Below are 71,634 nucleotides of genomic sequence, written 5' to 3'. Positions count from 1 at the left end.
CCCGCTAGGTAACCTACAGAGTCTAAGTGCCCACTAGATTATCTATATAGTCCAAATGCCTGCTAGTTAACATACATAGTCCAAGTGCCCGCTTGGTAACATAGATAATCCAAGTGCCCGCTAGTTAACCTATATCGTCCAAGTGCCCGCTGGTTAACCTAGATAGTCCAAGTGCCTGCTAGTTAAGCTATATCGTCCAAGTGCCCGCTAGTTAACCTAGATAGTCCAAGTGCCCGCTAGTTAACCTAGATATTCCAAGTGCCCGCTAGTTAACCTACATAGTCAATGGGCCCGCTAGTTAACCTACATAGTGCAAGAGCCCGCTAGTTAACCTAGATCGTGCAAATGTCCGCTAGTTAACCTACATAGTACAAGTGCAAGTTAGCTAACCTAGATAGTCCAAGGGCCCGCTAGTTGACCTACATAGTCCAAGTGCCCGCTAGGTAACCTAGATAATCCAATTGCCCACTAGGGTACATTCATAGTCCAAGTGACAGCTAGATAACCTTGATTGTCCAAGTGCCCGCTAGGTAACCTAGAGTCCAAGTGCTCGCTAGTTAACATTGATCATCCAAGTGCCCGCTAGTTAACCTAGATAGGCAAAGTGCCCTCTAGGTAACCTAGATCGTCCAAGTGCCTGCTAGTTAACCTACATAGTCCAAGGGCCCGCTAGTTGACCTACGTAGTCCAAGGTCCCTTAGTTAACCTAGATAGTCCAAGTGCTCGCTAGTTAACCTACATAGTCCAAGTGCCCGCTAGTTAACCTAGATAATCCAAGTGCCCACTAGGTACCCTAGATAATCCAATTGCCCACTAGGTAACCTAAGTAGTACAAATGTCTGATAGGGATCCTATATAGTCAAAGTGCCCGTTACCTAACCTAGATAGTCCAAGTGCCCGGTAAGCAACCTACATAGTCCAAGTGCCCTTTTCGTTAACCCAGAAGTCAAGTGCCCTCTAGGTAACCTAGACAGTCTAAGTGCCCGCTAGGTTGACTGCATATTCCAAGTGCCCGTTCGTTAACATTGATAGTCCAAGTGCCCGCTAGGTAACCAGGACAGTCCAAGTGCCCGCTAGGTTACCTGCATATTCCAAGTGCCCGTTCGTTAACATTGATAGTCCAAGTGCCCACTAGGTAACCTACATAGTCCAAGTGCCCGCTAGGTAACCTATATTGTCCAAGTGCCCGCTAGGTAACCTAGATAGTCCAAGTGTCCTCTAGTTAACCTACATAGTCCAAGCGCCCGCCAGTTAACCTACATACCAAGTGCCCGATACGTAACCTAGATAGTCCAAGGGCACGCTAGTTAACCTTCATAGTCCAAGTGCCCGCTAAGGAACATACATAGTCCAAGTGCACGCTAGTTAACCTAGATAGTCCAAGTGCCCGCTACATAACTTAGATAGTCCAAGTGCCTGCTAGGTAACGTACATAGTCCAAGTGCCCGCTAGGTAACCTAGATAGTGCAAGTGACCGCTAGTTAACCTAGATATTTCAAGTACCCGCTAGGTAACCTAGATCGTCCAAGGGCCCCCTAGTTAGCCTACATAGTCCAAGTGCCCGCTAGGTAACTTAGATACTCTAAGTGCCCTTTAGGGAACCTAGATAGTCCAAGGGCCCGCTAGTAAACCTATATAGTCCTTGGGCCCACTAGTTAACCTACATAGTGGAAGTGTCCGCTAGTTAACCTACATATTCCAAGTGCCCGGTAGTTAAGCTACATAATCTAAGTGCCCGTTAGCTAACCTAGATAGTCCAGGGCCCGCTAGTTGACCTACATAGTCCAAGTGCCAGCTTGGTAACCTAGATAGTACAAGTGCCCGCTAGGGAACCTAGATATCCAAGTGCCTGTTAGCTAACATAGATAGTCCAAGTAGCGGCTAGGTAACCTATATAGTCCACGTGCCCTTTCGTTAACCTAGATAATCCAAATGCCTGCTAGGTAACCTAGACAGTCCAAGTGCCCGCTAGTGAACCTACATAGTCCAAGTGCCCGATAGGGAACCTACATAATCCAAGTGCCCTCTAGGGAACCTACATAGTCCAAGTGCCCGCTAGGCAACCTACACAATCCAAGTGCCCGTTAGTTAACCTAGATAGTCAAAGTGCCTGCTACGTAACCTAGATAGTCCAAGCGCTTGCTAGGTAACAAACATAGTCCAAGTGCCCTCTTGGTAACCTAAATAGTCCAAATGCCCGCTAGGGAAACTACATAATCCAAGTGCCCGCTAGTTAACCCAGATAGTCCTGGTGCCCGTTATTAACCTAGATCGTCCAACTGCCCATTAGGGGACGTACATAGTCCAAGTGCCTGCTAGGTAACCTAGATAGTCAAAGAGCCCGCTAGTTAACCTAAGTAGTACAAATGTCCGATAGGGATCCTACATAGTCCAAGTGCCCGCTAGGTAACCTACATAGTCCAAGTGCCCGTTCGTTAACTTAGATAGTCAAAGTGCCCGCTAGGTAACCTAGACAGTCCAAGTGCCCGCTAAGTTACCTACATAGTCCAAGTGCCCGTTCGTTAACCTAGATAGTCCAAGTGCCCGCTAGGTTACCTAGACAGTCCAAGTGCCCGCTAGTTAACCTACATAGTCCAAGTGCCCGATAGGGAATCTACATAATACAAGTGCCCGATAGGGAACCTACATAATCCAAGTGCCCGCTAGGGAACCTACATAGTCCAAGTGCCCGCTAGGCAACCTACATTGTCCAAGTGCCCGTTATTTATCCTAGATAGTCCAAGTGCCCGCTAGGTAACCTACATAGTCCAAGTTCCCGATGGTAACCTAAATAGTCCAAATGCCCGCTAGGGAAACTACATAGTCCAAGTGCCCGCTAGTTTACCTAGATAGTCCAAGTGCCTGCTAGTAAACCTACATAGTGCAAGGGCCCGCTAGTTAACCTAGATTGTGCAAGTGTCCGCTAGTTAACATACATAGCCCACGTGCCCGCTAGGTAACCTAGATATTCCAAGTGCCCGCTAGGGATCCTTCATAATCTAAGTGCCTGCTAGGTAACCTAGATAGTCCAAGTGCCCGCTAGTTAACCTAGATAGTCAAAGTGCCCGCTAGTTAACCTACATAGTCCAAGTGCCTGCTAGGTAAACTACATAGTCCAAGTGCCCACTAGGTAACCTAGACAGTCCAATTGCCCGCTAGTTAACCTAAACAGTCCAAGTACCCGATAGGGAACCTACATAGTCCAAGTGCCCGCTAGGGAACCTACATAGTCCAAGTGCTCGCTAGGTTACTTAGATAGTCCAATTGCCCGTAAGCTAACCTAGAGAGTCGATGTGTCCGCTAGTTAACCTACATAGTCCAAGTGCCCGTTCGTTAACCTAGATAGAACAAGTGCCCGCTAGGTAACCTAGACAGTCCAAGTGCCCGCTAGGTTACCTACATAGTCCACGTGCACGTTCGTTAACCTAGATTGTCCAAGTGCCCGCTGGTAACCTACATACCAAGGGCCCGCTAGGTAACCTTGATAGTCCAATGGCCCGCTCTAGAACCTATATAGTCCAAGTGCCCGATAGTTAACCTAGATAGTCCAAGTGCCCTTAGGTAACCTAGATAGTCCAACAGCCCGGTAGGCAACATACATACTCCAAGTACCCGCTAGGTAACGTAGATAGTTCAAGTGCCAGCTAGGTAACCTAGATAGTCCAAGTGCCCACTAGGTAACCTACAGAGTCTAACTGCCCGCTAGGTTATCTATATTGTCCTAATGCCCGCTAGGGAACCTACATAGTCGAAGTGCCTGTTCGTTAACCTACGTAGTCCAAGTGCCCGTTCGTTAACCTACATAGTCCAAGTGCCCGCTAGGTAACGTAGATAGCCCAAGTGCCCGCTAGGGAACGTACATACTCCAAGTGCCCACTAGGTAACCTAGACAGTCCAATTGCCCGCTAGTTAACCTAGACAGTCCAAGTACCCGATAGGGAACCTATATAGTCCATTTGACCGCTTGGGAACCTACATAGTCCAAGTGCTCGCTAGGCAACCTACATAGTCCAAGTACCCGTTAGTTAACATAGATAGTCAAAGTGCCTGCTAGTTAACCTAAATCGTCCAAGTGTCCGCTCGGTAACTTACATAGTCCATGTGACTGCTAGGTAACCTAGATAGTCCAAGTGCCTGATAGCTAACCTACATAGTCCAAGTGTCCGTTCGTTAACCTAGATAGTCCAAGTGCCCATTGGGTAAACTACATAGTCCAAGTGCCCGCTTGGTAACCTAGATAGTCCAAGTGCCCGCTAGTTAACCTACATAGTCCAAGTGCCTTCTAGGGAGCCTACATAGTCCACGTGACCACTAGGGAACCTACATAGTCCAAGTGCCCGCTAGGTAACCTACATAGTCCAAATGCCCGCAAGGAAAGCTACATAGTCTAAATGCCCGCTAGGCAACCTATATAATCCAAGTGCCCGCTCTGGAACATACATAGTCCAAGTGCCCGTTAGCTAACCTAGATAGTCCACGGGCCCGATAGTTGACCTACATAGTCCAAGTGCCAGCCAGGTAACCTAGATAGTACAAGTGCCCGCTAGGGAACGTACATACTCCAAGTGCCCACTAGGTACCTAGACAGTCCAATTGCCCGCTATTTAACCTAGACAGTCCAAGTACCCGATAGGGAACCTACATAGTCCAATTGCCCGCTAGGGAACCTACATAGTCCAAGTGCCCGCTAGGTAACCTAGATAGTCCAAGTGCCCTCTAGTTAACCTAGATCGTCCAATTGCCCGCTAGTTAACCTACAGAGTCCAAGGGCCCGTTAGTTAACCTACATAGTCCAAGGTCCGCTAGTTAACCTAGATAGTCCAAGTGCTCGCTAGTTATCCTACATAGTACAAGGGCCGGCTAGTTGACCTAGATAGTCTAAGTGCCCGCTAGGTAACCTAAGTAGTCCAAATGTCGGATAGGGTTCCTACACAGTCCAAGTGCCCGCTAGGTAACCTACATAGTCCAAGTGCCCGTTCGTTAACCTAGATAGTCCAAGTTCCCGCTAGGTAACCTAGACTGTACAAGTGCCCGCTAGGTTACCTACATAGTCCAAGTGCCCGTTCGTTAACCTACATAGTCCAAGTGCCCGCTAGGAAACCTACATAGTCCAAGGGCCCGCTAGGGAACGTACATAGTCCAAGTGCCCTTAGGTAACTTAGATAGTCCAAGTGCCCGCTAGTTAACCTACATAGTCCAAGTGCCTGCTAGGTAAACTACATAGTCCAAGTGCCCGTTCATTAACCTACATAGTCCAAGTGCCCGTTCGTTAACCTACATAGTCCAAGTGCCCGCTAGGGAACCTACGTAGTCCAAGTGCTCGCTAGGGAACCTACATAGTCCAAGTGCCCGCTAGGTAACCTAGATAGTCCAATTGCCCGTTAGCTAACCTAGATAGCCCAAGTGCCCGCTAGGGAACATACATAGTCCAAGTGCCCACTAGGTAACCTAGACAGTCCAATTTCCCGCTAGTTAACCTACACAGTCCAAGTACCCTATAGGCAACCTACATAGTCCAAGTGCCCACTAGGGAACCTATGTAGTCCAAGTGCTCGCTAGGGAACCTACATAGTCCAAGTGCCCGCTAGGTAATCTAGACAGTCCAAGTGCCCGCTAGGTTAACTACATAGTCCAAGTGCATGTTCGTTAACCTAGGTAGTCCAAGTGCCGGCTAGTTAACCTAAATCGTCCAAGTGTCCGCTCGGTAACTTACATAGTCCATGTGACTGCTAGGTAACCTAGATAGTCCAAGTGCCTGATAGCTAACCTACATAGTCCAAGTGTCAGTTCGTTAACCTAGATAGTCCAAGTGCCCATTGGGTAAACTACATAGTCCAAGTGCCCGCTTGGTAACCTAGATAGTCCAAGTGCCCGCTAGTTAACCTACATAGTCCAAGTGCCTTCTAGGGAGCCTACATAGTCCACGTGACAACTAGGGAACCTACATAGTGCAAGTGCCCGCTAGGTAACCTACATAGTCCAAATGCCCGCAAGGAAAGCTACATAGTGTAAATGCCCGCTAGGCAACCTACATAATCCAAGTGCCCGCTCTGGAACATACATAGTCCAAGTGCCCGTTAGCTAACCCAGATAGTCCAAGGGCCCGATAGTTGTCCTACATAGTCCAAGTGCCAGCTAGGTAACCTAGATAGTACAAGTGCCCGCTAGGGAACCTAGATAATCCAAGTGCCTGTTAGCTAACCTAGATAGTCCAAGTGGCGGCTAAGTAACCCACATAGTCCAAGTGCCCTTTAGGTAACCTAGATAATCCAAGTGCCCGCTAGGTAACCTAGATAGTCCAAGTGACCGCTAGGTAACCTACATTGTCCAAGTTCCTGCTAGGTAACCTAGAGAGTCCAAGTGCCCGTTACCTAACCTAGATAGTCCAAGTGCCCGCTAGGCAACATACATAGTCCAAGTGCCCGTTCGTCAACCTAGAAGTCCAAGTGCCCGCTATGTAACCTAGACAGTCCAAGTGCCCATTCGTTAACCTAGATAGTCCAAGTGCCCACTAGGGAACCTAGATAGTCCAAGTGCCCGCTAGGGAAACTACATAGTCCAATTGCCCGCTCTGGAACATACTTAGTCCAAGTGCCCGTTAGTTAACCTAGATAATCCAAGTGCCGCTAGTTAACCTAGATAGTCCAAGTGCCCGCTAGTAATCTACATAGTCCAAGTGCCCGCTAGGTAACCTATATAGTCCAAATGCCCGCTAGGGAACCTACGTAGTCCAAGCGCGCGCTTGTTAACCTAGATAGTCCAAGTGCCCGCTAGTTAACCAGGATCATCAAAGTGCCGTCTAGTTAACTTACATAGTCCAAAGGCCTGCTAGTTAACCTAGATAGTCCAAGTGCCCGCTAGTTAACCTACATAGTCCAAGTTCCCGCTAGGTAACCTAGACAGTCCAAGTGACCACTAGGTTACCTACATAGTCCAAGTGCCCGTTCGTTAACCTACATAGTCCAGGTGCCCGCTAGGAAACCTACATAGTCCAAGGGCCCGCTAGGGAACGTACATAGTCCAAGTGCCCGAAGGTAACCTAGATAGTTCAAGTGCCCGCTAGTTAACCTACATAGTCCAAGTACCTGCTAGGTAAACTACATAATCCAAGTGCCCGTTCGTTAACCTACATAGTCCAAGTGCCCGTTCGTTAACCTACATTGTCCAAGTGCCCGCTAGGTAACGTAGATAGCCCAAGTGCCCGCTAGGGAACGTACATACTCCAAGTGCCCACTAGGTAACCTAGACAGTCCAATTGCCCGCTAGTTAACCTAGACAGTCCAAGTACCCGATAGGGAACCTATATAGTCCATTTGACCGCTTGGGAACCTACATAGTCCAAGTGCTCGCTAGGCAACCTACATAGTCCAAGTACCCGTTAGTTAACATAGATAGTCAAAGTGCCTGCTAGGTAACCTAAATAGTCCAAGTGCCCGCTAGGGAACCTCCATAGTCCAAGTGCCCGCTAGGTAACCTTGATAGTCCAATTGCCCGTTATATAACCTAGATAGTCGAAGTGTCCGCTAGTTAACCTACATAGTCCAAGTGCCCGTTCGTTAACCTAGATAGTCCAAGTGCCCGCTAGGTTACATACAAAGTCCAAGTGCACGTTCGTTAACCTAGATAGTCCAAGTGCCCGCTGGTAACCTACATAGTCCAAGGGACTGCTAGGTAACATAGATAGTCCAAGTGGCCGCTAGGTAACCAAGAGTCCAAGTGCTCGCTAGTTAACCTACATTGTCCAAGTGCCCGTTCGGTAACCTAAATAATCCAAATGCCCGCTAAGGAAAATACATAGTCCAAGTGCCCGCTAGTTAACCTAGATAGTCCAAGGGCCCGCTAGTTAACCTAGGTAGTCCAAGTGCCCGCTAGTTAATCTAAATCGTCCAAGTGTCTGCTAGGTAACCTACATAGTCCAAGTGACTGCTAGGTAATCTAGATAGTCCAAGTGCCTGTTAGCTAACCTACATAGTCCAAGTGTCCTTTCGTTAACCTAGATAGTCCAAGTGCCCATTGGGTAAACTACATTGTCCAAGTGCCCGCTAGTTAACCTACATAGTCCAAGTGCCTTCTAGGGAGCCTACATAGTCCACGTGACCGCTAGGGAACCTACATAGTCCAAGTGCCCGTTAGGGAACCTACATAGTTCAAGTGCCCGCTAGGTAACCTACATAGTCCAAATGCCCGCAAGGAAACCTACATTGTCTAAATGCCCGCTAGGCAACCTACATAATCCAAGTGTCCGCTCTGGAACATAAATAGTCCAAGTGCCCTTTAGCTAACTTAGATAGTCCAAGGGCTCGCTAGTTGACCTACATATTCCAAGTGCCAGCTACGTAACCTAGATAGTACAAGTGCCAGCTAGGGAACCTAGATAGTCCAAGTGCCTTTTAGCTAAACTAGATAGTCTAAGTGGCGGCTAGGTAACCTACGTAGTCCAAGTGCCCGCTAGGTAACATAGATAGCCCAAGTGCCCGCTAGTTAACCTACATATTCCAAGTGCCCGCTAGGTAAAACTACATAATCTAAGTGACCGTTAGCTAACCTAGATAGTCCAAGGGCCCGCTAGTTGACCTACATAGTCCTAGTGCCAGCTAGGTAACCTAGATAGTCCAAGTGCCCGTTAGGTAACCTAGATAGTCCAAGTGCCTGCTAGGTAACCTACATTGTCCACGTTCCCGCTAGGTAACCTAGATAGTCCAAGTGCCGATTAACTAACCTAGATAGTCCAAGTGCCCGCTAGGCAACATACATAGTCCAAGTATCCGTTCGTCAACCTAGAAGTCCAAGTGCCCGCTATGTAACCTAGACAGTCCAAGTGCCCATTCGTTAACCTAGATAGTCCAAGTGCCCGCTAGGGAACCTATATACTCCAAGTGCTATCTAGGTAACCTACATAGTCCAAGGGCCCACTAGTTAACCTAGATCGTACACGTGTCCTCTAGTTAACCTTCATAGTCCAAGTGCCCTCTAGGTAACCTACATAGTGCAAGTGTCTGCTAGGTAACCTACATAGTCCAAGTGCCCGTTAGTTAACGTAGATAGTCCAAGTGCCCGCTAGGGAAGGTACATAGTCCAAGTGCCCCTTAGGTAACCTAGAGATTGCAAGTGCCCGCTAGTTAACCTACATAGTCGAAGTGCCCGCTAGGAAACCTAGATAGTCCAAGTGCCCGTTCGGTAACCTATATAGTCCAAGTGCCCGCTAGGGAACCTACATAGTCCAATTGCACGCTCTGGAACATACATAGTCCAAGTGCCCGTTAGTTAACCTAGATAATCCAAGTGCCCGCTAGTTAACCTAGATAGTCCAAGTGCCCGCTAGGTAACCTATATAGTCCAAGTGCCCGCTAGGTAACCTATATAGTCCAAATGCCCGCTAGGGAACCTACATAGTCCAAGCGCGCGCTAGTTATCCTAGATAGTCCAAGTGCCCGCTAGTTAACCAGGATCATCAAAGTGCCCTCTAGTTAACTTACATAGTCCAAAGGCCTGCTAGTTAACCTAGATAGTCCAAGTGCCCGCTAGTTAACCTACATAGTCCAAGTTCCCGCTAGGTAACCTAGACAGTCCAAGTGACCACTAGGTTACCTACATAGTCCAAGTGCCCGTTCGTTAACCTACATAGTCCAAGTGCCCGCTAGGTAACGTAGATAGTCCAAGTGCCCGCTAGTTAACCTACATAGTCCAAGTACCTGCTAGGTAAACTACATAATCCAAATGCCCGTTCGTTAACCTACATAGTCCAAGTGCCCGTTCGTTAACCTACATAGTCCAAGTGCCCGCTAGGTAACGTAGATAGCCCAAGTGCCCGCTAGGGAACGTACATTCTCCAAGTGCCCACTAGGTAACCTAGACAGTCAAATTGCCCGCTAGTTAACCTAGACAGTCCAAGTACCCGATAGGGAACCTATATAGTCCATTTACCCGCTTGGGAACCTACATAGTCCAAGTGCTCGCTAGGCAACCTACATAGTCCAAGTACCCGTTAGTTAACCTAGATAGTCAAAGTGCCTGCTAGGTAACCTAAATATTCCAAGTGCCCGCTAGGGAAACTCCATAGTCCAAGTGCCCGCTAGGTAACCTAGATAGTCCAATTGCCCGTTAGATAACCTAGATAGTCGAAGTGTCCGCTAGTTAACCTACATAGTCCAAGTGCCCGTTCGTTAACCTAGATAGTCCAAGTGCCCGCTAGGTAACCTAGACAGTCCAAGTGCCCGCTGGTAACCTACATATTCCAAGGTCCTGTTAGGTAACATACATAGTCCAAGTGCCCGCTAGGTAACCTAGAGTCCAAGTGCTCGCTAGTTAACCTAAATAGTCCAAGTGCCCGTTAGGTAACCTAGATAGTCAAAGTGCCTTCTAGTTAACCTACGTAGTCCAAGTGCCCGCTAGGTAACCTACATAGTCCAAGTGCCCACTAGGTAACCTAAATAATCCAAATGCCCGCTAGGGAAACTACAAAGTCCAAGTGCCCGCTAGTTAACTTAGATATTCCAAGGGCCCGCTAGTTAACCTAGATAGTCCAAGTGCCCGCTAGTTAATCTAAATCGTCCAAGTGTCCGCTAGGTAACCTACATAGTCCAAGTGACTGCTAGGTAATCTAGATAGTCCAAGTGCCTGATAGCTAACCTACATAGTCCAAGTGTCCGTTCGTTAACCTAGATTGTCCAAGTGCCCATTGGGTAACCTACATAGTCCAAATGCCCGCAAGGAAACCTACATAGTCTAAAAGCCCGCTAGGCAACCTACATAATACAAGTGTCCGCTCTGGAACATACATAGTCCAAGTGCCCGTTAGCTAACCTAGATAGTCCAAGGGCTCGCTAGTTGACCTACATATTCCAAGTGCCAGCTAGGTAACCTAGATAGTACAAGTGCCTTTTAGCTAACCTAGATAGTCTAAGTGGCTGCTAGGTAACCTACATAATCCAAGTGCCCTTTCGTTAACCTAGATAATCCAAGTGCCCGTTAGGTAACTAGACAGTCCAAGTGCCCGCTAGGTAACCTACATAGTCCAAGTGCCCGTTAAGTAACCTAGATAGTCCAAATGCCCGCTAGGGAACCCACATAGTTCAAGTGCCCGCTAGGGAACTTACATAGTCCAAGGGCCACTAGGGAACCTACATAGTCCAAGTGTCCGTTAGTTACCCTAGATAGTCCAAGTGCCCGCTAGGTAACCTAGATAGTTCAACAGCCCGGTAGGTAACCTACATAATCCAAGTACCCGCTAGGTTACGTAGATAGTTCAAGTGCCAGGGAGGTAACCTACAAAGTCTAAGTGCCCGCTAAGGAATCTATATAGTCCAAATGCCCGCTAGGGAGCCTACATAATCCAAATGCCCGCTAGGTAACCTAGATAGTCCAAGGGCCTGCTAGGTAACCTACATAGTCCTAGTGCCCCCTAGTTAACCTACATTTTCCAAGTGCCCCATAGGGAACCTACATAGTCCAAGTGCCCGCTAGGTAACCTACATAGTCCAAATGCCCTCTAGTTAACCCATATAGTCCAAGTGCCCGCTAGGGAACTTACATAGTCCAAGGGCCCGCTAGGGAACCTACATAGTCCAAGTGCCCGTTAGTTAACCTAGATAGTCCAAGTGCCCGCTAGGTAACCTAGATAGTCCAACAGCCCCCTAGGTAACCAACATACTCCAAGAACCCGATAGGCAATGTAGATAATTCAAATGCCAGCTTATTTACCTAGATAGTCCAAGTGCCCGCTAGGTAACCGACAAAGTCTAAGGGCCGCTAGGTTATCTATATAGTACAAATGCCCGCTAGGGAACCTACATAGTCCAAGTGCCCGCTAGGTAACCTAGATAGTCCAAGTGCCCTCTAGTTAACCTAGATAGTCCAAGTGCCCGCTAGGTAACCTAGATAGTCCAACAGCCCCCTAGGTAACCAACATACTCCAAGAACCTGATAGGCAATGTAGATAATTCAAATGCCAGCTTATTTACCTAGATAGTCCAAGTGCCCGCTAGGTAACCGACAAAGTCTAAGGGCCGCTAGGTTATCTATATAGTCCAAATGCCCGCTAGGGAACCTACATAGTCCAAGTGCCCGCTAGGTAACCTAGATAGTCCAAGTGCCCTCTAGTTAACCTAGATCGTCCAAGTGCCCGCTAGTTAACCTACAGAGTCCAAGGGCCTGTTAGTTAACCTACATAGTCCAAGGTCCGCTAGTTAACCTAGATAGTCCAAGTGCTCGCTAGTTAACCTACATAGTACAAGGGCCCACTAGTTGACCTAGATAGTCCAAGTGCCTGCTAGGTAACCTAAGTAGTCCAAATGTCGGATAGGGATCCTACATAGTCCAAGTGCCCGCTAGGTAACCTACATAGTCCAAGTGCCCGTTCGTTAACCTAGATAGTCCAAGTGCCCGCTAGGTAACCTAGACTGTACAAGTGCCCGCTAGGTTACCTACATAGTCCAAGTGCCCGTTCGTTAACCTAGATAGTCCAAGTGCCCGCTAGGAAACCTACATAGTCCAAGTGCCCGCTAGGTATCCTAGATAGTCCAAGTGCCCGCTAGGTAACCTAGAGTCCAAGTGCTCGCTAGTTAACATACATAGTCCAAGTGCCCGCTATGTAACCTAGATAGTCAAAGTGCCCGTTAGGTAACCTTGGTAGTCCAAGTGCCCGTTAGGCAACCTACATGGTCCAAGAGCCCATTCGTTGACCTAGAAGTCCAAGTGCCCGCTAGGTAACCTAGACAGTCCAAATGCCCGCTAGTTAACGTACATAGTCCAAGTGCCTGTTGGGTAACCTAGATAGTCCAAATGCCCGCTAGGGAACCCACATAGTCCAAGTGCCCGCTAGGGAATTTACATAGTCCAAGGGCCGCTAGGGAACCTACATAGTCCAAGTGCCCGTTAGTTAACCTAGATAGTCCAAGTGCCCGCTAGGGAACTTAAATAGTCCAAGGGCCCACTAGGTAACCTAGATAGTCCAAGTGCCCGCTAGGTAACCTAGAGTCCAAGTGCTCGCTAGTTAACCTACATAGTCCAAGTGCCCGCTATGTAACCTAGATAGTCAAAGTGCCCGTTAGGTAACCTAGATAGTCCAAGTGCCTGTTAGGCAACCTACATGGTCCAAGAGCCCGTTCGTTAACCTAGAAGTCCAAGTGCCCGCTCGGTAACCTAGACAGTCCAAGTGCCCGCTAGGTTACCTGCATATTCCAAGTGCCCGTTCGTTAAACTAGATAGTCCAAGTGCCCACTAGGTAACCTATATAGTCCAAGTGCCTGCTAGGTAACCTAGATAGTCCAAGAGCCCGCTAGTTAACCTACATAATCCATGGGCCCGCTAGTTAACCTACGTAGTACAAGGGCCCGCTAGTTAACCTAGATTGTGCAAGTGTCCGCTAGTTAACCTATATACCAAGTGCCCGCTACGTAACCTAGATAGTCCAAGGGCACGCTAGTTAACCTACATAGTACAAGTGCCCGCTAGGCATCCTAGAAAGTCCAAGTGCCCGCTAAGGAACCTACATAGTCCAAGTGCACGCTAGTTTACCTAGATAGTCCAAGTGTCCGCTTGTTAACCTAGATAGTCCAAGTGCCTGCTAGGTAACCTACATAGTGCAAGTGTCCTCTAGTTAACCTACATATTCCAAGTGCCCGATAGTTATCATAGATAGTCCAAGTGCCCGCTAGGGAACGTAGATAGTCCAAGTGCCCGCTAGGGAACGTACATAGTCCAAGTGCCCGCTAGGTAACTTAGATAGTGTCAGTACCCGCTAGTTAACCTAGATAGTCCAAGTGCCCCCTAGTAAACCTACATAATCCATGGGCCCGCTAGTTAACCTACATAGTGCAAGGGCCCGCTAGTTAACCTAGATCGTGCAAGTGTCCGCTAGTTAACCTACATAGTCCAAGTGCCAGCTAGGTAACCTAGATAGTCCAATTGCCCGCTAGGGACCCTTCATAATCCAAGTGCCTGCTAGGTAACCTAGATATCCAAGTGCCCGATAGGGAAGGTACATAGTCCAAGGGTCCGCTAGGTAACCTAGAGAGTGCAAGTGCCCGCTAGTTAACCTACATAGTCCAAGTGCCCGCTAGTTAACTTAGATAGTCCAAGTGCCCGCTAGTAAACCTAGATAGTCCAAGGGCCTGCTAGTTAACCTAGATAGTCCAAGTGCCCACTAGTTAACCTAAATCTTCCCAGTGTCCGCTAGGGAACCTACATAGTCCAAGTGCCCGCTAGGTAACCTAGATACTCCAAGTGCCCTCTAGTTAACCTAGATCGTCCAAGTGCCCGCTAGTTAACCTACAGAGTCCAAGGGCCTGTTAGTTAACCTACATAGTCAAAGGTCCGCTAGTTAACCTAGATAGTCCAAGTGCTCGCTAGTTAACCTACATAGTACAAGGGCCCGCTAGTTGACCTAGATAGTCCAAGTGCCTGCTAGGTAACCTAAGTAGTCCAAATGTCGGATAGGGATCCTACATAGTCCAAGTGCCCGTTCGTAACCTAGATAGTCCAAGTGCCCGCTAGGTAACCTAGACTGTACAAGTGCCCGCTAGGTTACCTACATAGTCCAAGTGCCCGTTCGTTAACCTAGATAGTCCAAGTGCCCGCTAGGAAACCTACATAGTCCAAGTGCCCGCTAGGTATCCTAGATAGTCCAAGTGCCCGCTAGGTAACCTAGAGTCCAAGTGCTCGCTAGTTAACCTACATAGTCCAAGTGCCCGCTATGTAACCTAGATAGTCAAAGTGCCCGTTAGGTAACCTTGGTAGTCCAAGTGCCCGTTAGGCAACCTACATGGTCCAAGAGCCCATTCGTTGACCTAGAAGTCCAAGTGCCCGCTAGGTAACCTAGACAGTCCAAATGCCCGCTAGTTAACGTACATAGTCCAAGTGCCCGTTAGGTAACCTAGATAGTACAAATGCCCGCTAGGGAACCCACATAGTCCAAGTACCCGCTAGGGAACTTACATAGTCCAAGGGCCGCTAGGGAACCTACATAGTCCAAGTGCCCGTTAGTTAACCTAGATAGTCCAAGTGCCCGCTAGGGAACTTAAATAGTCCAAGGGCCCACTAGGTAACCTAGATAGTCCAAGTGCCCGCTAGGTAACCTAGAGTCCAAGTGCTCGCTAGTTAACCTACATAGTCCAAGTGCCCGCTATGTAACCTAGATAGTCAAAGTGCCCGTTAGGTAACCTAGATAGTCCAAGTGCCTGTTAGGCAACCTACATGGTCCAAGAGCCCGTTCGTTAACCTAGAAGTCCAAGTGCCCGCTCGGTAACCTAGACAGTCCAAGTGCCCGCTAGGTTACCTGCATATTCCAAGTGCCCGTTCGTTAAACTAGATAGTCCAAGTGCCCACTAGGTAACCTATATAGTCCAAGTGCCTGCTAGGTAACCTAGATAGTCCAAGAGCCCGCTAGTTAACCTACATAATCCATGGGCCCGCTAGTTAACCTACGTAGTACAAGGGCCCACTAGTTAACCTACATTGTGCAAGTGTCCGCTAGTTAACCTATATACCAAGTGCCCGCTACGTAACCTAGATAGTCCAAGGGCACGCTAGTTAACCTACATAGTACAAGTGCCCGCTAGGCATCCTAGAAAGTCCAAGTACCCGCTAAGGAACCTACATAGTCCAAGTGCACGCTAGTTTACCTAGATAGTCCAAGTGTCCGCTTGTTAACCTAGATAGTCCAAGTGCCTGCTAGGTAACCTACATAGTGCAAGTGTCCTCTAGTTAACCTACATATTCCAAGTGCCCGATAGTTAACATAGATAGTCCAAGTGCCCGCTAGGGAACGTAGATAGTCCAAGTGCCCGCTAGGGAACGTACATAGTCCAAGTGCCCGCTAGGTAACTTAGATAGTGTCAGTACCCGCTAGTTAACCTAGATAGTCCAAGTGCCCCCTAGTAAACCTACATAATCCATGGGCCCGCTAGTTAACCTACATAGTGCAAGGGCCCGCTAGTTAACCTAGATCGTGCAAGTGTCCGCTAGTTAACCTACATAGTCCAAGTGCCAGCTAGGTAACCTAGATAGTCCAATTGCCCGCTAGGGACCCTTCATAATCCAAGTGCCTGCTAGGTAACCTAGATATCCAAGTGCCCGCTAGGGAAGGAACATAGTCCAAGGGTCCGCTAGGTAACCTAGAGAGTGCAAGTGCCCGCTAGTTAACCTACATAGTCCAAGTGCCCGCTAGTTAACCTAGATAGTCCAAGTGCCTGCTAGTTAACCTAGATAGTCCAAGTGCCCACTAGTTAACCTAAATCTTCCCAGTGTCCGCTAGGTAACCTACATAGTCCAAGTGCCTGCTAGGTAATCTAGATAGTCCAAGTGCCTGATAGCTAACCTACATAGTCCAAGTGTCCGTTCGTTAACCTAGATAGTCCAAGTGCCCATTGGGTAACCTACATAGTCCAAGTGCCCGCTTGGTAACCTGGATAGTCCATTTGCCGCTAGTTAACCTACATAGTTCAAGTGCCTTCTAGGGAAACATACATAGTCCACGTGACTCCTAGGGAACCTACATAGTCGAAATGCCCGTTAGGGAACCTACATAGTCCAAGTGCCCGCTAGGTAACCTACATAGTCCAAATGCCCACAAGGAAACCTACATAGTCTAAATGCCCGCTCGGCAACCTACATATTCCAAGTGCCCGCTCTGGAACATAAATAGTCCAAGTGCCCGTTAGCTAACTTAGATAGTCCAAGGGCCCGCTAGTTGACCTACATAGTCCAAGTGCCAGCTAGGTAACCTAGATCGTACAAGTCCCCGCTAGGGAACATAGATAGTCCAAGTGCCTGTTAGCTAACCTTGATTGTCCAAGTGGTGGCTAGGTAACCTACATAGTCCAAGTGCCTGTTCATTAACGTAGATAATCCAAGTGACCGCTAGGTAACCTAGACAGTCCAAGTGCCCGCTAGTTACCCTGCATTGTCCAAGTGCCCGTTAGTTAACCTAGATAGTCAAAGTGTCTGCTAGGTACCCTAGATAGTCCAAGTGCCCGCTGGATAACCTACATAGTCCAAGTGCCCGCTAGGTAACCTAAATAGTCCAAATGCCCGCTAGGGAAACTACATAGTCCAAGTGCCCGCTAGTTAACCTAGATAGTCCAAGTGCCCCCTAGTAAACCTACATAATCCAAGGGCCCGCTAGTTAACCTAGATCGTGCAAGTGTCCGCTAGTTAACCTACATAGTCCAGGTGCCAGCTAGGTAACCTAGATAGTCCAATTGCCCGCTAGGGATCCTTCATAATCCAAGTGCCTGCTAGGTAACCTAGATAGTCCAAGTGCCCGCTAGTTAACCTAGATTGTCCAAGTGCCCTTAGTTAACCTACATCGTCCAAGTGCCCGCTAGGTAACGTACATAGTCCAAGTGTCCGCTAGGTAACCTACATAGTCCAAGTGCCCGCTAGTTAACATAGATAGTCCAAGTGCCCGCAAGGGAAGGTACATAGTACAAGTGCCCGCTTGGTAACCTAGAGATTGCAAGTGCCCGCTAGTTAACCTACATAGTCCAAGTGCCTGCTAGGTAACCTAGATAGTCCAAGGGCCTGCTAGTTAACCTACATAGTCCAATTGCCCGCTAGGTAACCTACATAGTACAAGTGTATGCTAGTTAACCTACATAGTCCAAGTGCACGCTAGTTAACCTAGATAGTCCAAGTGCCTGCTAGGTAACCTACATAGTGGAAGTGTCCGCTAGTTAACATACGTAGTCCAAGGGACCCCTAGTTAACCTAGATAGTCCAAGTACCCGCTAGTTAACCTAGATAATCCAAGTGCCCGCTAGTTAACCTACATAGTCCAAGTGCCCGCTAGGTAACCTACATAGTCCAAGTGCCCGCTAGGTAACCTAGATAGTCCAACAGCCCGGTAGGTAACCTACATACTCCAAGTACCCGCTAGGTTACGTAGATAGTTCAAGTGCCAGGTAGGTAACCTACAAAGTATAAGTCCCCGCTAAGGAATCTATATAGTCCAAATGCCCGCTAGGGAGCCTACATAATCCAAATGCCCGCTAGGTAATCTAGATAGTCCAAGGGCCTGCTAGGTAACCTACATAGTCCTAGTGCCCCCTAGTTAACCTACATTCTCCAAGTGCCCCATAGGGAACCTACATAGTCCAAGTGCCCGCTAGGTAACCTACATAGTCCAAATGTCCTCTAGTTAACCCACATGGTTCAAGTGCCCGCTAGGGAACTTACATAGTCCAAGGGCCCGCTAGGGAACCTACATAGGCCAAGTGCCCGTTAGTTAACCTAGATAGTCCAAGTGCCCGCTAGGTAACCTAGATAGTCCAACAGACGCTAGGTAACCAACATAGTGCAAGAACCCGATAGGCAACGTAGATAATTCAAATGCCAGCTTATTAACCTAGATAGTCCAAATGCCCGTTAGGGAACCTACATAGTCCAAGTGCCCGCTAGGTAACCTAGATAGTCCAAGTGCCCTCTAGTTAACCTAGATCGTCCAAGTGCCCGCTAGTTAACCTACAGAGTCCAAGGGCCCATTAGTTAACCTACATAGTCCAAGGTCCGCTAGTTAACCTAGATAGTCCAAGTGCTCGCTAGTTATCCTACATAGTACAAGGGCCGGCTAGTTGACCTAGATAGTCTAAGTGCCCGCTAGGTAACCTAAGTAGTCCAAATGTCGGATAGGGTTCCTACACAGTCCAAGTGCCCGCTAGGTAACCTACATAGTCCAAGTGCCCGTTCGTTAACCTAGATAGTCCAAGTTCCCGCTAGGTAACCTAGACTGTACAAGTGCCCGCTAGGTTACCTACATAGTCCAAGTGCCCGTTCGTTAACCTAAATAGTCCAAGTGCCCGCTAGGAAACCTACATAGTCCAAATGCCCGCTAGGTATCCTAGATAGTCCAAGTGCCAGCTAGGTAACCTAGAGTCCAAGTGCTCGCTAGTTAACCTACATAGTCCAATTGCCCGCTATGTAACCTAGATAGTCAATGTGCCCGTTAGGTAACCTAGGTAGTCCAAATGCCCGTTAGGCAACCTACATGGTCCAAGAGCCCATTCGTTGACCTAGAAGTCCAAGTGCCCGCTAGGTAACCCAGACAGTCCAAATGCCCGCTAGTTAACGTACATAGTCCAAGTGCCCGTTAGGTAACCTAGATAGTCCAAATGCCCGCTAGGGAACCCACATAGTCCAAGTGCCCGCTAGGGAACTTACATAGTCCAAGGGCCGCTAGGGAACCTACATAGTCCAAGTGCCCGTTAGTTAACCTAGATAGTCCAAGTGCCCGCTAGGTAACCTAGATAGTCCAACAGCCCGGTAGGTAACCTACATACTCCAAGTACCTGCTAGGTAACCTAGATAGTCCAAGTGCCCGCTAGGTAACCTAGAGTCCAAGTGCTCGCTAGTTAAGCAACATAGTCCAAGTGCCCGCTATGTAACCTAGATAGTCAAAGTGCCCATTAGGTAACCTAGATAGTCCAAGTGCCTGTTAGGCAACCTACATGGTCCAAGAGCCCGTTCGTTAACCTAGATGTCCAAGTGCCCGCTAGGTAACCTAGACAGTCCAAGTGCCCGCTAGGTTGCCTGCATATTCCAAGTGCCCGTTCGTTAAACTAGATAGTCCAAGTGGCCACTAGGTAACCTATATAGTCCAAGTGCCTGCTATTTAACCTAGATAGTCCAAGAGCCCCCTAGTTAACCTACATAATCTATGGGCCCGCTAGTTAACCTACGTAGTACAAGGGCCCGCTAGTTAACCTAGATCGTGCAAGTGTCCGCTAGTTAACCTACATAGTCCAAGTGCCCGCTAGTTAACCTATATACCAAGTGCCCGCTACGTAACCTAGATAGTCCAAGGGCACGCTAGTTAACCTACATAGTACAAGTGCCCGCTAGGCATCCTAGAAAGTCCAAGTGCCCGCTAAGGAACCTACATAGTCCAAGTGCACGCTAGTTTACCTAGATAGTCCAAGTGTCCGCTTGTTAACCTAGATAGTCCAAGTGCCTGCTAGGTAACCTACATAGTGCAAGTGTCCGCTAGTTAACCTACATATTCCAAGTGCCCGATAGTTAACATAGATAGTCCAAGTGCCCGCTAGGGAACGTAGATAGTCCAAGTGCCCGCTAGGGAACGTACATAGTCCAAGTGCCCGCTAGGTAACTTAGATAGTGTCAGTACCCGCTAGTTAACCTAGATAGTCCAAGTGCCCCCTAGTAAACCTACATAATCCATGGGCCCGCTAGTTAACCTACATAGTGCAAGGGCCCGCTAGTTAACCTAGATCGTGCAAGTGTCCGCTAGTTAACCTACATAGTCCAAGTGCCAGCTAGGTAACCTAGATAGTCCAATTGCCCGCTAGGGATCCTTCATAATCCAAGTGCCTGCTAGGTAACCTAGATAGTCCAAGTGCCTGCTAGGGAAGGTACATAGTCCAAGGGTCCGCTAGGTAACCTAGAGAGTGCAAGTGCCCGCTAGTTAACCTACATAGTCCAAGTGCCCGCTAGTTAACCTAGATAGTCCAAGTGCCCGCTAGTAAACCTAGATAGTCCAAGGGCCTGCTAGTTAACCTAGATAGTCCAAGTGCCCACTAGTTAACCTAAATCTTCCCAGTGTCCGCTAGGTAACCTACATAGTCCAAGTACCTGCAAGGTAATCTAGATAGTCCAAGTGCCTGATAGCTAACCTATATAGTCCAAGTGTCCGTTCATTAACCTAGATAGTCCAAGTGCCCATTGGGTAACCTACATAGTCCAAGTGCCCGCTTGGTAACCTGGATAGTCCATTTGCCGCTAGTTAACCTACATAGTTCAAGTGCCTTCTAGGGAAACAAACATAGTCCACGTGACTCCTAGGGAACCTACATAATCGAAGTGCCCGTTAGGGAACCTACATAGTCCAAGTGCCCGCTAGGTAACCTACATAGTCCAAATGCCCGCAAGGAAACCTACATAGTCTAAATGCCCGCACGGCAACCTACATATTCCAAGTGCCCGCTCTGGAACATAAATAGTCCAAGTGCCCGTTAGCTAAGCTAGATAGTCCAAGGGCCCGCTAGTTGACCTACATAGTCCAAGTGCCAGCTAGGTAACCTAGACAGTCCAAGTGCCCTCTAGTTAACCTAGATCGTCCAAGTGCCCGCTAGTTAACATACAGAGTCCAAGGGCCCGTTAGTTAACCTACATAGTCCAAGGTCCGCTAGATAACCTAGATAGTCCAAGTGCTCGCTAGTTATCCTACATAGTACAAGGGCCCGCTAGTTGACCTAGATAGTCCAAGTGCCCGCTAGGTAACCTAAGTAGTCCAAATGTCGGATAGGGATCCTACATAGTCCAAGTGCCCGCTAGGTAACCTACATAGTCCAATTGCCCGTTCGTTAACCTAGATAGTCCATGTGCCCGCTAGGTAACCTAGACTGTACAAGTGCCCGCTAGGTTACCTACATAGTAAAAGTGCCCGTTCATTAACCTAGATAGTCCAAGTGCCCGCTAGGAAACCTACATAGTCCAAGGGCCCCCTAGGTATCCTAGATAGTCCAAGTGCCCGCTAGGTAACCTAGAGTCCAAGTGCTCGCTAGTTAACCTACATAGTCCAAGTGCCCGCTATGTAACCTAGATAGTCAAAGTGCCCGTTAGGTAACCTAGGTAGTCCAAGTGCCCGTTAGGCAACCTACATGGTCCAAGAGCCCATTCGTTGACCTAGAAGTCCAAGTGCCCGCTAGGTAACCTAGACAGTCCAAATGCCCGCTAGTTAAAGTACATAGTCCAAGTGCCCGTTAGGTAACCTAGATAGTCCAAATGCCCGCTAGGGAACCCACATAGTCCAAGTGCCCGCTAGGGAACTTACATAGTCCAAGGGCCGCTAGTTAACCTACATAGTCCAAGTGCCCGTTAGTTAACCTAGATAGTCCAAGTGCCCGCTAGGTAACCTAGATAGTCCAACAGCCCGGTAGGTAACCTACATACTCCAAGTACCCGCTAGGTAACGTAGATAATTCAAGTGCCAGCTAGGTAACCTAGATAGTCCAAATGCCCGCTAGGTAACCTACAAAGTCTAAGTGCCCGCTAAGGAATCTATATAGTCCAAATGCCCGCTAGGGAGCCTAGATAGTCCAAGGGCCCGCTAGGTAACCTACATAGTCTTAGTGCCCCCTAGTTAACCTACATTCTCCAAGTGCCCGATAGGGAACCTACATAGTCCAAGTGCCCGCTAGGTAACCTACATTGTCCAAATGCCCTCTAGTTAACCCACATAGTCCAAGTGCCCGCTAGGGAACCTACATAGTCGAAGTGCCCGCTAGGTAACCTAGAGAGTACAAGTGCCCGCTAGTTAACCTACATAGTCCAAGGGCCCGCTAGTTAACCTACATAGTCCAAGGTTCGCTAGTTAACCTAGATAGTCCAAATGCCTGCTAGGGAACCCACATAGCCCAAGTGCCCGCTAGGGAACTTACATAGTCCAAGGACCGCTAGGGAACCTACATAGTCCAAGTGCCCGTTAGTTAACCTAGATAGTCCAAGTGCCCGCTAGGAAACCTACATAGTCCAAGGGCCCACTAGGTAACCTAGATAGTCCAAGTGCCCACTAGGTAACCTAGAGTCCAAGTGCTCGCTAGTTAAGCTACATAGTCCAAGTGCCCGCTATGTAACCTAGATAGTCAAAGTGCCCGTTAGGTAACCTAGATAGTCCAAGTGCCCGTTAGGCAACCTACATGGTACAAGAGCCCGTTCGTTAACCTAGAAGTCCAAGTGCCCGCTAGGTAACCTAGACAGTCCAAGTGCCCGCTTGGTTACCTGCATATTCCAAGTGCCCGTTCATTAAACTAGATAGTCCAAGTGCCCACTAGGTAACCTATATAGTCCAAGTGCCTGCTAGGTAACCTAGATAGTCCAAGGGCCCGCTAGTTAACCTACATAATCCATGGGCCCGCTAGTTAACCTAGATAGTCCAAGTGCCTGCTAGGTAACCTACATAGTGCAAGTGTCCTCTAGTTAACCTACATATTCCAAGTGCCCGATAGTTAACATAGATAGTCCAAGTGCCCGCTAGGGAACGTAGATAGTCCAAGTGCTAGCTAGGGAACGTACATAGTCCAAGTGCCCGCTAGGTAACTTAGATAGTGTCAGTACCCGCTAGTTAACCTAGATAGTCCAAGTGCCCCCTAGTAAACCTACATAATCCATGGGCCCGCTAGTTAACCTACATAGTGCAAGGGCCCGCTAGTTAAGCTAGATCGTGCAAGTGTCCGCTAGTTAACCTACATAGTCCAAGTGCCTGCAAGGTAATCCAGATAGTCCAAGTGCCTGATAGCTAACCTATATAGTCCAAGTGTCCGTTCATTAACCTAGATAGTCCAAGTGCCCATTGGGTAACCTACATAGTCCAAGTGCCCGCTTGGTAACCTGGATAGTCCATTTGCCGCTAGTTAACCTACATAGTTCAAGTGCCTTCTAGGGAAACAAACATAGTCCACGTGACTCCTAGGGAACCTACATAATCGAAGTGCCCGTTAGGGAACCTACATAGTCCAAGTGCCCGCTAGGTAACCTACATAGTCCAAATGCCCGCAAGGAAACCTACATAGTCTAAATGCCCGCACGGCAACCTACATATTCCAAGTGCCCGCTCTGGAACATAAATAGTCCAAGTGCCCGTTAGCTAAGCTAGATAGTCCAAGGGCCCGCTAGTTGACCTACATAGTCCAAGTGCCAGCTAGGTAACCTAGACAGTCCAAGTGCCCTCTAGTTAACCTAGATCGTCCAAGTGCGCGCTAGTTAACATACAGAGTCCAAGGGCCCGTTAGTTAACCTACATAGTCCAAGGTCCGCTAGATAACCTAGATAGTCCAAGTGCTCGCTAGTTATCCTACATAGTACAAGGGCCCGCTAGTTGACCTAGATAGTCCAAGTGCCCGCTAGGTAACCTAAGTAGTCCAAATGTCGGATAGGGATCCTAGATAGTCCAAGTGCCCGCTAGGTAACCTACATAGTCCAAGTGCCCGTTCGTTAACCTAGATAGTCCATGTGCCCGCTAGGTAACCTAGACTATACAAGTGCCCGCTAGGTTACCTACATAGTAAAAGTGCCCGTTCATTAACCTAGATAGTCCAAGTGCCCGCTAGGAAACCTACATAGTCCAAGGGCCCCCTAGGTATCCTAGATAGTCCAAGTGCCCGCTAGGTAACCTAGAGTCCAAGTGCTCGCTAGTTAACCTACATAGTCCAAGTGCCCGCTATGTAACCTAGATAGTCAAAGTGCCCGTTAGGTAACCTAGGTAGTCCAAGTGCCCGTTAGGCAACCTACATGGTCCAAGAGCCCATTCGTTGACCTAGAAGTCCAAGTGCCCGCTAGGTAACCTAGACAGTCCAAATGCCCGCTAGTTAAAGTACATAGTCCAAGTGCCCGTTAGGTAACCTAGATAGTCCAAATGCCCGCTAGGGAACCCACATAGTCCAAGTGCCCGCTAGGGAACTTACATAGTCCAAGGGCCGCTAGTTAACCTACATAGTCCAAGTGCCCGTTAGTTAACCTAGATAGTCCAAGTGCCCGCTAGGTAACCTAGATAGTCCAACAGCCCGGTAGGTAACCTACATACTCCAAGTACCCGCTAGGTAACGTAGATAATTCAAGTGCCAGCTAGGTAACCTAGATAGTCCAAATGCCCGCTAGGTAACCTACAAAGTCTAAGTGCCCGCTAAGGAATCTATATAGTCCAAATGCCCGCTAGGGAGCCTAGATAGTCCAAGGGCCCGCTAGGTAACCAACATAGTCTTAGTGCCCCCTAGTTAACCTACATTCTCCAAGTGCCCGATAGGGAACCTACATAGTCCAAGTGCCCGCTAGGTAACCTACATTGTCCAAATGCCCTCTAGTTAACCCACATAGTCCAAGTGCCCGCTAGGGAACCTACATAGTCGAAGTGCCCGCTAGGTAACCTAGAGAGTACAAGTGCCCGCTAGTTAACCTACATAGTCCAAGGGCCCGCTAGTTAACCTACATAGTCCAAGGTTCGCTAGTTAACCTAGATAGTCCAAATGCCTGCTAGGGAACCCACATAGCCCAAGTGCCCGCTAGGGAACTTACATAGTCCAAGGGCCGCTAGGGAACCTACATAGTCCAAGTGCCCGTTAGTTAACCTAGATAGTCCAAGTGCCCGCTAGGAAACCTACATAGTCCAAGGGCCCACTAGGTAACCTAGATAGTCCAAGTGCCCGCTAGGTAACCTAGAGTCCAAGTGCTCGCTAGTTAAGCTACATAGTCCAAGTGCCCGCTATGTAACCTAGATAGTCAAAGTGCCCGTTAGGTAACCTAGATAGTCCAAGTGCCCGTTAGGCAACCTACATGGTACAAGAGCCCGTTTGTTAACCTAGAAGTCCAAGTGCCCGCTAGGTAACCTAGACAGTCCAAGTGCCCGCTTGGTTACCTGCATATTCCAAGTGCCCGTTCATTAAACTAGATAGTCCAAGTGCCCACTAGGTAACCTATATAGTCCAAGTGCCTGCTAGGTAACCTAGATAGTCCAAAGGCCCGCTAGTTAACCTACATAATCCATGGGCCCGCTAGTTAACCTAGATAGTCCAAGTGCCTGCTAGGTAACCTACATAGTGCAAGTGTCCTCTAGTTAACCTACATATTCCAAGTGCCCGATAGTTAACATAGATAGTCCAAGTGCCCGCTAGGGAACGTAGATAGTCCAAGTGCCCGCTAGGGAACGTACATAGTCCAAGTGCCCGCTAGGTAACTTAGATAGTGTCAGTACCCGCTAGTTAACCTAGATAGTCCAAGTGCCCCCTAGTAAACCTACATAATCCATGGGCCCGCTAGTTAACCTACATAGTGCAAGGGCCCGCTAGTTAACCTAGATCGTGCAAGTGTCCGCTAGTTAACCTACATAGTCCAAGTGCCAGCTAGGTAACCTAGATAGTCCAATTGCCCGCTAGGGACCCTTCATAATCCAAGTGCCTGCTAGGTAACCTAGATATGCAAGTGCCCGCTAGGGAAGGAACATAGTCCAAGGGTCCGCTAGGTAACCTAGAGAGTGCAAGTGCCCGCTAGTTAACCTACATAGTCCAAGTGCCCGCTAGTTAACCTAGATAGTCCAAGTGCCTGCTAGTTAACCTAGATAGTCCAAGTGCCCACTAGTTAACCTAAATCTTCCCAGTGTCCGCTAGGTAACCTACATAGTCCAAGTGCCTGCTAGGTAATCTAGATAGTCCAAGTGCCTGATAGCTAACCTACATAGTCCAAGTGTCCGTTCGTTAACCTAGATAGTCCAAGTGCCCATTGGGTAACCTACATAGTCCAAGTGCCCGCTTGGTAACCTGGATAGTCCATTTGCCGCTAGTTAACCTACATAGTTCAAGTGCCTTCTAGGGAAACATACATAGTCCACGTGACTCCTAGGGAACCTACATAGTCGAAATGCCCGTTAGGGAACCTACATAGTCCAAGTGCCCGCTAGGTAACCTGCATAGTCCAAATGCCCGCAAGGAAACCTACATAGTCTAAATGCCCGCTCGGCAACCTACATATTCCAAGTGCCCGCTCTGGAACATAAATAGTCCAAGTGCCCGTTAGCTAACTTAGATAGTCCAAGGGCCCGCTAGTTGACCTACATAGTCCAAGTGCCAGCTAGGTAACCTAGATTGTACAAGTGCCCGCTAGGGAACATAGATAGTCCAAGTGCCTGTTAGCTAACCTTGATTGTCCAAGTGGTGGCTAGGTAACCTACATAGTCCAAGTGCCCGTTCATTAACCTAGATAATCCAAGTGACCGCTAGGTAACCTAGACAGTCCAAGTGCCCGCTAGTTACCCTACATTGTCCAAGTGCCCGTTAGTTAACCTAGATAGTCAAAGTGCCTGCTAGGTAACCTAGATAGTCCAAGGGCCCGCTAGTAAACCTACATAATCCATGGGCCCGCTAGTTAACCTACGTAGTACAAGGGCCCGCTAGTTAACCTAGATCGTGCAAGTGTCCGCTAGTTAACCTACATAGTCCATGTGCCCGCTAGTTAACCTATATACCAAGTGCCCGCTACGTAACCTAGATAGTCCAAGGGCACGCTAGTTAACCTACATAGTACAAGTGCCCGCTAGGCATCCTAGAAAGTCCAAGTGCCCGCTAAGGAACCTACATAGTCCAAGTGCACGCTAGTTTACCTAGATAGTCCAAGTGTCCGCTTGTTAACCTAGATAGTCCAAGTGCCTGCTAGGTAACCTACATAGTGCAAGTGTCCGCTAGTTAACCTACATATTCCAAGTGCCCGATAGTTAACATAGATAGTCCAAGTGCCCGCTAGGGAACGTAGATAGTCCAAGTGCCCGCTAGGGAACGTACATAGTCCAAGGCCCGCTAGGTAACTTAGATAGTGTAAGTACCCGCTAGTTAACCTAGATAGTCCAAGTGCCCCCTAGTAAACCTACATAATCCATGGGCCCGCTAGTTAACCTACATAGTGCAAGGGCCCGCTAGTTAACCTAGATCGTGCAAGTGACCGCTAGTTAACCTACATAGTCCAAGTGCCAGCTAGGTAACCTAGATAGTCCAATTGCCCGCTAGGGATCCTTCATAATCCAAGTGCCTGCTAGGTAACCTAGATAGTCCAAGTGCCCGCTAGGGAAGGTACATAGTCCAAGGGTCCGCTAGGTAACCTAGAGAGTGCAAGTGCCCGCTAGTTAACCTACATAGTCCAAGTGCCCGCTAGTTAACCTAGATAGTCCAAGTGCCCGCTAGTAAACCTAGATAGTCCAAGGGCCTGCTAGTTAACCTAGATAGTCCAAGTGCCCACTAGTTAACCTAAATCTTCCCAGTGTCCGCTAGGTAACCTACATAGTCCAAGTGCCTGCTAGGCAATCTAGATAGTCCAAGTGCCTGATAGCTAACCTACATAGTCCAAGTGTCCGTTCGTTAACCTAGATAGTCCAAGTGCCCATTGGGTAACCTACATAGTCCAAGTGCCCCTTGGTAACCTGGATAGTCCATTTGCCGCTAGTTAACCTACATAGTTCAAGTGCCTTCTAGGGAAACATACATAGTCCACGTGACTCCTAGGGAACCTACATAGTCGAAGTGCCCGTTAGGAACCTACATAGTCCAAGTGCCCGCTAGGTAACCTACATAGTCCAAATGCCCGCAAGGAAACCTACATAGTCTAAATGCCCGCTCGGCAACCTACATATTCCAAGTGCCCGCTCTAGAACATAAATAGTCCAAGTGCCCGTTAGCTAACCTAGATAGTCCAAGGGCCCGCTAGTTGACCTACACAGTCCAAGTGCCAGCTAGGTAACCTAGATCGTACAAGTCCCCGCTAGGGAACATAGATAGTCCAAGTGCCTGTTAGCTAACCTAGATTGTCCAAGTGGTGGCTAGGTAACCTACATAGTCCAAGTGCCCGTTCGTTAACCTAGATAATCCAAGTGACCGTTAGGTAACCTAGACAGTCCAAGTGCCCGCTAGTTACCCTACATAGTCCAAGTGCCCGTTAGTTAACCTAGATAGTCAAAGTGCCTGCTAGGTAACCTAGATAGTCCTAGTGCCCGCTGGAAAACCTACATAGTCCAAGTGCCCGCTAGGTAACCTAAATAGTCCAAATGCCCGCTAGGGAAACTACATAGTCCAAGTGCCCGCTAGTTAACCTAGATAGTCCAAGTGCCCCCTAGTAAACCTACATAATCCATGGGACCGCTTGTTAACCTACATAGTGCAAGGGCCCGCTAGTTAACCTAGATCGTGCAAGTCTCTGCTAGTTAACCTACATAGTCCAAGTGCCTGCTAGGTAACCTAGATAGTCCAAGTGCCCGCTAGTTAACCTAGATTGTCCAAGTGCCCTTAGTTAACGTACATCGTCCAAGTGCCCGCTAGGTAACCTACATAGTCCAAGTGTCCGCTAGGTAACCTACATAGTCCAAGTGTCCGCTAGTTAACATAGATAGTCCAAGTGCCCGCTAGGGAAGGTACATAGTACAAGTGCCCGCTAGGTAACCTAGAGATTGCAAGTGCCCGCTAGTTAACCTACATAGTTCAAGTGCCTGCTAGGTAACCTAGATAGTCCAAGGGCCCGCTAGTTAACCTACATAGTCCAAGTGCCCGCTAGGTAACCTACATAGTACAAGTGTATGCTAGTTAACCTACATAGTCCAAGTGCACGCTAGTTAACCTAGATAGTCCAAGTGCCTGCTAGGTAACCTACATAGTGGAAGTGTCCGCTAGTTAACATACGTAGTCCAAGGGACCCCTAGTTAACCTAGATAGTCCAAGTACCCGCTAGTTAACCTAGATAATCCAAGTGCCCACTAGTTAACCTACATAGTCCAAGTGCCCGCTAGGTAACCTACATAGTCCAAGTGCCCGCTAGGTAACCTAGGTAGTCCAACAGCCCGGTAGGTAACCTACATACTCCAAGTACCCGCTAGGTTACGTAGATAGTTCAAGTGCCAGGTAGGTAACCTACAAAGTATAAGTCCCCGCTAAGGAATCTATATAGTCCAAATGCCCGCTAGGGAGCCTACATAATCCAAATGCCCGCTAGGTAGCCTAGATAGTCCAAGGGCCTGCTAGGTAACCTACATAGTCCTAGTGCCCCCTAGTTAACCTACATTCTCCAAGTGCCCCATAGGGAACCTACATAGTCCAAGTGCCCTTTAGGGAACCTAGATAGTCCAAGTGCCCGCTAGGGAACCTACATAGTCCAAGTGCCCGCTCTGGAATAAACATAGTCCAAGTGCCCGCTAGTTAACCTAGATAGTCCAAGTGTCCGCTAGTTAACCAGGATCATCAAAGTGCCCTCTATTTAACTTACATAGAACAAAGGCCTGCTAGTTAACCTACATAGACCAAGGGCCCGCTAGTTAACCTAGATAGTCCAAGTGCCCGCTAGTTAACCTACATAGTCCAAGTTCCCGCTAGGTAACCTAGACAGTCCAAGTGACCACTAGGTCACCTACATAGTCTAAGTGCCCGTTCGTTAACCTACATAGTCCAAGTGCCCTCTAGGTAACGTAGATAGCCTAAGTGCCCGCTAGGGAACGTACATAGTCCAAGTGCCCGTAGGTAATTTAGATAGTCCAAGTGCCCGCTAGTTAACCTACATAGTCCAAGTGCCTGCTAGGTAAACTACATAGTCCAAGTGCCCGTTCGTTAACTTACATTGTCCAAGTGCCCGCTAGGTAACATAGATAGCCCATGCCCGATAGCTAACGTACATAATCCAAGTGCCCACTAGGTAACCTAGACAGTCCAATTGCCCCCTAGTTAACCTAGACAATCCAAGTACCCGATAGGGAACCTACATAGTCCAAGTGCCCGCTAGGGAACCTACATAGTCCAAGTGCTCGCTACGCAACTTATATAGTCCAATTGCCCGTTAGCTAACCTAGATAGTCGAAGTGTCCGCTAGTTAACTTACATAGTCCAAGTGCCCGTTCGTTAACCTAGATAGTCCAAGTGCCCGCTAGGTAACCTAGACAGTCCAAGTGCCCGCTAGGTTACCTACATAGTCCAAGTGCACGTTCGTTAACCTAGATAGTCCAAGTGCCCGCTGGTAACCGACATATTCCAAGGGCCCGCTAGGTAACCTTGATAGTCCAAGTGCCTTCTAGTTAACCTACGTAGTCCAAGTGCCCGCTAGATAACCTACATAGTCCAAGTGCCCACTAGGTAACCTAAATAATCCAAATGCCCGCTAGGTAAACTACATAGTCCAAGTGCCCGTTCGTTAACTTACATTGTCCAAGTGCCCGCTAGGTAACATAGATAGCCCATGCCCGATAGCTAACGTACATAATCCAAGTGCCCACTAGGTAACCTAGACAGTCCAATTGCCCCCTAGTTAACCTAGACAATCCAAGTACCCGATAGGGAACCTACATAGTCCAAGTGCCCGCTAGGGAACCTACATAGTCCAAGTGCTCGCTACGCAACTTATATAGTCCAATTGCCCGTTAGCTAACCTAGATAGTCGAAGTGTCCGCTAGTTAACTTACATAGTCCAAGTGCCCGTTCGTTAACCTAGATAGTCCAAGTGCCCGCTAGGTAACCTAGACAGTCCAAGTGCCCGCTAGGTTACCTACATAGTCCAAGTGCACGTTCGTTAACCTAGATAGTCCAAGTGCCCGCTGGTAACCGACATATTCCAAGGGCCCGCTAGGTAACCTTGATAGTCCAAGTGCCTTCTAGTTAACCTACGTAGTCCAAGTGCCCGCTAGATAACCTACATAGTCCAAGTGCCCACTAGGTAACCTAAATAATCCAAATGCCCGCTAGGGAAACTACATAGTCCAAGTGCCCGTTAGTTAACCTAGATAGTCTAAGTGCCCGCTGGTAAACCTAGATAGTCCAAGGGCCTGCTAGTTAACCTAGATAGTCCAAGTGCCCGCTAGTTAACCTAAATCGTCCAAGTGTCCGCAAGGTAACCTAGATAGTCCAAGTGCCTGATAGCTAACCTACATAGTCCAAGTGTCCGTTCGTTAACCTAGATAGTCCAAGTGCCCATTGGGTAACCTACATAGTCCAAGTGCCCGCTTGGTAACCAGGATAGTCCAAGTGCCCGCTAGTTAACCTACATAGTCCAAGTGCCTTCTAGGGAGCCTACATAGTCCACGTGACCGCTAGGGAACCTACATAGTCCAAGTGCCCGTTAGGGAACCTACATAGTCCAAGTGCCCGCTAGGTAACCTACATAGTACAAATGCCCGCAAGGAAACCTACATAGTCTAAATGTCCGCTAGGCAACCTACATAATCCAAATGACCGCTCTGGAACATACATAGTCCAAGTGCCCGTTAGCTAACATAGATAGTCCAAGGGCGCGCTAGTTGACCTACATAGTCCAAGTGCCAGCTAGGTAACCTAGATAGTACAAGTGCCCGCTAGGGAACCTAGATAGTCCAAATGCCTTTTAGCTAACCTACATAGCCCAAGTGGCGGCTAGGTAACCTACATAATCCAAGTGCCCGTTCGTTAACCTAGATAATCCAAGTGCCCGTTAGGTAACCTAGACAGTCCAAGTGCCCGCTAGTTACCCTACATAGTCCAGATGCGTGTCCATCGGTGTGGTATGTGTTCATCCAGGTGTGTTTATGGTATACATGCCTGTGGTATGTCCATCCATGTGTGTGTGTCTGTGTGGTGTGCGTCCATGGGCACACACACACATCTGCAGACCCGTGCGATCCTTCAGCTTCCTGCTGCTGGCTGGTCTGCGGAGAAGAGCAGGCCCTCTCGGAACGCCTTGCCTACTGGAGCAGCACGGGGTTAGTGCAGCCTCTCTTGGCATAGTCCCAGCAAGCTTGCCTGGACTTGGCCTCCTGCAACTGTGCCCTTTAGCCTGCCTTCTCCCCTTCCCTCTCCAAACCAACCTCGGCTCATGGGCAGCCTGCTGCCTCCCCGTCCCTTGCTGTCACAGTCCCCTGCAACTCTCCCAAGGCACAGGCCCCGTCGCCCTCCAAGGCGAGAAGAGAATCTAGTCAGGGGTCAGAAGGTGGAGGCAGAGAAGGCAGGGCAGGGTAAGGCTCTCTCTCTCTCTCTCTCTCTCTCACATGTGCAAGCAGGAGCCCCTGTTCCCCCCTACTCCCACCCCCCAGAATGTGCAGCACCCCTGAGCCCACCACCCTCCACCAGTGGAGACATCCTGGGGCATCATCTCCGCTGTAATTGCCCACCTCCACGCACTCTCCCATGGGGTCCAGTTCATGAATGGGATGAATGGCTGGGGTGAAGCCTCATCCTGGACACAGGGGTACTGAGCAGTCACTCCTGCCCTGACTCTCACTCTGTGCCCAACCTGGAGTCACTCAGCCATGCATTGTGGGGAAGGGGGAAGGGGAGTGTCATGGGAATCCACGTGGTTACCAATGCTAGAGGAACGTGGGGTATTGTCAGGGAGGTGGTGGTGGGGCAGGTGTGACCCAGGGACCCAATATTCATTCACTGGGCCTCGCTGCTCCTCCACAGGGGTGGGTGGGGCCAGAAGTTACCCTGGGGCTGTAAGTGAGTGGGTGAGCCCAGAAGTGACCCTGGGGCTGTAGGTGAGGACGTGCTCCATCCAGGTCACCACATGGAACCAGCCACAGACTGCCCATGCAGGCTCGCCACAGTCTAGCCAGGCCACCACGCAGCACCCTGGGAATGGGCAGCTCCTGGTAAGAGGCAGCCCTTCCGAGGTCACACCTTCCTAGGCTCTTCCTCAAGGTGCTCTGACCCCCACCCGGCAAAGAGGGCAGCTACTGGCTGGGAGGGTGGGGCAGGGGTGCCCGAAGCAGACACCTCCTACGGGACTTCCTGCTGGGAAAGGGTGGCACAGCACCAAGAGGCTGGGAACTCTTTGCGGGGCCAGGGAGATGTGTCCTTGTCTTGTTTCCTAAACTGGTCTTTGATGGTGGTACCAAAGGTCTCCCCATTCGTAGCAGCAATGACATCCTCAGACCGTTGGTGGGACGAGTCCTGTAATGTGTGCAGCCCCCGAGTCCCTGCGTACAGCATTCAGAGCAGCAGGGCGGGGGAGACTGGGACCCTCCCCCCAGTGCCAGCACTCTACACCGGGCCCAGCCACCCCGAACCCCAACCCCACCCCATTTGCACCCCGGCTGCGACAGCACCTCTGCACCCCACCTCTCCCAGTGCTTGGAGAAGAGGCCCACTGTGGCCTGCTCCAGGGGCCCAGGGCCCAGGACCAGAGCAGCTGCTGAGCTGTGGCAAGCCCGTAGTCACAGCTTCAGTTCACAGTGCAGATGGCCCTCTGTGAGGTGCTGGCAGCTCCTGCCCCGTCTGGGGTACCAGGGCATACACCCAAGGCTAGGAAGGGTGCTGCTGGGGCCAACCAGGCCCTCCGAGGCCCCAGAACACTGGGGGATGGCTCTCTGAGGCTGAGGCATGGCGTCACTCGGGGCGGGCTGTCAGCGCTGCCTCCTCTTTCGCACGGCCTCGCGCAGGGCAGCCGGCAGCCGCTCCTGGTTGTTGCAGATGTTGTAGTGGGCCAGGCCCAGAAACTTGTCCAAGTCCTCTTGGCTATAGGTCACTTTCGAGTAGTGGTAGGGGGAGTCAGACGGAGACAGGTTCACCCGGCCGGCCTCCTGCTCCTCGGGTGTCCTAGGGACCCCTGTGCAGAGAGCACATCGTGGGCATGGAGGGGCAGGGTGCTGGGGTGGAGGGCGGGTCTGCTGGGTCGGGGAGGCTGGGACACCAGGAAGGGGGTGGCGGCAAGCTGGCTCACCAGGGGCTGAGTGGTCCCGGAAGGAGTCGTTGACCAGGGGGAAGTGCAGAATGACTGGGGCCTCAGGCCGGCCGGGATCAGAGAACTTGTGGCACTCCCGAGGCTGGCGCTCCTCATCAAGGCTGGGAGAGATGGGCGGGAACGGGATGCCCTGCTCTTGGCACATGCGGCCCACCAGCTGCAGCTGCTGCAGGGGCACAGAGGGCAGGAGACGGCTAGCCTTGGGCTCCCTTGGTCCTGGACACTGACGTCACATAGGACCAAGCATCAGTCGGAGTGGACAGCCGTGCCACAGCCCCTCAGAGCTCCACCAAACGGACTGTAGCCATCGCTGAGGCCAGCCATGAAGGGCACACACCTCTCACTAAATTAACACAGAAACTAAACGCTGGGGTGTCGACGGCCTGCAACCAGCCGGGGTGCAGGTGCAGCCAACCAGATTCACCATCACATCCTCTCCCCATTGCGGAGAAAGCCCCCTGATGGAGCATGAATGAAACCCCAGTTCTTTTCACAGGGAGTGCTGGTGGTGAAGCAGTTATGTGCTGGGCGAGGTTCTGCAGGGTCAGCACTGGGAAAGCACCCGCTGCTCCATGGAGAGAGGGCCGAGCACCACGTTCCTGAACTTGTGCCTCCACGTTGGTAGCCACAGAATCTCCCTTGACAGCCATGCTGTCTTCAAGTGAGCACATGGCTGGTCTGATCTCCCTACAGAGGCAGACATCCTCTGGCTCTCTCTTCCTGCTGTCGCCCACCCCCCCTCTCAGCTTCCCCCAATGCAGCTGTTAGGCTTCCTCACTTGTGAGCTCAGTGCGTTACTGTCGATCCCACCCACCTTGTGGCGTATGTAACTACTGAATATGCATGTCTTAAGGCTACCTGTAACTACCCCAAGATAATACAGATGCTCTCTCTTCCAACCACTTCCACGTGGTCCATCAAGAGGAGCTGAGGTGAGCATGCTATCATAAAACGTGCCTGACTCCTTTATTGTACTCTCGCTCCCCTATCTCTCCTAGCCTCTATGACTTTACTAGACCTTTACTATTTTATCGCCATACAATTGTGCCTACTGACCCATTGGTTGTTAGAGGCTGATTTCCTGTGACAAACTGCTCCGTGGGCATTTTTACTCCCGTAAGCAGTTCGATCTCGGAAACACACCAAGGGGGACCCGGTGAGTCAGCATGGACTCCATCGTGGGGATCCTGGTTTGGTTGTTTTGACATGGTGTGGTGGTTAGATAGTATGTCCACTTGGACCTGCGTGAAAGTGCAGGGGTGGAGTCCCACCTGTCACTCAGTTGGAAGTCTGGTCATCCCTCCTTGGAAGGAAGGGGAGATGCTATGAGCCTCTTCCTCCTCGCTGGGATTCTGTCTCCAGGGACGGCCCCATGGGGCCACCAGCCTGGAGAGCCGCTGACTTGGCCGTGTTCACGCCAGCCTGGGCATTATCTGCCTGCAGCTACACAGAGGCTGAGGAAGGTTCTGACTAGCATGGTCTTGAATCACACTGGGCTGGGATGCCTTGCTGATCTAAAATGACTTCTTCATCTAAAGCTCTTTCTTTCTACACAGAGGAGTGTTGCTGCTTTTGTTTCTCTGGACAGCTCAGCCCATAGCATGTGGGTCCCTGTCTCATAGGGTTGGGAGGAAGCCAGCAAGGCACACACTGTGAAGCCGCCCTAGCATCCTCGGGTGCCACTCATCAGCTCCCCCACCTGAAAGGCGGCATTTAAGTTGTAGTCCAGCGACAGGATGAGGTCCACGTCCCGGGTGGGCTGCAGGAGGGGCGGGCAGCTGGTGTTGACAAAGTAGCCCACGTCCAGCAGGCACAGGCGGGGCTCCCCAGGGGTCAGCTGGTTAGGGAGTTCATCCAGTTTGGTGTCTGGAGAGGTGAGCAGGGTGGGAGGGCAGCCTTGAGCATGGGTGCTGAGGACACCACGCTTGCTCCCCTGGTCAGTGGCAGTCACTGGCTGCTCCTGGAAAAAGACTCCGCCCTCAGGCCCCACCCACCTGGCCCCAGCCCTGAAGCAACCTCCAGCCCCAGCTGAAGGAGAAGGCAGGAAACTCTACTCCCCACATCACGTGGGGCCACACATGGAAGGCCTGGAGCCAAGGGGTGAGGTGAGGGGCCTGGAGCCAAGGCCCACAGCTCTGGGAAGACATCAGGGGGCTGGGCCCCAGTGGGAGAAGCTACCTTTCCAGGAGGAGAAGTGAGGGTGCTGGAAATAGTCTTTGTGGAACTGGAGACCACGCAGAAAGTTGTGGGTGGCCTGGGCAAGCGGGCGCCACGTCAGGAGGCCAGAGAACAACTCCCCGATCCTCCCAGCCAGGCTGGGTGGCACTTCCATCTTCAGCACTGGGACCTGCTCCTTGTCTGCACAGCCAGAGAGTGGGGCGTGGGTGCTAGCCCAGTCTGAGGGCAGTGACCCCGGAGAGGGAAAGAGCTGAGACCAGTGCCCCCACCACCACACACACACAGAGCTGGGAGTCACCTGCCCACCCCCAGCACCAGCCCCGGAGCCTGGGCACCTACCCAAGCTGGTCAGGGTCTGAGCCTAGCGATCCCAGAACGGACTGGGCTCCAAGGACCAGTATAAGCTGTCTTGGAGGCTGGCTGCATATAGGTTGGTCCAGATGCCTGGGAGTGCAGACACAAGGGGACGAGAGCCACCATTCCTGTCACAGCCTGACCCTTCCCTGCTGCCCGCCTCAGTGATGGGGCTCCCCCAGAAACATCCTCCCCTCCCCCATTCTCTCTCCAAGACCCCCTCACCTTCCAGGAAGCAGATGCGGGACTCAGGCATCCTCTTCATCAGCCGCCCCATGAAGAACTCGGAGCCGAAGAGCTCGGAGGGGATGAAGGCACCTTACTTGGAGAAACCGAGCTCGTAGGGGGAGAAATCACACCACTCTGCGGTGGGAAGGGACCGCTGTTGGCCACCACCCTCCTGCCCACCCGAACCCACGCAGGGCAGCCACAAAGGACGGGGCGACTCCCCTCCAGTCCAAGTGACTCTGGGGTCATGGGTGTCTGGATTCACTCGGGTCCCGGACCAGAGTGTAAGGAGAAGGGCATGAAAAACTGCCTCCCCACACCATCCTAACCACCCCTTCCCCGACCCCTGGCCGCCCAGGGCCTCAACCAGCTGCCTCGACCTGCCTCCAAATTCAAAGGTGGACAGGCCGTGCCCCTTAGTGTTGAGGGCATACTACATGGGGAGAGGTTTCTTGCCGTGCCTCAGAGCCTGTCGCTGCTCCGAGAGCTTGTGGACATCAGGCTGCAGGGAGATACCTCCGTGTAAACCCATTGCTGCCTGGTCTCTGGAGATCTCCCCTCGCCCTGCTACCCAGCAGGGCTGCCTCCAGGTCCAGGCCCGTCCCCGTGGGCCGCCCTTCTGTACCCCATCATGTCGCATGGCCTCATTGATGAGGGCAAAGAGGTTGGTGAAGCAGGCCGGGTGTCCCAGGCGAGCGCACTCCTCCAGCTCCTGGTAGTACCATTGCAGCTGGCTGGGAGCCAACACGCCCAGCTTGTTCTTGGTCACCTGCGTCTTCAGTAGTACGGTGGTGCCCCCCAGGTCCTTCTGCGACCACTCTGGATCCTTGTAGAGGTTTTCTAAGGTCCTAGGCAAAGCCAGAGGTCGGGGGCAGACAGGTTCCTCTAAGAGTCCCCCGAGACCTCACACCCCTTCGGACCTTCTCTCCCAGGGCAGCAGCCCGCAGGTGCCTTCCAGCTCCATGGAGACAGCCGAAGCCCATGGGGCACCTTGGGCATATCGCACCTGCCACCTGCCTCCTCGCAGACCTTCCAATCTAGTCAGGGAGGCCAAGGGGGCACAGTAGAAGCCTTACCACAGGCACCCCTGCCTCTGCCCACTCACCCCCAGATCCCACACTCAGCCAGCTCACCAAGTGGAGCCCGAGGCCCCTGTGATGTAGAAGACGCAGTCCAAGAGGCCCAGCTCCCTGAGGCCGGTCAGCTGCCCATACAGGGAAGTCATTGCCCGGACCCCTCCACCAGTAGCCATGATTGCCACCACTGGGACCTGGAAAGTCAGAGTACAGCTGGGTTCAAGGGAGGCCCTGCGGGGACTTCCAGTTGGTGGAGGGGAGGTCAGGGTGCGCCGGGCAGTAAAAACCACAGGAGGAGAACACAGCAAGTCAAGTGGCCACTCAGTCCCCTGCCCCTGGCCCCACCACCAAGTTAGCATAGGTCAGAGTCTGGTGGGGACCCATGGAGCGGGTCTGAGTCAGAGCAGCTGAGGAGAGTCATGTCAGGATAACCTCCTTCAGCAGGGTGGGTCCTTTCGGGTTTTGAAAACTCCAGGGAGCGTACAGGCCACAGGCCTTATCTCCCCATCCCCAGCCTGGGGAGTACGGCGGTCACTTCTTAAAAGACACAGGCTCACCTCAAAACCCCCAAATCAGCGTCCCTCTCCCCTTGCAAGGAGCTCATTTCCTTAGGAGCCAGCCCAACCAGCAGAGAGGCCTGGCCAGATGTCCACCGAGTTGTCTGAGAGGCCCAGTCTTAAAATCAGCTCCAGGCCAAGGGCCAACGCCCAGAGAAGGGTAGCTACGCCTGGTGGGGCCCGTGGTTCTGACACTGCTCAGCCGCATCGGGCCCAAGATAACATCAAGAAAGCTCCGGGAAGTACAAGGGGGGTAGGTGGGCAGACGAGAGGCAAACACAAGTCCGCCTTACAACCAACCCTGGTCGGGCAATGGAAGTGTGGAGGCCCACTCAGCTCAACACTCGGCCTGAGACCCCCACACTCCTGCCCAGCCTGACAGACCTCGTCCTCCTGCAGGTCTCCCTCCAGCTGCAGGGCCTGCTGCAGGGCCTTGGCCACCACCTGCTTCCTCCTGCTCAGGAAGGCCTGCTCCTCAGCACACAGCTCGAAGCCCAGGCACACGGCCTGCTCCCCTGGTCTGGGGGTGGGGTGGGGGGATGGACGGACAGTGAGGCAGTGCTCATCCTCGTCAGAAAAGAGGTCACTGGGCCCATCTCCCTGCAAGATCCACGTCCATCTCTTCTCTCCCTTCAGCCTGTGTGCTGAAGCTTGGAGAGTGCGGGGGGGATGGTGGGCCCAGAGCCACACCAACACACCTGGCATGACAGCAAGACCAGCCGGCAGATGAGGGTGTCCCTGTGGCCAAAGGTGGCCCTGAGTCTCAGCTTCTCCCTCCCCTGCAACGCTGGACCAGGGCTACACTAGGGAGGGGGCACGGGGGCTGAGAAGGAACAAAGGCCTTTAAGTTGGGGCTGCTTATGCTCCTAGACACCGAGGGCCAGCAAAAGTTCTTGAAGGCCCAGCCACGTTGCTTCCACCCAAAAGGTTGCTTCCTTCTGGTCTTTGTGCTCCTCAAACCAGGCGTGTTACTCTCCTCAGCCCCCACCTCTCTCCCACCCAGTGAGGCCACACGCAGACTACAAGGCTGAGGAAGGACCCTCTCTGCTCTGAGCACCTTCCCAAGACTGGGAGCTCCCTGCTGCAGCCACCCGCTTGCTTCCGGTCCTCCAGGCCACCCAGCTGCACGTAGCGCCCTCCCTCCCCCGGCTGCTCTCCCCCAGCCCAGCCTCTCACCTGTCTTCTTTTCTCAGCTCCACCTTCATCAGAGGCTCCTGCAAACCAGCAAAATACCACTCAGAAAGGCTGGCACCTCCACCCCAATTTCGGCCCTGGGATGCCCCAGTCATCTCCACAGGGATGCACCCCCACAGCCCAGCCCAGGGGCTTGGCCCAAAAGAAAAGGGAGAGAAGGAGTCACCCCCTGCCCCCACCCCCGCACTGGCCTGAGGCCCTGTCCCACACCCACATCAAGGTCTCTTCCTCTGAGTGAAGAGTACCTGGGACGTAGGGAAGACCAGCCTCACGAGCTGGTCTGATGGCAGGGCCCTGAGTGGCACCTTCAGTTGCACCTGGGGGGCGTTCTGCAAGGGGACCAAAACTGTACACTTACCCGAGTCTCAGAGCAGGGGTACCACCCGGCCCTGTGGGCCTGAATTCCAGGGGGTCAGTGGGGGGGCACCCTACCTGCAGGTGGATACTCAGCTCCTGCTCCCAGCGGGTGGGGAAGTGGAAATGGAAGGAGTCGCTGCCTACGGTGGCCTCCTGAGATCCCTCGTAGGACCCGGGGACCACAAGCTGAACTTTTCCCTTTGACTCTGGAGAAAGTAACCGAGGTAGGGGTGGGAGGGGGTTCCCTGCCCGTGAGGAGTCTCCCGCCCCTGTGGCTGGCAGAGGCTGGGAGGAGTTACCCCCAGCCCAGCCCCCTCGGAGCAGGGTCATGGGAAAAGACCAGGTCTTGGTAAGCCCGGGCAGTTTCACCCCCAGCCCCTAGCCTTCGGAGGCTAAAGGTGGCTGGCAGCTTCTTCCAGGATGGGCAGCTGAGGAAGGGGGAAGACATAGGCTGAGGGCCAGGGCTGTCCTGGTGACCTGGGAGACTCACCCTTCTGGTCCCCGGCCTTCTTCAGCCGCACATGCAAGCGGGAAAGCTCACGGGCCTGTGTTGGGAAGAGAAGATTCATATGCCGCCCCTCCCACGCAAGGATACCTCACCACTACCCTTTCCCCTGCAGCCCGCGGTTCCTGCTCCTCAGTCCCATGTCCTCTGGAAATCATAGCCCCTCCCACTTTGCTCTTTCCTGGTCCAGACAGACTTGCAGCCAGGAGGGCAGGTGAGCAGATGGCCTGAGGGAGGGTGTGTCACTCACCACTACAATCCCAAAGCACTACTATGATCCCAAATCACTACTGTGATCCCAAATCACTACTATGATCCCAAAGCACTACTATGATCCCAAAGCACTACTATGATCACAAAGCACTACTATGATCATAAAGCACTACTACGATCCCAAAGCACTACTATGATCACAAAGCACTACTATGATCCCAAAGCACTACTATGATCACAAAGCACTACTATGATCCCAAAGCATTACTATGATCACAAAGCACTACTATGATCTCAAATCACTACTATGATCACAAAGCACTACTATGATCACAAAGCACTACTATGACCCCAAAGCACTACTATGATCCCAAATCACTACTATGATCCCAAATCACTACCATGATCACACAGCACTACTATGATCCCGAATCACTACTATGATCCCGAATTAGTACCATGATCCTAAGTCACCATTACCATCCCAAATCACCACTATGATCCCGAATCACTACTATGATCCTGAATCAATCACTACAATGATCTGACTCACCACTAGGACACCGTTGCTGGTGAGCTGCTCCGCACAGTCTGTCCTGGGAAAAGCCATGAGCGAGGCTCAGGTTCTTGCCCCCAAGGAAGCCTAGGCAGTCCTTCCAACCACAGAGGGTCCCCGGGGAAGGACACCAGCCCTGAGCGCACGAGGCTCTCTCCTTCCAGAAGGGACAGATTTGACCCAGAGCCCCTCTCCCTACTTCGCAACCCCCAACTCCCCTGACCCCCGCAACCCCCAACTCACACACTCCGCAGGCGGAATTCAACGTCAAACCGCTCCCCACCTTGAAAAAGCAAGTTATAAAGGTAAGACGTGTGCATGTATGTGGGCATGCATGTGAGTGGTTGTGTGCACATGTGAGTGTGTGTGCATGTGTATCCACATGGCTGTGCATGTGTGAGTGTGACAGTGGTTGAGTGCGTGTGCTTGCGTGTGAGTGTACCTGTGTATGTGTGTGAGGCTGCGTGTGGGTTGGAATGTGAGTGTGAGTGTGAGTGTGTGTGTCAGTGTGGGTATGTGCAGATTCCAACCCAGATGCCAGCCAGGGGTGCCAATGCGGGGAGGGCTGCTGTCCATAATGTGGCCCCGAGGAGGGGGCCGCTCCTTGGGAAGCAGGTCCTGGTTGACAAGGGCCTCGGCACCAGGGAAACCTGACCTCATGGTCTGTAAACAAGTTCTTTGAAGAGGGGCATTTAAGCAGCATCCCGTTGGTGGTACCGAGGGTGGCCGCCCATGTGGAGTCTTGCCTGCAGGCTCAGCAAGAAGCTCTGGCGCCGGAACTCCCCAGGCAGCAGAGTGCCCATGTCAAACAGCACTGACAGCACGGGGTCGTCGCTGGTCAGCAGGTCCTGGTCAAAGACTTTCAGCTCAACCATGTTCTGGAAGGGGAGCAGCGGGACAGGGCCATGGGGTGGGGGGTGGGGTGGGGGTGGCACTGGGGGTACGCAGGGCTGGGCTGAGGCAGGCCCACCTTGATCTGGCTGTGCACCCGGAAGTGGAAGCTCTGGTTCCAGACAGGGTTTCTGTAGTTGTTGACAGTGCGCGTCTGGAGCCGGTGGTTGCAGGCCGTGGGCAGCCACAGGGTCACACAGAAGTCAGGGTGGGTCACTTGGAGGAGAAGAAATGAGGGCCAATTCTCTCCCAAGCCACGCAGAGTTCACCACCAGAGGGATCCCTGGGGACGCACCAAGCCCCACCCTCCATCACCAGCCCTTGCCTGTCACTCTTTGCAGGCCCTCCTCCCAGGACCTCGCAGGCCCAGCCCTCCTGCCACCTCCCACCGTCCCTGCCCTGCTCCAATTGCAACCTCAGTTCCCTTCTCCTCTCTCGGTCAACTCACCCACATCCCTGGCAGGCAGGCTGTGGGCCTGCAGAACATGAATGGTGTGCAGGCAGGTCCCGGGCAACTTGGCCTGCAGAGCAGCGGGGAGGGGACAAGCTTGCTGTGGGATGACATGACCAAAGGCCGCAGGCGATGGAAGGGAGGTTGGGGCACCTGTGAGGGCTCACCCTGCACCAACAGGGCCAAGGCCACCCAGAACCCCTAGTCTAGAAGAGACAGGGCACGTCCATAGGAACTTACACAATGCCCATGACAGGTCTGTCCCAAGGGCTATCCATACATTAACTCAGCCGACTACTACGCTGCCTCACGAGGAGGCGGAGGCATGGAGAAGTGACCCAGCAACTGGCCGGAGACCCAGAGGCAGGATCGCTGTGCTCTCCGCTTCCCTCTCCTGGAACCAGCAGGCTCCCATCTTGCCACCTGTCTGCCCCAGCCCATGCCCTCGCTTACAAAGCTCTGGGTGGGCATACAGAAGGGCATGGAGGGAGCGGCCTGCTAGGACTAAGCTCCTGCTTGCTCACTCGCTCCTCCCTGTGCATCCCACCCCTGGTCAGGGGGCAGTTCTGGAAGCCACCTCTGTGCTGGGGCAGGTGGGAGGTTACCAGGCCAGGCAGCCCATGGGCGCCAAGCCCTGCGCCCTCCAGGTTCTCCGAGGGCAGAGAAACAAAGGACCCCAGGACTCCATCCCAAACCACCCCGGGCTCTGGGCTGAAGCCCTGCCAGGTGCGCTGGGGCCAGGGAGCGTGTGTCAGCACACCCTTTCACTGGCCTCCCAGCTGCCATTGGAAGTCCCAGCTGCATGTGCCCAGGGGTTCCTGGCAGAGGAAGAACCCGGGAAAGTCACCCATCTCATCAGTCTCAGGCCCCGACATCCCAGGCAACTGACTCAGAGGGAGCAGGGGAGCAGCCAGGAGCCTCTCCCTGCCTAGAAGCTCTGTGGATCCCCAGCCCTGCCATGCCCCTACCCAAAGCTGGCAAACACACCCCCTACACCTGAAGACCACCGCGGCCACAGCCCTCCAGAGAAAGCCTTAGCCAGGACTCAGGTGGGGAGCAAGGGTCAGAGTGGGCTCCAGTGCCATGCCAGTCTTACCAGAGCCATGAGGCTAGGGGTCCCAGGCGGGGCGAGCAAAGGCAGCAGTAGCCACTGGGCCGAGGACTGTGGGGTTTTAAGCCAAAATCCAAGTATGTCCCAACTGGCCTCCCTAGCCCCTCCCACCTGCATCTTCCGCTCCGCCCAAGCCCCACACCCTGCCCAAGAAATGAGGCACCTCAGCCTATACTGGGCCTACTGACACCCTCCCATGGGCTCAAGGTCCCCCACCCCTGCTGGGTTCCTGGAAAACCCACTGCCCCCAGCAGACACCACCTGGGCCTGCCCAGCCGGGTCCTGCTTCCAGGACAGCTCACCAACCACCCGTGTGAGCAGGACAGGATGGCATGGCTTGGAGGGGCCACAGGTCTGGGCAGCCGCCAGAGGTAGGGCAAGGGCAGAGTCCCCACCAACAAGGCTTGTAGCAACATCCAGGTACCAGTAGGACAGGAATGCCCAGTCTCCATTGAAGCAGACCCGGAGGAGGGGTGTATCCGGAGCCTATCATCACAGCAGGGGAGTGGCTGTTACTAAAAACAGCTCTTCAAAGCCAGGGCCTGGGCCACCTGGGTCCCCAGAGATGGCCAGGACTGGAGCTCCAGGTGGGCACCCAGGGGAAGGGGGCTCATCTCCACTTTTGTGGGGGCAGCATGAGAAAGCCAGTTCCTTCTGCAGAGGAGCATCCCAGGGGTGGGGGTGGGCAGGTTCTGTCCCCTGGTCCCTGTGCTGGTTAGGAGACACAGGCTCGTCCCCAGGCCACCAACCCCATGGCGAAGCAAACCAGAGTCCCAGTCAACGAGCCCTGGCAGAGAGTTAAAACAGGGTTGGCCTGCCGGCCAGACCGGAGTACAAGCTGTGGTCCCTGGACAGACAGGGAGCTAGCTCCTCTCTCTGACGTTTCCATCTGAACCCTCCCCGCCCTCCTGGAGACACAGAAAGCCACAAGGGGCAGGTACCACATGGAGCCTCCCCGGCTTTATTGAGCATGTCCTTCGAGCGAGCGAGCGGGCCCTTACAGAAACCCTCTCCAGGCCCCAGGGCAGCCAGAAAGGTAGGGACCATCATTATATCCACTTCACAGCTTTACAGAGGAGGGAGGACGCCGCAGCTGGCCTCCACCCACGGGGCTGCTTCACCTGCGTGGCAGCTTTCTGGGAACCCTGACCTAGACACCTGCCTGGCACTTCCTGGTCCTCCTCCTATCACCCACGATAGTCTCCAGGGTCGGTCCCAACCCAAACGGGGTTCTGGGTCAGACAGATTGCAGGGTGTCTCTGTGGGGGCCCATCTGGGGAGAAGCCAGAGTGCCCCCTGAGCTGTGGGGGGGCACGTTCCCTGGGGGCTCCACTAGTCCAGGCCTGAGGCCTTGGTGAGGGTGTCGAGCAGTTGGAAGTAACTATACTTGAGGTCATACTCCATGTCGTACCAGAAGCTCACTGTGGAGAGAGCAAGCACAGGAGTGGGTGGCCCAGCTCTGACCCAGAGCCTCCCCAGCCCACCCGCTGGCCGAGGCCAGCAGCTCCTCACCAGCAATGCAGCCCTGGGACAGCTGCACGTGGTGGACCCACAAGGCCGGCAGGTAGAGCATCTCGTCGGCCTGCATGGTGCAGCGGAGGGCCTGGGCCCCACGGTACTGTGGGTACTGGGACAGATTTGGTGTCAAGGGATCCAGTGGAAGCCAGGGCACCTGGGGACGGAGCAGGACCGGGGAACTCGGCCTTTGGCCTTGCCAACGGTAAGGGCCAAAGGTCCCCCTCCATCCGCCCTGGGAAGCCAGCCCCAGAAGGTGGGACCTTACGGAGGAAGGGGCCACCTTCCCAGGACTTTTGGGGCCCACTTGCTCCTCGGAGATGGATGAGCTCGCCTCTCCCTGAGGCCCAGGGCTAAGATGGACACCTTCTCCATGCCCTCTTCATCCACCACCTCAAAGGTGCCTGCCTCAGTGAGTCGGTAGGTTGCTGGGGTGTACAGCTCTGATGCCAGAGAAAAAGGGGGAGCTCAGCAAAGAGTGCTCCCAGCCCCTCACACCTCCTCCCAGCCTCTCCTGTTGGCTGCCTGGCCCCAGGGACACAGGCAGGGAATCCTCGCTACCCTTCCTCTGGTTTGGGGCCCATGCGTAAGGCAGGCCCCAGCCCTACCATAGGGGATGAAGGGTCGGTCGCTGGGCGGGTGTAACAGGAAATGTTTCTCTCCAGAGAGGACACAGTAGAGGTTTTCGTAGTGGTCCTTGTGCACTGCCAACACAAAGAAGGTCCTGGGCAGATTTGGCGGAGCAGGGCACATGAGAGGCAGAACCTGCCCACCCAGAGCCTTGTGCCTCAAGACAGCCAGGGGTGTAAAAACGAGAAAGTCCTGAGAATAAAGATTTCAACCTTCCATCCAAAGTGTCCCCTGATGTCTCCTTTACGCCCAGTACTAGTTCAACTTAGCCAGTAAAGGATCTCCATCCCTCTGCCATGAGCATTCTTTTAAACTCCATCCGGGCTCAGACTGAAAACAGCCTCTTCAAAGAACAGCCAGGATCCTGGAGGACAATGAATTTATAAGGGGGGAGGGGGAATCCCATTATTTTCTACACAGTTTCTGAAGCCCCCTCATTTCCCTCAGGGAGAAGAACTCGGGAAGGGAGGGTGAGAACGTTTGAACCAACTAGAGGGTCTGAATCAATGTCACTGAGCTGTCAGCGTAGAAGCTTGGTGTGTGCTTTTGCTCTGTGTATTCTCAACGACATAGTCAAACCAGACTCCAGGAGATGCCCAGGGGGGGCTGGGGTGGAGGGCATTCCAGATCCCAGCCACCAGGGACTTGGCACTCACCACACGCCCCATGCGGGTCATCTCTCCAAAGAGGTAAATATCCACGCATAGGGTTCTCCCAAGTTCACCTCCGGGGCCAACGTGCCCTCTGAGAGATGTCTAGTGCGCCCCCACACCAAAGTCATCCCACCCACCACGCTGCAACGCCGCTCCTCCTCTGTTCGCAGAATTGTAGACCGACCCTCCAGGCCAGCCTCCCACCCTTGGCCCCATCCTGGCTCCTCCCTGTCCCTGCATCCCAGAGACACCTACAGGACGTCACTGCGGCCGCCTCCCCCAGCCAGAAGTTCACCGCCTCTGGCATCTTCCCTGCAGGACAGAGGAGGAGAGTTAGGAGCAGTTGTCCCCTGCAGGTTGGGTCTGGGATAACACCCAACAGGATGTGGGCAGGGGTGCTGCGTGCGAGCGAGGGGCATCCCAGGGAAAAGTGGCGAAGAGGCCATGGTTTGGAGGGCTTGGGGAGTGGGCCCAGCCCCCCACAGGCAAAAGTTAGAGCACTAATCCTTTGCAGTCGGTCAACAGTCAAGGCTTCCAGGGCGGCAGGGCCTGACCCTGGCCATGGGGTGGTGGGTGTGGGCCAAGAAAATCAATGTCACTGAGCTGTCAGTGTAGAAGCTTGGTGTGTGTTTCTGCTGTGTATTCTCAACGACTGCCCTCTGCCCCAGTCGCCCCCTCTCACCCAGAGCCTCGGAGGCCCAGGGCACGTGGGGCTCCAAGTCGGGCAGCAGCTGGGGCAGCTCGGTAAGCAGGTTAGAGCACTGCTTCTGCACGTAGAGCACGCCAGGGTGCCGGGCCCTGCCCTCCAGGACGTCCAACACACCTCACAGGGGCAGCAGGCACTCGGCTGGCATCACGAAGTGGTCTCCGCGCACGGAATCAGCATACCCATCTGGGGTCACCGCTACGCTTACCTCCGTGGCGCCCACCGTGGCCCTAGGGGAAGGGACTCTAAGAGCATGCCCACATGCCACAAGACAGCTCGCCCATCACCCTAGCCCAGCCCAGGGCTGCACCCACCTCAGATAGGGGAGTGACCACTTCTGCAGGGCATTGCGCACAATGCAGGGCCTGCTGGGGCAGACCCAGTCCCGGTAGAAGTGCAGTGGCATCGGGGCCTCATCCAGGTAGGGCACGGTTGGAGGCACGCCAAGCTCTTAAGTGGGGTGGGAGGTAGATGTTGACATAAACAGCACCCAGCCACTTACGGATGAGATGCCCTCTCTGGGCAGGCCACAGGGTATCACTGGGCAGTGCTCACTGGGGAGGGACCAAGAGACTCTGGACCACCAGAAATAGAAGGGGATTTTCAAGGAGGAGGCTGCCGCACGCCTACTCCAGGAGGGGCCACACAGCCCAAGAGCACGTGAGCAACATACTCTGATGTCAACTTGTGGAGGGATGGAGTCTAAGCTGTCATTCAGGTTGCAGCTTGATGACCTCATTTGGAGGTGCCCACAGAAATCAATAGCTCCCTTCCTGTGAGACATTCCTGCTGACAAGACACACAGAGCTACACTAGAGCCCTGGAGCCGCAGGGCTCACTTGGAGACCCCTGCTAGCGCTGGGATGCCTCCACCACCACTGGGTCCACAAGGCTTTCCACCCACTGGCCTGTGATCTTCCTGCATCAGCATCATTGCTTGTGTTTCATGAGTAGGAAGAGGGATTTATAGACTGGTATCGGACATATGGGCTAATATCAGACTTAAGGACTTGATCTGGACTGGGCTGGGATGTTCTCTTAATGTACAATTTTTCTTTGATATAAAGTTCTCTTTTAAAACACATATAAGTGTCTATGAATTTGTTTCTCTGGTCAACTGGGGCTAACACAGCGGGACTCCTGCTTGGCCCAAACCCCAGTCCTCCCTGGGGCCAGACCCTTGGTTAGCTTCCCTAGCTGCGGTGGCGGACCTCTAGCGAAGTATAGAAAAGCAGCCTCAGGCACCACGCAGGGAGCTCCCCGTGGCTGGGGGCAGCAAGATGAAGGAAGAATGCCTTCCAACTGCGAATATTCACTGAATATTTTGGAATGTGCTCAGCACTTGGCTTGGCCAGTGTGAATGGGTCCTTTCAAGATGCTGACAGCCTCATCGGGGAGACATGCCTATAACCTGAACGCCCTGGGTCTTCCATGATGGTACCGTGCTGTGTGCTGCCTGGGTGGCTTTCTCTTGCTGCCCTTCATAAACATCACTGACTCCCTGTTGTGCTCCTGGCTGGCTCCTCGTCTCACCGAGTCTACCTACAAACACTCCCAACCTCCCTCGCCCTCACCTTCTCCCTCTCCCATGCCACCTCCTTTGGGGCCCCTCCACTCACAAGTCACCCCAAGAGCCTTCCTTCCCCCAGCTGGCTATCCTTCTTCTTTAGGAACTTGTGAACCACACCACCCACCGCCCACCCCCTCCCGGCCCCAGCCCACAACCATTTCTAGTAAACATACAACAGTTTCCCTCGAGTCGATTCTGGTTCCTGGTGACCCGGGATGTCAGAGTGGACCTTTGCTCCACAGTTTGTGGCCCTGACTTTTCTGAAAAGGATTGCATTTCATTGGGGGTCCTTTAGGAGTAGGCAAAGTGCACCGACCTTCCCATTAGTAAGACAAATGCTTAACCATGGACACCACCCCGGGGCTCTGAAAAACTCCTCGTTCCCTTCCTGCGTGCATGTCCACTTGACCACCTGAACCGTCAAGCACACTATCTACGGGCCCTGGTGGTGGCACGGTGCTTAAGCACGTGGCTGCTAACCAAGAGTGTATGATCTCAGTCCACCAGGTGCCCCTCAGGGGAGAGACGTGGTGGCCAATCTGTTTCCTCAGACACAATACGGGGCAGTCCTACGACTCCAGTGACAGGTTTGCAAACAGGTTAATATACTATCTACTAAATTGATTTCCACTGGATAGCTGTCTCTGTCCCCGGCTAGAATGTGATCTCCATGAGGGTGGGGGTGTGGGTTACACCTTCCCAGGATGGAGCACAGTGCTCAGCACGCCCATGATCCCCAGTACACACTGGCTTAATGACTGGATGAAAGGCTTACAATATCTCCTGCCACAGTGAACTAACTGGTTCCCCTGGCTTAACTCCCCTCCTTCCAAAAGCATTTATCACCCCAGCTCCAGACATCTTCTTGAAAGGCAGTCTCATGTTGTCACTCTGAGCAAACCTCCTTTGATGACTTACCACTTGGAGAATAAAGTCTGCCTGGCCTTGGTAACGGGGCCCAACCCATTCTTCTCCTCTGATGAGCCTCTGCCTGGAGCCGGCCCCTTACCACACACCCTCCCTGCTCCCTGGCCCTGCAGCTCCCTCCATTCTTTCCCTTGGGTAGAGTGGAAGGTCCCCCCTGTGCTTCAAGGCCACTGCCCTCCCCCTGAACCACAAGGTCGCGCGCCTCCGGTGAAGTCATCCGATTAGTCTCACGGTCAGTGGGAAAGTGGGGATGTCTTTAGCTAGATCAGAAATTGGAGCTGAATAGGAAGGTCCCAGGGGACCTGGGAAGGTGGAAAGGGAAGAGCTGGTTGGTACTTGAAAGTCACTGGCAAAGAGGCAAGAAGGATCCTGCCTAGTAGATACAGGAACGCGGAGGGGTGACACGTGGCCAAGCTGTGCCAGCCCACTGTAACAGGCACCACGGAAGATGACTCAGTAAACCCCTGAGATTCTCACAGAAATTCTTAACAGAGGTGCTAACTGCTATTTTTAGCCCCTTTATGTTTTCTACTCTTCTTCCATTTTGATTTTCTTGCATTTGAATAGATTTCTTTTGGGGTATGGTCACTCTTCTATCCCAGGGCTTTGAAACGAGAGAATTTCAAAGGAGATCTAGACAATTCCTTTGACCCCATAATTCCACTGCTAGGAATTTAACCAACCAAAATACACATGGGAAAAACGCTTCCCTCTCCCGAGCGCACCAACCTCTCTCCGACTCAGGGTGTTTGCCTTCCGTGAACTGCCCCCGCATGTGTCTGCACACTCCCTCCATCCCCGCCCTTGAGTCTGTGCCCAAGAGCCACCTCCTCATTGAGGCCCGCTCTACTCAACCTATTGAACCTCCATCCCGGAGCCCCTCATTCCACTTAACTGATTTCCCCACATTTATCTTCTAACCTACTGTCTCTTCATTTAGTGTGCCTACGGCTAACTGTAAGGAACCCCGGTAGCTGCTAACAGCAAGGTCAGTGGTTCAAACCCATCGGCCACTCCTCAGGAGAAAATAGACGCTGTCTGCTCCCTTAAAGAATTTCAGCCTCACTAACCCACCCAAGGGGAGCGGGTATTGTTTTTATCTCCACAGGGAAAGAGGGACCAGACTTCAACCCAATGCTCCAAGATGTGAATGCAGCATGCCAGCATGCAGTAGGGAACCAGTAGAGAGATTTGAAGGGCCGGTCCCAATCCCAACTACTAAATCGACACCTGCCCCTCCCCCCAGAAGAATTTATTTCAAAGGGCGGCATTGAATCTGAAGCTCCGGGAGAGGGACATATCTGATCAGAGCACACGGGAGCAGAGGAAGGGGAACGAGGAGAGTGGAGCACATCCTGGACCACCAGGCCAATGGGACGATATTTCCAATTAGAACAGCCAGTTCACAGAGAGGACCACATGGCCAGCCAAACTAGGAGACATGGCGCCCCTCACTGACTCATAGCCCTACAGGGGACAACAATGGAGACAAAGTGTGGGAATTGCACCCAATATGATCCTGCCACACTGAGGCAAAACACTAAAGGGGTGCAACAGCAAGGGATTGGAGTGGCGAGGTCCCCAGGGATTGCTGAAGGTGGACTTTGGAGCCAGCATGGTGCCCCAACAGACTGGACTGGAAAACACTCCTAAAGGCCAACAAACAATCCTTGAACTAACTACAAGCTTTTTTTTCTTATTGTGTTTTGTTTTGGTTTTTTCATTGGTTTGCTGTACATTGTTTCTTGGTTTTGCTCTGTCTTGTTTTTGTGCATGTTATTACCTCCTCAGGTCTGTCTAAATAAGATAGGCTGGATGAACAATCTGGAGGAGAAAACAATGGAACCAACAGTTCCGAGGGGACATGGGAGAGGGGGAAGTGGGGGGAAAGGTAGTGGTGTTAACAAACCCAGGGACAAAGGAACAAGTGATCCAAATCGGTGGTGAGGAGGGTGTGGGAGGCTTGGTAGGGCATGATCAAGGGTAATGTAACCAAGAGGAATTGCTGAAACTCTGGTGGGGACTGAGCATGATAGTGGGAAAGGAGGAAAGTCAAAAAAGGAAACAGAGGAAAGAGCTGGGAGGCAAAGGGCATTTATAGAGTTCTAGACAAAGACATGTACATAGGCAAATATGTTTATATATGAGGATGGGGAAATAGATCTGTTAGGTAGCTTAGCCTAGGTAATTGGGAAGTCCATTTACGCATGCCCAGGAGAACCAGCAAAGGACAAAGCTGGATTTTCCCGCCAGTGGGTGGAGATGGGCGTTACACCTGGAGCAGCCCACCTGGGCCAGGTTACTACAATTCAGCCAATGGGATCGACCTGGGGTCGTTCACCACGCCTCCCCCAGAAACCCTTAAGAAGGCAGGAACCGAGAGGGAGAGGGTCTGGTCATCTCCGTGGGAGGGGAGAGATCCTTGCATGTCCCGGAGAAGTCTCTGCCAGGCCGCATGGTCAAAGGAATCCTATGGGTGCCGCGTAAAACCTGATGCTTCTTTGAACTTTCATTAAATTCACTTGGATCACAAGCCCGGCTTCAGCATAAAATCTTTCTCGCGCGGAGCCATGGACCAAGGCTGAAATCTAGTCCCGGAGAGAGAGACCTTACAGATCTATGTGCATATATTTATAGGTTTAGTATTAAGGTAGCAGAAGGACTTTGGGCCTCCACTCAAGTACTCCCTCAATGCAAGAATACTTTCTTCTTTTAAATTGACACTCTATGAGGCTCACCTTCCTGATACAACTGCTGAAGACAAAGCGGGTGAATAAGCAAATGTGGTGAAGAAAGCTGATGGTGCCCGGCTATCAAAAGATAATAACATCTGAGGTCTTAAAGGCTTGAAGGTAAACGAGCGGCCATCTAACTCAGAAGCAACAAAGCCCACATGGAAGAAGCACACCAGCCTGTGTGATCAAGAGTTGCCGAAGCCATCACTTATTAGGCATCAAAGAACAAAAATTCATATCATTGTGTGCTCACCTCCCTGATTTGATCGCTGAAGACAAATGGGTGCATAAGCAAATGTGGTGAAGAAAGCTGATGGTGCCCGGCTATAGAGTCGGGGTCTTAAAGGTTTGAAGGTAAACAAGCAGCCATCTAGCTCAGAAGCAAAAAAAGCCCACATGGACAAAGCACACCAGCCTGTGCGATCACGAGGTGTTGAAGGGATCAGGTATCAGGCATCATCAGAACAAAAAATTATATCATAGTGAATGAGGGGTGGAGTGCAGAGTGGAGACCCAAAGTCCATTTGTGGGCCACTGGACAACACCCCCTTACAGAAGGGTCTCGGGGAGGAGACAAGCCAGTCAGGGTGCGATGTAGCAATGATGAAAAATACAACTTTCCTTAAGTTCCTAAATGCTTCCTCCTCCCCCACTATCATGATCCCAATTCTACCTTGCAAGTCTGCCTAGACCAGAGGATGTACACTGGTACAGATGGGAACTGGAAACACAGGGAATCAAGGGCAGATGATCCCTTCAGGACCAGTGGTGTGAGTGGTGATGCTGGGAGGGTAGAGGGAGGATGGGTTGGAAACGGGGAACCAATTACAAGGATCTACATGTCACCTCCTCTCTGGGGGACGGACAACAGAGGGGTGGGTGAAGGGAGATATCGGACAGGGAAAGATATGGCAAGATAATAATTTATAAATTATCAAGGGTTCATGAGGGAGGGGGAAACAGGGAGGGAGGGAAAAAATGAGGACCTGATGCTAGGGGCTTAGGTGGAGAGCAAATGTTTTGAGAACGATGAGGGCAATGAATGTACGGATGTGCTTTACATAATTGATGTGTATATGGATTGTGATGGGAGTTGTATGAGTCCCTAATAAAAAGATTCTTTAAAAATATGTTGTGCTTCCATACACCAGCAGCAAACAATCAGAAAAGGAAAGAAAGAGAACAATTCCATTTCTAATACCATCTAAACAACTAAAGGACTGAGGAATATTTTTTTTAATAAATCGTTTTATTGGGGCTCATACAACTCTTATCAGAATCCATACATACATCAATTGAGTAAAGCACCCTTATACATTCGTTGTCCTCATCATTCTCAAAATTCGTCTTCCACTTGGGTTCCTGGAATCAGCTTTTTCCTTTTTTCCCCCTCCCCTCTCTCTCCGCCCCCCTCCCCCTCCCCATGAACCCTTAATAGTTTATAAATTATTATTTTATCTTATCTTACACTGCCCCGCGTCTCCCCTCACCCACCGTCGCATTGCCCATTTCCCAGAAAGGAGGTTACATGTAGATGGGACTGAGGAATAATTTAATGAGGGAGACAACTACTAAAAATACTTCTGAGGGAATTTAAAGAAGACATAAATAAATTAGAAGGCTTAATATTGTTAAGATGACAATATGACCAAAGTGATCTGCAATCCCTATAAAAATTCCAACAGCTTTTATGTTCCTTTTAGGGGAACGGAAAGTCAATTCTCAAATTCACATGATTGCAAAGGGCCTCAAATAGTAAAAATGATCTTGAAAAAAAGAAGAACAAAATAGGAGGTTTCAAAATAAAATAAAAAATAAATTTTTAAAAATAGGAAGTTTCATCCTTTCCAATTTAAAAATGTACTGTAACGTTGTTAGGCAGACTAGCGCAGGGATGGGATGTCCCTTAAGCCATGCCCAGAGAGCCAGGCAAGGGAACAAAGAGCGGCACACTGCACATGCTCAGAGGCTCAGGTTTCCCACCAGTGGGATTGGGTGGGTGCTAAACCTGGATCGGCCCACCTGAGCCAGGTGAATTCAGTTCAGCCAATGGGGTCCATCTGGGGTCGTCCACCACGCCTCCCCCTGGAATCCATGAAAAGGGAGGGGTTGGGGAGGGGGAGGGGGAGAAGGGAGAGAGAGTGTGTGTGTGTGTGAGAGAGAGAGAGAGAGAGAGAAAGAGAGAGAGAGAGAGAGAGAGAGAGAGAGAGAGAGAGAGAGAGAGAGAGAGAGATCGAGATCTAACAGAGAGCAGAGAGTCGCAGGGAAGGAGAGATCTTTGCGTGACGCTGAGCAGCTTCAGCCAGGCTGCATGGTCGGGAGGAGTCCTATGGTTGCTGAGTAAAACCTGAAACTTCTTCTACCTCTCATCAAACTCACTTGGATCACGAACCAGGCTCCGGCGTGAATTCTTTCTAACGAGGTACAACTCGATCTCCCGAGAGATCTAACAAAGCCACAATCATCAAAAGAGTGTGGTATTCCTAATAGGGCAGTCCAAGGAGTAGAAATGAGAATCAAGAAATACACCCGTACACCTATGGTAACTTGTGATTTGACAATTATGTGAATGGGGGAAGACCCACTTATTCAATACACAGTGCTATGACCACTGAGTCACCACATGCAAAGGAATGAAGGCAAATGGACCGATACCTTACATCATGTATGTGGAATTATAAAGAGAATTCTCCCCAGATTTGTCTCCCCAAAGACATGTCAAACACTAGAGCCTATTTGCCAGCATATCGTGGGAGGCCAGATGCTTGGAGACATCCTCCCTGAAGGCAGTCATTGGCCAGACAACTGTCTGCTCCCAGGGCAGGTAGAGGTCCCCCCCCTCCCTGCTGTTAAGGACAATGGGCTAGTTCTCCCTAAATGCTTGTGACCATTAGCTTGGTTCCCATAGGAAGAGTTTACACCCTACTGATAATGGTTTCTATGGAGACCCAGAAAACAAGTCAAACCAGCTCAGTGACATTCAAAGTTAGGCTGCCATCCTGAATCTAGGATCTGCCCTTGTCACATGTGTGCCCCCAATCCCTCCTCTTCCTATTGTGTATATCCCTATATTGTGCCCCTCTCATTGCTGTATACCCTATAGTGCAACCCCTTCCTGTGATGTATGTCTTTACCTGTAATTACTGGTCTTGCACATCCCCCAAAGATATATAGGCCTGGGTTATGTGTCTTTGTAGTCAGAACTCCAGAGCCTCGGAGCACTCTGCTGATTTTCTTTAGATGCCTTTCCTCCCACATACCCAACAACCCGTTCCCCTATTTTAGCATTGAAAGTCCCTCCACCCAGGCCAACTGGTTTGATCATGTATTCGATTTGCATGCAGACCCTCCCCTCTCCTGAGGGGTAGCCTCAGTGAAGGCACTGACAGGCTCAGAATCTTGGTTTCCTGACCTGTGCGTGTGCTGGAAAGTTTACATGGGATGATAAATAATAACACTGATCGCAATGAACAATTATAAGCACTTACTATGGGCCAGACGTTGTTCCTCAGTGCTTCTAGCAGGCACACAAATGCCATGTCCTTGGGGCCTACAAGAACTCAGATTCCACTTCAGCAGATCTGAAGAAAGCTGTGAGAAATGGAGTTTCTACAACAGTGAGGACCAGGATTCTAAGAAGGATTGAGGCATTCAAATGACCGTGATGGCAAAGACCATGTATTGAGTATACTGTGGGTGGCCAAAAGAATGAGCAAATCAGTCCTGGAGGAAATCGAACCAGGACATTCTTCGAAGAATGTTCCTAGAAGATAGAATGGCAAAATTTTGTCATGCTGATTTTGGACATGTCGTTAGGAAAGACCAATTGCGAGACGAGAACATCATGTTTGGTAAAATAGTGGATCTGGGGAAACTCTTCATGACACAGACTGGCACAATAACCGCAACAATGACCTCAAACCTGCCAATGGGCAGGAAGATTGCATAGGATCTAGCAGTAATTTGTCCTATCCGGCATAAGGTCACAAGGAATCAAATTTGCTTTGCTGGCGACTAACAACAACAAGGTCTTTCTATCATTCAATCTCAACCTCGAACACACAACCTAAGAACTATTTTTCACTTCCCTTGTACACACAGCAGAACAAAGGGGGTTCAATGATTTTTCCGAGGTTATAGAGCTAGAAGGACATAGAGCCAAGACTGGACAATGGAGCGATTTGACACCAGAGACATTAATCTTAAGCAGGACCTTTGTCTCCCACAAAGATCATAGGCATATCCATAACGGACTTGGCACAAGCTCTTCCACATGGCAACCTTCCAGCAGATAGTTGATATCTTAGTGCCATCCAGTTGACACCAAATCAGCGACTGTATAGAGCAGGGTAGAACTGTCTATGTGGGTTTCTGACACTAAATATTTACAGCCGTAGAAATCCTCATCTTTCTCCCACAAAAGTCTGTATGATCGTTAGCAATTGGGTCAGAAGTCACTTTAATGGTGACCAAATCCTTCCTCTTCTTGGATTCAACATTATACCCCACTGCTTCTAATAGCTCCTCTACCCAAACCAAAACAGGCACGAGAGAGTTGATTCTGACTCATGGTGCCTTATGTGTGGATTCCATAGGACTTTCAAGACTATAGGCTTTAAGCAGGTTTCCAGGCCTTTCCTCCATGGTGCCCCTGTGTGGGTTCCAACTGCCAATGATTTGTTGAATAGTTGAGTGTGGAACTCTTTGCCCTCCTCCAGGAACTCCAATACCCTTGAAGCTCTCTATTCACAAAGGACTGTCCTTCCAACCTAGGCACAGAGTGCTTGTCTTCTCTCTCTCGTTTTTCTTTTCATCAAGTTGTTTGGGACTCCCCAGGAGTTGGGTCCCAGGGACATATTTATATGTAATTATGTCCCTGTCATCTACAACATGATCATGATAAGTGGAGAAAATACTGAAGTGATCAGTGCTATCTTCTTGCTGCGATCCACAATAAATGATCACGCAAGCCCCAGTCAAGAACCCAAAGGACGTATTGCATTGGGTAAATCTGCTCTATGAGACCTCTTCCTTTTTAAAATTTTTTTGCAGCTGGGAAAGAGAAAGGGGAGATGGGCTCTTCTCCCAAGTTGGCATCCCTGCCAGGGCACCCGTACTCAAATCTGGCCAACTTCACTCCCGAATAGAGTTCCCTGCTACTCCTGTAGAACTGCCCCGTGGAAGGACCAATGGTCTAAAGATTCAGAATGGAGAAGACAAGTACCAAAAGCCATAGCCTAGCCCTTCACAGCCAGAGTGTGACCACACAAGGGCCCCCAGAAACAGACACTTTCTAGGGATCTTAATTTATTGGGGCTTAAGGGGAGTGGTGGGGGGCTCTAGCAAGCTAGGATCCCATTCCAGGCTGTGGGCACATATCCCGAGCCCTTGATGGGGAGGCCTCACGTACCCAGTGGGTCCAATGGAGTTCTGGGTATATGGGCCTGTGGGAAGGAAGCCACCTTGAGGGCTGGACCAACCCATAGCATCCCAAGTTGGATGGGGTGCAGGGGCCTGGGCAGGATCCCTCCTCCTTTCCATCCCTCATGACCAACCAGACTAACAAAGTCTTGGGCAGGGAGGGGGCCTGGAGCAGGACCAGGGTTGGGACAGGGGGCCTGGAGTGAGGTCTCAGGTGGGTGGGCCAGGCAGGGCAGGAGTTCTGGTGCCTGGGCAGGCACCAGGTGGGCTGCAGACCCACATCAGGGGTCCTGGTGGCAAGGCCCGGGTGGGCAGGAGTCTGGGAGAGGGCGGGGAGGCCGCAGGAACCACACCTGGTCTGTGAAGCCCTAGGCCTTGCCCATCAGGTCATTTTGGCCCATGGAGGTGGTGCGGCTCTGAGGCTGGCTCACTCAGCACTCAGAGCTTGGCCTGCTCAGGTCCTGAGCCCTTGGCCTCCACAGGAAGTGCTGGCTGGCCTCTTGCCTTGTCCTCAATAGTGGCTCCAGCTGCTGCCAAATAGGCCAAGGCTTAAAGGGGCCATGGGCTTCCACCTGTGCGCCCCGCCTCTTCATCCTTAATGGGGCCACGCGTTGCAGCCAGAGACCTCTTTCAAAAGTGTTCTCCAAAGTGTTTAAGAGCAAGGATGTTACCTTGAAGCTTAAGGTGTACCTGACTAAAGCCATCTGAGTCATATATTCAATGGCCTTGTATGCACGTGAAAGTTGGACATTGAAAAGGAAGATCAAAGAAGAATCAATGCATTTATATTGGGATGCTGGTGAATAATATTGGAAGTACTATGAACTGCCAAAAGAACAAACAAATGTGGGTTAGAAGTACAGCCAGAATAGTCCTTAGAAGCAAGAATGGTGAGACTTCCCCTCACGTACCTTAGACATACTGTTAGTGAGAGATCAGTCCCTGGAGGAGTAAGGACATCCTGCTAGGTGAAGAGAGATAAGCGAAAATGAGGAAGACCTTCAGTAAATGGATTGACACAGTGACTGCAACAAGGGGCTGAACAATAACAACTATTGAGAGGATGGTGCAGAACTGGGTGGTGTTTCGTTCTATTGTCCATAGGGTGGCTACGAGTTGGAATTGACTCAATGGCATCTAACAACAGAAACAAAATCTACACCCACTACTAACAGGACAGGAAGTTTTCCAACCCCTCGCATCTCTCAACCCCAGGAACAGAGATGCCACCTTCCTTCTAGCTGTATAACCAGTATCTAGAACAGAGCTCAACGACGAAGTGCCTAACAAACCTGAAGTAGCTGTTATTTCGCTCCATGCCTCATAGGTCTCAGTTCCCCAGCCCCAAAACAATAACATCGGTGTTGTTGTTTGTTGCCATCAAGTTGATTTCTACTTACACCTGACTCACACCTGCCTACCTAGTAACCCACCTTATGAAAATAAGGCAGAAGAATGATTCTTTCCCACGGTGTCTGCAGACTATGACTCACCACTCTGAAGGCACTGTCATGTAAATGTTGAATTGCTAGCTGAAAGGTTGACAGTTGAAACCCACCAGCTGCTTCAAGGTAAAATGGTGGGGCTGTCTGTTCCAGTAATGTTGTACAACCTTGGAAAACTTACATAAGGAATTGACTGGACTGCAATGAGTTTGCTGTACCTGGAATGATGATGTGACCAGAGAAAGAATGAGAGGGAAGCCTGAACAGAAAGCACTGCCCTGCCCTCCATCTGGCAGTTTTGTGATTTTTTGCAGCAGTTGGTTCGAATGGAACAAGGAATAAAGAGGCGGAGTGCATGGCAGTTGAGCGCTATTTGCCATTCTGACCAAGTGCCTCTGTGAGAAAAGGGGGAGGGTAGGGTTGATCTTGGTCTTGATCAAAGTCCAAGAAAATATTTGCATTTCCAGAAAGTGGGAGGTTTCCCAAACCAGGGTAGTAACAGGAGCTGCTAGCTCTCACATCTGGCCCTGTGGACCCTGTTCAAAGAATCTCCTGCACTGGGTAAGAGGTTGGTGGTTAGGCAGAGAGACAAAGAGAGAGAGTTGAACTTCCTCAGGTTGTGTCTGGTCTGAAGGGGTTTGTCGACAGGCATCTTGGCTCTTTCCCAGCCAGAGCCCTTGAGCCTCCTCAAGTCCACGCTCCCGCTTCCCCGGCCCCCCACAGGGACACCTTCCAGAGGTCCTCCTGTACCCATATGTGGATTTTGGCTTTTCCTTCTTTTGGCTCTGCTCAGTGGCAGGGCATTTGAAGGGTGGTTGTGGGCTTTGTACAGTTGTCATAAGGATAAATGCGTGATAATTTCCTAAATTTCTCCTCCCGCAGCTTTAGGCTGTGTTTCCAAACTCCCGGTCCTCACAGAGGCTCTGCAGAGGGGGCAGTGGCTCTGATTCCACCTGGCAGTTCCTAGTTGAGCACATGGATGTCCCACCCAGTCTAGCCATGGCACCAGGGATCACGGTGCTAGGAGAGGGGCAAATGGGTCCTCCAAAGAGATGTGTAGTGACCACAAAAGTGACACACTTATGGTTATCTACTAATTGTACATGGTGGTGCTTGGCCCTCTCAAGGTGGAAACATACATATTATCCTATGCTCTAAAAGCAAGGGTACCTGCTTGTGACATGAGGTTTTGGAAAGTTCTTTCATGGACACAAAGAAGGGTGGCTGATCCAATCCTTCAGCAGCTCATCAATCATTGAGTATCTCAAGCTGATTTAGAGTAGTGTCCAGAGATCTAGTGGTGAAATGGGATAGAAAGCTGTGGGGCGCTAGCCAGGGAGAGAATACGGAGTAATTTGAGCCAGAAAGAGTTATGAATGGGAGGCAGAATGAATATAGAAGGGATCTGGGAAATGAGTTTGGATCTATCTACCTCTTGAAGGATCTCACCCTTCTCTCTTCTCAACTGCTTCCTATGCAGCCTCGGTCTGCCTGCTCTGGGCTTCCAAACCACAGAAGCGACAATGCAGACACACGCACTCACAGGCACGCACACGCACATGTACACACACATGTACAAATACACTCCGAAGAAGCAAAACCTACTTCTGGTGAATCCAGCCAATTCAGATGCATAGCAATCCTAGAGGAAATAGTAGAACTTCCTGTGTGGGTTTCTGACACCATAAGTTTGTCCATTGTCAGACGGCCTCATCTTTCTCCCTCTCAGAACAGCTAGTGGGTTTGAACTGCTGGCCTTGTGATTAGTAGTGAGATGCTTAACCCACAGCATCACCAAATCTCCTTAGCAAGAAGGATATTACCACAATCACCACCAACTTTTTCCTACTTTTCTGGGGGTTATGGAAGGAAAGAGTACTGTTCAGCATTCGACTCCCTTTAAAGAAAATGGGAGGTCCAGGGTGATGACAGCAGATGGCTGGAACATTCCAGCCTGGCATCCTGGGTCACCCGGAAAGATTCTCCCTTGTGGGCTCTATGAAGCAGGCACACTCAAAGACCACAGAACCTCGTTCTCAGCTGTCAGCGTCGGGTCTTGGGTTTCTTTGGACCTGCTGGTGGGAGAGGGCTGCTCGATGGAGAGCCTCATCACTTAGCATCATGGCTGCTCCGAAATGATACCTCTGAGTCATGTAATTTATATTTCATGCACAATTGAAGCAGCTAATGGTGTCATTCTCCAAGGGGGAAACAAGTTGTTACAGTGTGAATTTCATTGCAGGCGTGTGCCCTTTCCTTTGTCCCCAAGTGCCCCAGGGGAAGTTCCCAGGTAGCTGTCTTGTGGGTGTCCAAGAGAGTGGACAGGCCCCAAGGTGTCAGGGCTAAGGAGTGGTGGCAAGGCCAAAAATGCTTTCTCTGACTTCTTTTTGTGTGCATTGAGGCGGTGGAAGTAGAGGTGGCAGCTAAAACTGCCCAGTGGTCTCACCATTTTTTTCTCACCTGTACATGTGGGATTGGGCAGGGCTAAAGTGTGACTCTTCTGTTCTCATGCTAACATTGATCGATATTTGACAGTGGAGATGATGTGTAGGGGGACGGATGCAAAATCCAACCACTTGTAGTCAAGACATCAGCAGAGGGTGGAGCTAAGCCTGTTGTCTCTGAGGTTGGTCTGCTGGGATATGAATTCTAGCTCCCCCTTTAATAACCTGGTCACCTCTGGGCTAGATTGTTTCACTTTTCTGTGAATTCATGTTCTCACCAAGAGACGGGAGCTGATGCACTCACTACCAATGGGTCAGTCAATTCCAATTCATAGTGAGCCTGCAGGACAGAATGGAACCATTCTAGAGGTGTTCCTATAAGCTGTGACTTGTCCTGGAGAAAATTGATGCATCATTCTCAGGGGAATCTGCTGAGGGTTTTTCTGAGCTTGTGGTAAATAGTCAAGGACATCTCTATTGCCCCACCAGCGCTCCTCTTAAAAGGGTTGCAAAAGCCACCAAAACCCCACTGCTCTTGAGTTCATTCAGACCCATAGCAACTCGGCAGGATAAAGTAATAACTGTCCCGGCAGATGTCCAACCTTGAACATCTTTATGAGCTCAGACAGCCCCAACTTGATCCCGAAGAACAGCTGGTGGGTTTGAACCACCGACCTTCTGGTTAGCAGTTCTAATGCTTCACCCACACCACCACCAGTGGGATGAAATGAGTGAAGGTACAAGCAATGCTTAGAAAACTAGTACATAACATGCACTTAGTAATTGTGAGCTATTTTGGTAGGAGGGGAGTCCTAAAACCAAACCAACTCACTGCCATCAAGTCCACTCTGACTCACCATGACCTGAGTTCTACCTTATAGGACAGGGTCCAACTGCTCCTGTGGTTATTTGAGACTGTAACTTGGTAGGAGTGGAAAGCCTCATCTTTTTCCCTGAGAGTGGCTGTTCGTTTTGAATGTTGACTTTGGGATTAGCAGTCCAATATATAATCACCCACGCCACTATTAAATGAGAGCAACAAGTTTCTGACATTTTCTGTGAGGTGGTAGAATTATTTGTCATTTCTATATTTGAATATGGTAAATCGACTGAAACACAGCAATGGTCATGACTTTACAAAGAGAGGAGAGATGTCAATTTTAAGGATATATAGAGCTGGAAGTCAATCCTGGATAGTACAAATGGTGAAAACACTTGGCCATTAACAAAAACGTAGGAGGCTCAAGCGCACCCAGAATACCTTGGAAGAAAGTCTGGCCATCTGTTTCTGAAAGGATATGCCCATTGGAAATCCTATGAATTGCCATGAATCACAATCAACTCAGTGTCAAATGGTCATTTTAAATTTCAGAATGATTCCTGGGATGAAAGAAAAAATTTAAGTTGTCTATTGAAGAGGTGGTTTGTGAGAGCACCTGGCCCATTTAAATACAAAAATGGATGAGGAACCTCGCTGGGGTCACTGTACACAGACCAGGCCTTGCTTTCTCCACATCTAGTTTTGTTGGATGCTGTCAAGTTGGTTTCAACTCGCAGCGATTCTTTGTACAACCGAAAGAAACACTTCCTGTTCCTGTGCCATTCTCAAAAATTGTTATGTTTTAGACTATTGCTGCAGAAACTGTCCATCCATCTTGGTGAGGGCCTTCCTCATTTTGGTGCCCCTTTACCAAGCATGATGGCCTTCTCTATGATGTTGCTCCTCATAGCTCCTGATGTTCAAGTATGTGAGACGAATTCTAGCCATTCTTGCCTCTAAGGAGCATTCTGGATACACTTCTTTCAAGACAGATCTTGCTCCTCAACTGAAATTCTTGCACAGAGAGTGAAAGCAAACCTGATTTACCTAGAGTCACGTTTCCCACATTGGGCAACACCACCAACTGCTTGGCATGGAAAAATCCAGGGATCTACAAAGCAGATATCTACATTTTATCCTGGATGGTGAGCTATAGTACAAAATTCTTTCATTACCAGGGGTCCCTGAGTAATTTCTTTTTCTGAAAAGAGGGCAGTAGGCAGAATAAGTTTCGGAACTTTTGGTCTAGAGCAGGAGCTGGAACCTTGTTTTTCTGCCAAGGATCATGTGATTTATAATGTCATTCATGGGGCCATACAGGTCAAATATTTAATTAACTCACCCCTTAGGTGAGTTCAAATGCTTCTCTTTGCTTCTCTTTGGTGAGATGTGTGATGCTGGCAGGTATTGATGATTTGGGGGCCATATACAGCCCTCAGGCCAAACGGTCTAGGGTAGTGGATCTCAACTGGTGGGTCACGACTTCTTAGGGGGTCGAATGAGACTTTCACGGGGGTGGCCTGATTCATCACAGTAACAAAATTACAGTGATGAATTAGAAATGAAATAATTTTGTGGTCAGGTGTCACCACAAACTGAGGAAATATATGAAAAAGTCACGGCATTAGGAAGGCTGAGAAACACTGGTGTAGGGAATGGTTGGGATCTCAATGTAGGAAAACATGAACTTAATAGGCATTCAGGCAGTGTAGCACTTGGGTTTCATTGGAGAGGAAAGAACTATTGATCTTGTTACAAGGACAAACAAATCTGGAAGTAAATGCTTTTGTGGATGAAAACAAAACATAAAACAAACTCTTGAAAAATTTCTGTATGCTAGAGATGAATTGCAATCAAGAAAATTAAATGATATCTGTTAGGGGTCCAGCAGAAAACAAACCATTCTGAAGTTTTAATTAAAGAGAGTTTAATGAAGACTGTTCACAGTGGTGCGGATGGGGTTAAGGGAACCAACAAAATATAGGGACCCCAAGGGGTTAACAAGAGCATAAAGCTGTTGTCACGTGTCCTATGGAATTTCCTCTACAGCTCTTTGACTTCATATCTTCTCATTGTCCTAGCTACTCTATGATGTAGAGCAATTCTACCTCATAGGAATTTTATACTACTGTCCTCTCCCAATTTCCATTACTTTCCAACGTCATGTGTGTTAAAACATGCAGTATTTCATCAGATTTACTATGCTCTAAACCAGTGGTTCTCAAACTTGGTAATTCCTTGGCACTATAGTGAAGTCCCTGATGTTGTGGTGAACATCCATTCATAAAATTATTTTTGTTGCTACTTTATACCTGTAATTTTGCTACTAATAAGAAGAGGCCAACCCCTGTGAATGGGTAGCTCAAGCCCCAAAGAGGTCCTGATCCACAGGTTGTGAACCGCTGCTCTAAACTAAGAAGTGTTTCTTTAAGATGTAGTTCAGTATATTGTTAGACGCCCAAGTCCTGTTGTTGCTGTTGATAGGTGCAATCGAGTGGGTTTTGGCTCACAGCAACTCTATGTACAATGTACTGAAACGCTGACCCATCCTGTGCATTAATCACAGTGGTTCTTTGCTTGGGCTCTATGTTGCAGCCACTTAGCTATTCCAAATTGTAGGGGCTGCCTCTCCTTTGCTGCCCTTCTACTGTACCAATATTTGTGTCATCTTCTAGACAGTGATCTCAACCTTCCTAATTCCACAACACTTTCCAATGTAGTGGTAGACCTTCAATCATAAAATTATATTCTTTGCTACTTCATAACTCTAGTTTTGCTACTGTTATGAATAGTGCCACCCTGTAAAAGGTTCGTCTAAGCCCCAAATTGGTCACGAGCCACATGTTGAGAACTGCTGCTCTAAATTCAGAGGAGTTTCTCTTAAGGTCTGCTTCACCATACTGTTAGAAGCTCAAGTCCATTTGTTGTTGTTGTTAGGTGCCGTAGAGTGGGTGTGTCTCATAGCAACTCTATGCACATTATAAAGGAACGCCTCCCTGTCCTGTGCCCTCCTCATAGTGGTTCTTTGATTATGTTCAGCCACTGAGCTAATGTATCTTGTTGGGGACTGCCTCTCTTTTCCTGCCCTTCTGTACCAAGATTTGGGTCTTCCTTTAGAGCAGTGGCTCTCAACTTTTCTAATGCCATTTTCTTTTCATACTGATTCTCATTTAGTGGAGACCCCCAACCATAAAATTATTTTCATTGCACATTCATAACTGTAATTTTGTTACTGTTATGAATCATGACACCCTTGTGTAATTTTCATTCCACACTACAAAGGGGTGTGACACGCAGGTGAGAACCTCTGCTCTAAACTAAGAGGAGATTCTCTTAAGATAGAATTCAGCATATTTGTAGATGCAGAAGTTCTGTTGTTAGGTACCATTGAGTGGGTTTTGGCTCATAACAACTCTATGCACAATGCAAAGAAACACTTTCCCGTCCTATGCCACAGTGGTTCTTACACTTGCGCTCATTGTTGCAGCCACTGTGCTAAACCAACTTTTGGGTAGCTGCCTCTTTTTTGTGGCCTTTCTACTGTACAAAGAATTGTGTCTTCCTCTAGGGCAGTGGTTGTCAAATTTCCTAATGCCATGACCCTTTCATACAGTTCCTCATGTAGTAGTGACTCACATCATAAAATTAATTTCATTGTTACTTTGTAACTGTAATTGTCCTACAGTTATGAATCGGGTCATACTTGTGAAGGGTCATTTGACCGCCAAAAGCGGTCGCGACCCACAGATGTAAAACTGCTGGTCTAAACTAAGAGGAGTTTCTCTTAATATCTATTTCACCCTATTGTTAGAAGCACAAATCCCGTAGTTATTGTTGTTAGATTCTGTCGCATAGCTTTCGACGTACAGCTACTCTAAGAACAATATGGTGGAAAGGTGTCCTGTCCTGTGCCATCCTAACAGTGGTTCTTTTGCTTGCTCGGATTGTTACAGCCACTGTCGTATTCCATCTTGCTCTGGGTTGCCTCTTTTTTGCTGCCCTTCTACTGTACCCAGGTTTATGTCTTTCTCTAGGGCAGTGGTTCTCTACTTTCCTAATGCCACGACTCTTTCACACCATTCCTCTTGTACTGGTGACACCCCCCAATCATCAAATTATTTTCCTTGTTATTTCATAACTATAATTTTACTACTGTTATGAATCAGGCCACCCATGTGAAAGGTTCATTAGTCTCCTCAAAGGTGTCACGACACTCAGTTTGAGAACCAATGTTCTAAATTAATAGGAGTTTCTCTTAAGGTCTACTTCAGAATATTCTTCGAACCACAAGGCCTGTTTTTTATTGTTAGGTGCCTTTTAGTGTGTGTTGGCTCATAGCAACTGTATGCACAATATAATGAAACCCGGCCACATCTTGTGCGATCCTCACAGTGGTGATTTTGCTTGTGCTCATTGTATCAGCCATTGTACTAATGCAACTTTTGGAGTGCTGCCTCTCTTTTGCTGCCCCTCTAATGTACCAAGATTTGTGTCTTCCTCTAGGGCAGTGGTTCTCAAATATGCTAATGCCATGACCCTTGCATACATTTCCTCATGTAGTGATGAACCCCCAATCGTAAAATTATTTTCATAGATACTTCGCAACTTTAATTTTGCTGTAGTTATGAATTGGGCCTCCACTGTGAAAGGGTCATTTGAACCCCCCCCCCAAAGGGGTCGCGACCCACAGGTTGAGAATCGATGCTCTAAACTAACAGTAGTTTCTCTTAGGATCTACGTCACCATATTGTGAGAAGCACAAATCCTGTAGTTATTGTTGTTAGGTGCTGTCCAGTAGTTTCGGCTCACAGCAACTCTACGCACAATATAATGAAATGCTGCCACCACTTATGCAATCCTCACAGTGGCTCTTTGCTTGCTCTCATTGTTGTAGCCATTGTGCTAATCCATCATTTGGGGGTCTGCCTCTCATTTGCTGGCTTTCTACTCTACCAAGATTTCTGTCTTCCTTTAGGCCAGTGGTTCTCAACCTCCCTAATTCCACAACCCTTTCATACCATTCCTGATGTAGTGCATACCCCCCAATCATAAATTTATTTTCATTACTACTTCATAACTGTAATTTTGCTACCGTTATGTACTGGGACACCCCTGTGAAAGGGTCATTCATCACCTAAATGGCGTCCTGGCCCACAGGTTGAGAACCTCTGCTCTAAACTATAAAGAATTTTTCTTTAGGTATATTTAAACACATTGTTAGAAGCACAAGTCTTTTGTTATTGTATTTAGGTGCCATAGAGTGGGATTCAGCTCACAGTAACTCTATGCAAATATAATGAAACACTGCCCTGTGCCATCCTCACCGTGCTTCCTTGCTTGTGCTTTGTGTTGCAGCCACTGTGCTATTCCAACTTGTGGGGGCTGCCTCTCCTTTGCTGCTCCTCTACTATACTAACATTTGTGTCTTCCTCTCAGACAGTGGTTCTCAACCTTCCTAATTTCATGACCCTTTCATACAGTTCCCAATGTAGTGGTGGACCCCCAGTCATAAAACTTTTGCTGCTGAAATCAGGGAGGTAGGTAGTAATAGCGGGAACCACTTACTACTCCCATAGTTCCCATAGCAACCTGGACCAATTGGTGGGAGGAATGGGGGGTTTCGGTGCTTGGTGGAGGTGAAGGCTGACGTGTTTAGAGTGGAGAGAGGAAAACAGCCTGTTGGGGAAATGTTATTGGAGATGGCTTTGAGACTAGCCTCTGCTGGTCTCTTGCTCCTCACTCTCCTCTTGGTAGCAGCACATGTGTTCCCCTCCCCACCATGCCTCATCCCAACTTGGAGCCCTTCTGGCTATTATTTCCGTATGGAAAAGCTGTCAGCTCATTATCCTGCTTTCTTCCATTCATGCTTCTTTAGCTCCTTGTTGACTTCTAATAGGAGAGAATCAGAAAAGTTAAGTCCCTACCCCACAGGGCCTTTGCAGAAGGAGACGGCAAGCTGTGTACGGAATATCTCCTAGCTCACTCTCTCACTTCTCCCTAATAGATTTTTCCTGCCACTGCTCCTGGCTGGAGGGGATGGAGAGTTCAAGTGATGCCACAGAAGTCACAGCAATAGAACCAAGGCACTTGGCAAAGACCATTCATGAGCTGGAATATGATAGAAGCTCTTGAATGGGAAGGCACCATTCTGGCAGTAAACATGCGACTATGGACCCTCCCAGTTCTAAGGCTTTAGTGCAGTCCCACCTGAATGAGTTCTCCCTGGGTGAGTTCCTCCTGAAAGCGAAAGAGGGCTTATCCTTCTTTATCTTTGAAGCTATGCCTTCTATAGCTACTGGATCCAGATATTGAGGATCTTCGCTTCCTGATTCCTGAACTCAACTGTGCTGATTGATAGCTGCATGGCCAAGGACCCAGACACAGCTCTGGATTCTCTGTTCGCTCTCTTTAGCCACCATTGGTTTCCTTTTGTCTAATTGTGCAACAGAAATCTCGGAGGATGCTTTATTCTAAAGTTCTTCCACTTCCCTAAAGGCGGGTATAGAGAAAGGCAAAGTTAACTGGAGTCTCTCCAGCACACACTGGAACCCCAAGGGGGCTGCATAGGTCTCATCCAAAAGTGGAGATCTGCTGCCTCACCCCTAGCCTGGGAACCCATCAAGGGTAGGGGCCAAGTGCTGTTTCTATCTGGACCTTCAGGGTCTTCGCAGTCCCTGGCTCATAGAGGAAATGAAAAATGCTTGTTTCTTCTTAACAAGTCAGAGATTTACTATTGTTGTTAGGGTCGGTCCTGTTGGTTCCCACTCATAACAACCCTATGTCAAACAGAACACAACGCCACCCGGTACCCTCATCACAATTGTTCTTATGTTTGAGCCCATTACTGCAGCCCCCATGTCCATCCATCTCATGAGAGCCTCCCTCTTTTCCATTGCCCTTCCACTTTACCAAGCATGATGTCCTATTCCTGGGCCTGGTCTCTCCTGACAACATGTTGAAAGTACATGTCCAAAGGGTGACAAAATCTGGCCATCCTTACTTCTAAGGAGCATTTGGCCTGTGCTTCTTCCAAGACAAGTTTATTGGTGCTTCTGGTAGTCCATAGTACTTTCTATGGTTCTTTTTTCCTAGCACCATAATTCAAATGCATCGATTCTTCTTTGGCCTGCCTTATTTAATCTCCAAATTTTGCATGCATAGGAAGTGTTTGAACATACTATGGCTTGTGTCAGATGCACCTTAGTTCTCAAAATAACATCCCTGCTTTTCAATACTCTAAAGAGGTCTTGTGAATATTTAGCCAATACAATGCAATGCATTTTTTAAGCTCTTGACTGCTGCTTGCATGAGCGTTGAACATGGATCCAAGGAAGAGGAAATCCTTGACCACCTCACAATTCTACATCTAAGCATATACCTCAAAGAATAACAAACAGAGACTCAAAGAGATAGTTGTATACAAGTTCACTGCAGCACTACCCACAATAGCTGAAAGGTGACTATTACCAAAGTGCCCAGGGCCCGAAGAATCGATAAACCAAACAATATCTAAGTCATACAATGGAATATTATTCAGCCTTTAAAAAGGAATGATGTTTTGGAACATGCTACACTATGCAGGGACCTTGAAAACCTTCTGCTGAGTGAAACAAGTCAGACAATAATGAGATTGATATAAAATATGCAGAATCCATAGGGAAATCCATACACAGCAAGCAGAGTCACGGTTAATAAGGGTTGGGTGACGAAGGCAATGGGGAGTGACTGGTTAATGAGCATTGACTGTGTCTCCATTCAGAGTGATCCAAATGTTGGCCTGATCCTATATTCGGTTTGCATGGAGCCCCTGCCCTCTCCTGAGGGGTAGCCTCAGCAAAGGCACTGACAGCCTCAGAATCTTGGTTTCCTGACCTGTGAGTGTGCTGGAAAGATTAGATGGAGTAATAAATAATGACACTGATCACAACCAATAATTATAAAGCACTTATATGGGCCAGATGTTGTTCCCCAGCCGTGCTTCTAGCAGGCACACAAATAAAATGCCCTTTGGGCCTAACAGAAACTCAGATTCCACTTCAGCAGATCTGAAGCAAGCTGCGAGAAATGGAGTTTCTAAGGGGGAAAACAGTGAGGACCAGGATTTTCAGAAGGATTGAGGCATTTGAATGGCATTGATGGCAAAGACCGTGTGTGGATTATACTGTGTGTGGCCAGGAGAATGAGCAAATCTGTCCTGGAGGAAATTGAGCCAGGACACTCTTCACAGAATGTTCCTAGAAGAGAGAATGGCAAATTTTTGTCATGCTGATTTTGGTCATGTCGTTAGGAAAGACCAGTTGCGAGAAGAGGACATCATGTGGATCTGGGGAAACGCTTCATGACACGGACTGGCTCCATAACCGCAAAAATGACCTCAAACCTGCCGATGGGCAGGAAGATGGCATAGGATCTGGCAGTGATTTGTCTTATCAGACCTACGGTCAAAAGGAGTCAAATTTGACTTACTGGAGACTAACAACAACAACAAGGTCTTTCTATCTATTGATGCATTCAATCTCAACCTCGAACACACAACCTAAGCACTATTTTTCACTTCCCTTCTACACACAGCAGCGCAAAGGGAGTTCAATGATTTGTCCCAGGTCATGGAGCTAGAAGGACATAGAGCCAGGACTGGACAATGGAGCGATCTGACAACAGAGACATTTAACATAAGCAAGGCTTTGTCTCCCACAAAGATCATAGGCATAACCATAATGGACTTGGCACAAGTCCTGCCGCATGGCAACCTTTCAGCAGATAGGTGCTATCTTAGTGCCATCCAGTTGACAGCAAGTCAGCGACTGTATAGGACAGGGGAGAACTGTCTGTGGGTTTTTGACACGAAATATTTACAGCAGTAGAAATCCTCATCTTTCTCCCACAAAAGTCCCTATGATTGTTAGTAATTTGGTTAGAAGTCACTTTAA

The 71,634-nt window shown here is 50.3% G+C and overlaps 2 pseudogenes; both read right to left on the bottom strand.

The window, feature by feature from the left end:
* Window positions 1-33,829: 33,829 nt before the first annotated feature.
* On the bottom strand, window positions 33,830-43,832 carry LOC142437477 (cytosolic phospholipase A2 beta-like; annotated as a pseudogene).
* A 1,338-nt stretch (window positions 43,833-45,170) lies between these two features.
* Window positions 45,171-48,932, bottom strand: LOC142440534 (bifunctional peptidase and (3S)-lysyl hydroxylase JMJD7-like; annotated as a pseudogene).
* Between the last annotated feature and the right edge of the window lie 22,702 nt (window positions 48,933-71,634).

This window comes from Tenrec ecaudatus, chromosome 1 (genome assembly GCF_050624435.1).
Source record: "Tenrec ecaudatus isolate mTenEca1 chromosome 1, mTenEca1.hap1, whole genome shotgun sequence".
NCBI classification, from domain to species: Eukaryota; Metazoa; Chordata; class Mammalia; order Afrosoricida; family Tenrecidae; genus Tenrec; species Tenrec ecaudatus.
The sequence above is the reverse complement of the archived record's forward strand: the minus strand, read 5'-3'. Positions and strand labels throughout refer to the sequence as shown.